The following is a 72089-nucleotide window of genomic DNA, read 5'->3' as shown; positions in this document are numbered from 1 at the left end:
TCATGAGCACAACAGGAGTGAGTAGGGGGCCACTCAAGTAAACCTATAGACCGGTATCTCCTTTGTCCCACCAAGCTGAGCCGCTCTGGCAGAGACCCGCCTGGAAGGAGGACATTTGTGTACCAAAGTCATCAGAGGTCCCTCTCACATTAGGTCAGAAATGTAAGGCAATTACGTTTTGAGAATAGACCAGGCAAACAGAAAATAACTGGCTTGTAGTAGAGCAGATAAAAACGATGGATACGTTTCTGTTGACATCAGGTTAATATTACTTGAGCATTTACCAGATTAGCTTCAGCTCAGTTAGGACTGGTGAAATCAGACTGTTGGTTCAAAAAACAAAGGGGAGGCAAGAGACCTTGAAAGTACGAGGAGATAATAGTTTACTCTGTGAAGTTCATGGTGTGAGCTATCAAAAAAAGAAGCAAAGTATGTTTTCAGGCGTGTTTCAGGCATGTTGTAGGTCAGAGACAGTCAGATAGTGTATATTGGGCTGAGAATTTTATTCACAGCAGCTCACATATTGGGAGTGTATGTGGATGGAAAACTAAAAAAGGATGAAAATTAGAAAATATCTTGCAAGCAGACACTGGGGGGTTGAGCTTGGAGGACAGCTTACAGCTCCAGGCATTCTTGGTGTCCGGATGGTGAGGGCTTCCCTGATCCTAGTCTCTATGTCGTGGAGGGGTAGAATCAGATAGAGAATGTCGCCTTCTGTTGTGTTGGTGTTGTGCTTTCGGGGTATTGTTGACTGTTACTGCTATCCAGGGGTCAGAGGTGTAAAAGACACTATACCACTCGACAACGGGGATTTAAAGTTTAAAGTGCTTCACAAAAGGCTTGGATGTCTTCCGGGACATGCAGAGAAGTAGATCTGCCCCTAGTTGAGGCGAACAGGCAGAATGGAAAGCGACATCTGTAGGTAATCCCCCTAGTGCAAAGAATTTCCAGTAGAGGGGGAAATGCCCGGCGGTTTTGCAGAGTGATATTGGACAGATCTTGGAACAGTTTGATTTCTGATCCATTGAATAGTATTTGGTCTTTTTCCCTTGCTTTGTGAAGGATCGCCTCTTTAAGTGGAAAACAAACCAGGCAGCAAATGACATCTCGCGGGGGGTCTGATTCTCGGCCTCTGAGTTGGAGATCCTTATCTGTCCATTTGAACTTGATAGGGGTGTCAGCAGGCCTGTCCATGAGATCATAAATTAAGCGGTTATTGCAGCTTCCAGGGCTTGACGCGCCACAGTTTCAAGTAGGCCACTGACTCTGATATTGTGCCTCCTTCCCCGGTTATCTAGATCTTCTATGTGCCTGTTTATCTCTATGAGATGAGCAATATGGGCGTCAGAGGTGCGCTGGAGTTGTTTAATGGCAGAGCCCTGCAGCGTGGTAGCTTTCTCTGTTTCACCCAGCCTGGTGGCCACATTACGGAGCTCGGAGCGAAGCTCTGAAATGCAGAGAAATGCATTGTAGATTTTTTGTCAGCAGCTACAGTTTGTAGGTCTAGAAGGCTGGAGAGAGGAGATGTCGCTGCTGTCAGAAACGTACTTGTAGCCAATGAGGCAGGTGAATCATTGCTAGGTGAGTGTGGTGCAGGTGAGGAGTAGGTCGCATGCTGGATTTGGAACATAGCCGGTTTGTTACCGCTCAGTTGGTTACCTGATTCTTGTGGGATTCAGTTTGCAGAGACGCTACGGCCGGATCTCACTATGATTGCGGGGTGATAAGATGCCAAGGAGCTACGGAATACTTTTTAACATGTGGAGCTTCTCGATCAAGTGCCCATCTCGGTCCGGTGCTAAGCCCCGCCCCCACAGAAGGCTTTTTATCTTAATGCATAGAATGCTTTAAGATAGAAAAACCTTCTGACATTACACCACTTTAAACAATAATGATAAAAAAAAGAAATATACAAAAATCTGCAGCAAAAATAGCCTAAGGGAAGAGGGAGAGGAAGGAGTTAATTGATTAGCTGATTAATACAGGGTTAGTTCGAAAAACTGTTTATTTAAGAATATTTTTTATTGCAAGTTTTACTTGAGAACATGTGAAGATTAGGGCTAGGTTTACAGTGCTGCAAACATTTTGATCTGACTTTCAGTGGGATTGTGTAGTGCTACTTGGATGCAACTTTCATAAGGTTTGTATATTCTGTGGGGCCAAAAAAAAAAAAAACTGGAATCACACCAAAGTAGTACAGGAAATGTTTCCAAAATCGCTCTGTGCTGACTCGCATTGATGTGAACAGACACTATTGAAAACAATGTTATTTCCATTGTCATGTGATTCTGTACGACTCGTCTCATCTGAAATCGCACTAGGGTGAACCAGGTCTAAAGGTCACCTTTCTGATCTGCCATGAATAAACTAGAGTATTTGCAATGTAGCAAAAAAAATGTTGCTACATCATAATTCGTATTCACACTGCAGGCACTGTTCTGCAAGCATCAGTTTACATAGGAGCAGCTTCTGTAATAGAGAATTATAATTTTGGCAGCTGAAATTTGCTGATAATTACAGTCAATGAGCTGCTGGGCTGAAAGAGGAGCAGGGCTTACAACATACACCCTAAGTATTTGAATGATGTTTTAATTTAAGTTTAGTTTAGGTCCCCAAATAGTTAAAAAAAACCTTTAAAGTGGCCTGTAGTGGCCTGTAAAGTGCAACTGAACTCAAAAAGCATACATTTCCTATTCTATAGAGAGAATTTTGAAATGTTAATAATTCATAAGCAGGACTCGGAAAAATTAGCATTCTGCTAAATAATATGGTATGTGAGGGTGCCTATGCACTCCTGTACCTACAACTTCATTGCAGTACATCTGCAATGTGAGATCCAAGGCACTGCTGCCTCTGACTGCTGGTCTCATGGTATTTGGGGTGAGATTTGGTGTTGTCATTACTGTGCAGGTCATTGTTGTTCCTGCTGGAGGATCTCACATATGGAAGATGGAGGCTTCACACAGAGACACAAAACTGAACAAGGCATTGTAAGTCAGTCCTGGGAAAAAGTTTAGCTACAGGGAGATCACAAGCAATAATGATGACTAGTTCTTTGTCCTTTGTCTGACTTTTTTTTATCACAACGTTCAGGATTCAGTTCCGCTTTTAGAATCTACAGCAGTTACCCATAATACGAGGATACAAGACACATAATGGATACATAGAGGTTGGAGGATGGAACCACTACTGTCTGTGATACATTTTTTATCTGCACTAACATACAAAGTTTTAGGTCAAGCTTTAGGGGAGTGCCCCTTTCTTCAAGGTCTAAGCAGTACTAATGCACAAAGTGTACCTCCAGTACTGTTGTTTAACTCATCCAATGCTAAAATTTAGCCAATGTAGCATGGTCATGCAACACCCAAATTAGTTAAGGAGGTTGTAAAACCTTGTTTTTTTTTTGTTTTTTTTTTAAAATAAAAATAACAAATATGCCTATACTTATCTGCTCTGTGCAGTCATTTTGTAGCAGCCCCAATCTCTTTCTTCTGGGGTGCCCGGCTGGCGCTCCAGGCTCCTCCTCTCCATTGGGTGTCCCCAGGGAAAGCGGCTTTCCATGCATGCTCGCTCCCAAGTCCCACTGTGGTGTCCATTGACACAGACAGCAGGACTTGACCCCGCCCCCGCTCCCTCCCCACTGCATTTTGATGGACAGCAGCGGGAGCCAATGGGGGGGGGTCTGGGAGGAGCTGCTGCACAGATGTTTTTTCACCTTAATGCATAGAATGCATTAAGGTGAAAAACCTTGAGACTTTGTAACCACTTTAAGAGAGATCTGGATGTAGCAATCCTAACCACTTACTGACCGCCTAACTAGGAAAATACATAATTAGTTTGACTTTTAATACCAGTGTTGTGGCTGCAGCTAAATGACATAACCCCCATATTACATTTTTCCTCAAGCGGCACTCTTTCTGCTAAAAATGATCTGAATTGCTAATTAGCTGCTGGATCACTTTTAGACGTGGCGGGAGGGGTGGCTTTCCAGTGGTTTTTGGGCTTACCTGGCTCATCAGGAAGCCCGAGAACCGATCCGGCACTAGCAGTGGCTGGCAAAAGAGATGAGCAGAGAAAAGATGACCTCTGCTCATCTCAATGGCCTAGGAGGACTGGAGTGAAGTCATGACCTCACTTCCGGTTCACAGTCGATGTAAACAAGGCTATTTTTTTAAAGCATTAGATCAATGGAATTTTTTGTTATCTAATGCTTTTCATTGTAGAAGAGAGATGTGGGGTCTTATTAACACCAGATCTCTCCATAATGAGGACCTGTCATGCCTTTTTTCTATCACAAGGGGTGTTTACATTTCTTGTGATAGGAATAAAAGTGATCCAAAAAAATTAAAGAAACATTGTAAAAATTAAATAAACGTAATAAAATAATAAAAAAATTATTATTTTTTAAAGCGCCCCAATCCTCCGTGCTCGCACACAGTAGTGAACGCATATGTAGGTCACGCCCACATATGTAAACAGTGTTTGCACTACCCATGTGAGGTATCGCTGCAAACGCCAGAGAGAGAGCAATAATTTTAGTATAGACCTCCTCTGTAACTTTAAACGGGTATCCTGTAAAATGCTTAAAGTGCCACCTATGGAGATTTTTAAGTATCGTAGATTTGTGCCATTCCAAGAGCGTGCGCAATTTTAAAGCATGACGTGTTAGGTATCTATTGACATTAACATTAACATTATCGTTCATATTTTACAAAAAAATATGCATCATCTTTAGAAGAGGCTTCCTTCTGGGATGACAGCCATGCAGACCAATTTGATGCAGTGTGCGGAGTATGGTCTGAACACTGACAGGGTGACCCAACCCCCCCCACCCCTCCCACCCCTCCAACCTCTGCCACAATGCTGGCAGCATTTATACGCCTATTTCCCAAAGACAACCTCTGGATATGACACTGAGCATGTGCACTCAACTTATTTGGTCGACCATGGCGAGACCTGTTCTGAGTGGAACCTGTTCTGTTAAACCTCTATATGGTCTTGGCCACTGTGTTGCAGCTCAGTTTCAGGGTCTTGGCTATCTTCTTATAGCCTAGGTCATCTTTATGTAGAGCAACAATTCTCAGAGAGTTTTTTGTCATGAGGTGCCATGTTGAACTTCCAGTGACCAGTATGAGAGAGTGAGAGTGATAACACCAAATTTAACACACCTGCTCCCCATTTACACCTGAGACTTTGTAACACTAACGAGTCACATGACACCAGGGAGGGAAAATGGCTAATTGAGCCCAATTTAGACATTGTTACTTAGTGGTGTACTCACTTTTGTTGCCAGCGGTTTAAACTTTAATGGCTGTGTGTTGAGTTATTTTGAGGAGACAGCAAATTTACACTGTTATACAAGCTGTGCACTCACTACTTTACATTGTAGCAAAGTGTAATTTCTTCAGTGTTGTCATATGAAAAGATAGAATAAAATATTTATAAAAAATGTGAGGGGTGTACTCACTTTAAGGAGATACTGTGTGTATATATACAGTGCCTTGCGAAAGTATTCGGCCCCCTTGAACTTTGCGACCTTTTGCCACATTTCAGGTTTCAAACATAAAGATATAAAACTGTAATTTTTTGTGAAGAATCAACAACAAGTGGGACACAATCATGAAGTGGAACGAAATTTATTGGATATTTCAAACTTTGTTAACAAATAAAAAAGTAAAAAATTGGGCGTGCAAAATTATTCAGCCCCTTTATTTTCAGTCCAGCAAACTCTCTCCAGAAGTTCAGTGAGGATCTCTGAATGATCCAATGTTGACCTAAATGACTAATGATAAATAGAATCCACCTGTGTGTAATCAAGTCTCCGTATAAATGCACCTGCACTGTGATAGTCTCAGAGGTCCGTTTAAAGCGCAGAGAGCATCATGAAGAACAAGGAACACACCAGGCAGGTCCGAGATACTGTTGTGGAGAAGTTTAAAGCCGGATTTGGATACAAAAAGATTTCCCAAGCTTTAAAAATCCCAAGGAGCACTGTGCAAGCGATAATATTGAAATGGAAGGAGTATCAGATCACTGCAAATCTACGAAGACCTGGCCGTCCCTCTAAACTTTCAGCTCATACAAGGAGAAGACTGATCAGAGATGCAGCCAAGAGGCCCATGATCACTCTGGATGAACTGCAGAGATCTACAGCTGAGGTGGGAGACACTGTCCATAGGACAACAATCAGTCGTATACTGCACAAATCTGGCCTTTATGGAAGAGTGTCAAGTAGAAAGCCATTTCTTAAAGATATCCATAAAAAGTGTTGTTTAAAGTTTGCCACAAGCCACCTGGGAGACACACCAAACATGTGGAAGAAGGTGCTCTGGTCAGATGAAACCAAAATCGAACTTTTTGGCAACTATGCAAAATGTTATGTTTGGCGTAAAAGCAATACAGCTCATCACCCTGAACACACCATCCCCACTGTCAAACATGGTGGTGGCAGCATCATGGTTTGGGCCTGCTTTTCTTCAGCAGGGACAGGGAAGATGGTTAAAATTGATGGGAAGATGGATGGAGCCAAATACAGGACCATTCTGGAAGAAAACCTGATGGAGTCTGCAAAAGACCTGAAACTTGGACAGAGATTTGTCTTCCAACAAGACAATGATCCAAAACATAAAGCAAAATATACAATGGAATGGTTCACAAATAAACATATCCAGGTGTTAGAATGGCAAAGTCAAAGTCCAGACCTGAAGCCAATCGAGAATCTGTGGAAAGAACTGAAAACTGCTGTTCACAAACGCTCTCCATCCAACCTCACTGAGCTCGAGCTGTTTTGCAAGGAGGAATGGGCAAAAATTTCAGTCTCTCGATGTGCAAAACTGATAGAGAAATACCCCAAGCGACTTACAGCTGTAATCGCAGCAAAAGGTGGCGCTACAAAGTATTAACTTAAGGGGGCTGAATAATTTTGCACGCCCAATTTTTCAGTTTTTTATTTGTTAAAAAAGTTTGAAATATCCAATAAATTTCATTTCACTTCATGATTGTGTCCCACTTGTTGTTGATTCTTCACAAAAAATTACAGTTTTATATTTTTATGTTTGAAGCCTGAAATGTGGAAAAAGGTCGCAAAGTTCAAGGGGGCCGAATACTTTCGCAAGGCACTGTATATATATATATATATATATATATATATAAATATATATATATACATACACATAAGTGAGATAATGTCAACAGAATATAACTATAAAGTATCAACATACATATAGTTCATAGTTCCTAAGTGAGATAAAGCAAAATCTTAAAAAGCTTATTCAATTGACTATATGCACCAATCGCTGTGCATAATAAAGTGCTGATGTGCATATACTGTATCATGAAAAAAACAAGAGCATTTTTGTGTGGAGTAGCTCACAAGGTGGAAAGGCTTTTTTAGCATAGTGTTGGAGTTTGGGCAGACCATATATTTTCACTGAATGGTCTATGGACTATATGTATCAATCTATTTCATTGTTTAAATGTTTTTTTTTCATGATATATGCACATCAGCACTTTATTAAGCACAGAAATTGGTGCATATAGCCAATTGAGTAAGCTTTTTAAGATTTTTCTTTATTTCACCTAAGAACTATGAACTACATGTATTTTGATACTTTATAATTATATTTTGTTGACATTATCTCACTTGTGTATATACATATATATTTTTATGCACTGCACCTAACTTTTAGACGATATACAATTTTTATTTCTTGAGATACACTTATCACGAAACAGCACCTCACTTTAAATTCCATATATGTTTTAATGTGTTAATCACATTTAGAGGGGCAGCAGTTTTTTAATAGAGACGTTGTTTGTAGCTGGGGACTAGGCGCCTTTACAGGCTTTTTAATTTTTGAATTGTCAGAATTGGCCGGAAAACAAACTGAATAAACATGCTGGACCAATGGCTTTTATGAAGGTAGATCATGCCAGACTAATCTGAATGAACTTTTAAACTATTTCACAAATGTTTTGAAGTGGGGTGGTACTATGGACATAACCTTGATTTCAGCAAAAATCGGTGGAGTCTTCTACAGATCTGGATATGATGTCACCTAACTTCATAACAGAAATTCAAGGCTTGTGATTACTTGCTATCTGGTGAGTGCATAGAATGGTGGAGAGACACCACGGAGAATGATCACTATGTAGCACTTTTGGTTTAAGTGTTTTTAACTGAATGTTTAATGGTGTCCACTCTCTGGTGTGTGGTTTGACACACTGCACTATCACAGCAGGTATTTTAGTCCAGAAAGACCTTTCTGGTCATGTAATTTGTTCACTAATGGGACTTTGTTTATTTATTTAAAGAGCAAATCCAATTTTGTTTAGAAAAAAACATTCCCCTCAGCCCCCGTTCACATTAGGTCGCTCCAACTTAGGGGGCGACCTGTGAAGTCGCGTGCAGCGCGACTTTGGCGCGACTTGCACAGACTTCACATAATGGAAGTCAATGCAAGTTGCCTCCAGGTCGCCCCGAAGTAGTACAGGACCCTTTTTCTAAGTCGGAGCGACTTGTGTCGCTCCTATTAGAACGGCTCCTGTACTACACAGTGGGAGCGGGAGGACCGAGACTTGTCAGGCTGACAAGTCGCCTGATAAGCCGGATCAATGTGAATGGACAATCAGGGTTATCTATGTACATTGCAAGGATTATAACACATTTTGTTGCAGATTCCTACCTTTTGTTATTCTGAAGAATATGTTCCTCTGTGCCTTTGTGATAACCGGCTCTTAAGGGAGTGGTTTCATAATTATCTATCAGCTGTGCACCTGCAGAGCACTAATGATGAACACTGCTGGGTCTGCATCACTTTAGACGTGTTCCTATTGGGAGTATCTCACCAAAAATGAAATTTTTGTTGCAGGGGATGCCTGAAATCTGACTTGTATCTCAGTGCAGAAATAATTTCTTACAACCAAACCACTGTATGATCTATACTCTATACCAGTGGTCCTCAACTCCGGTCCTCAGGGTCCACCAACAGGCCAGGTTTGCAAGATAACTGAAATTCATCCCAGGTGATATAATTTGCTGCTCAGTGATTGCGGTATTCTAGTCTGCATCTCCCCAAGGTAATACTTAAAATCTGGCCTGTTAGTGGGCCCTGAGGCCCGGAGTTGAGGACCACTGCTCTATACTATACTTTTGTTGCAAGTGCACCGATATGACTAAAATGGCCAAAAAAGAAAAACATTATTATGTAATAGCATCATTGCTGCTTCAGTTATGTATATTTTACCATTCGGATGTTTTAATAGGTTCTTTTCATTTTCACTTTCACTAATATAGAACAGGCTAAACGTCCCAACATAAACAAAACAGCCCTAACATTTTCACAAATAGGACAATGAATAATGTACCAGCCTGGGACAGCACATTTGACAGCTAAATGAAATCACACTGGGCAACCAATGGTATTTTTTTCCACCAAATTCTGCTTGTAGATGAAAACCTGACACACTGATTTTAAGCAATATTTCAGCTAAAACGGGGAGGAACTGATCATGTAGAGATTTAAGCCATTTAAACATATGCTCTGAACAGGAGGATTAGAGCAATGTAGCCCCAGATGTGAACAATAGCTTATTAAAGACTTTAAGCTGATGCTGCAGAGCAAAATGAACTATTTTCCTTGTGCTCTTTAATACACCAATTGACTTAGAGGAAGTGATTAAAGCATTCCTGACTTAATGACTTTTCAGAAGCATTCATGTGTTATTGAAATACATACTGAGAGTAATAGCACTGATATCCATCAGCTATCAGTCCATGACTAAGGACAGGTGATCTATATTCTGTATGGTCACAGTAAAAAGGTCTTATTTGATTCAGATCTTATCAGGTTCCCATACATACTGTATGTAAATAAACCTAAATTAGGATAATTCATGTAACGTCATTTAATTGTACAAGCACTGGTGTAGTAAACTGGCAGTATAAACAGTGTTTCACAAATTTTCCTGCAATTTTACAGGTCTGTTTCTATAGCAAACATCATTTACAATGCATACAGCATATGTTCTGTTTTTTGAATTCTGTGATTTGTTTTTCATTGTTTTTAACTAAATGTTTGCTTATAGCCTAAAAGAGATATTGAATAGATTTTTATATTGTATATTTAAAACAAAAAGATTACGTATACCGTGAAAAATGATCCAACAACACGCATAGGGGCCAATTATAAAGGAGAGTAGATATCGTTAGCAGCTCTCCGAAAGACACCGGACTGTTTACTCCACACTGATCTCCGCATTTTACAACTTACTCATACAATGTGTGTAGCCTGCAGTGTCCCATGGAGTATTATCTCCATAATACTACAGAAAGCACTCTGTGATTGGAGGAGAGGATGGTCACATGACGTTGACAGGCTGTCCTTTTACCAGTTTTTTTTCCCTATTCAGTCATTTTAATGGGGCCTCCCTTGCTTTGGAGCAAGCAAAACACAGGGAACATTTGAAAAGCACAGCAAAATAGTATGCTTTATAAATGTGCCAGTGTTTTTCTTTTTATCGTTTTTCTGTATGGGTTCGATAAGGTCATGGCTCTGCTTTGCACAAACTATTCTACCTCCCAAAAAAAATATGGTTTTAAATTAGAATTATAGATTTCAACGAGTCATCCATCCTGCAGCAGATTCAGGAATGTCACTCCTTTTTTTTTTTATAGAATTGGCCATATATGTGTAAAAGCCTACATGACAACCTCATAAATGTACAGTTGTGCTCAAACGTTTGCATACTCTGGCAGATATTGTGAAATGTTGGCATTGATATTGAAAATATCACAAATCATGCCAAAAAAAATGTCTTTTATAAAAGGATAGTGATCATATGAAGCCATTTATTATCACATAGCTGTTTTGCTCCTTTTAAAAGAGGCCTTTACTGTGCCAATGGCACAAAAAAGCCTGGTTACAATATGCCCAAAAATACCTTGAGACTCCTTACATCTTCTGGCACACTGTATTCTGGAGTAACGAGACCAAAATAGAGATTTATGGTCAGAACCATGAGCACTATATTTGGAGAGGGGTCAACAAGGCCTATAGCCACAAGAATACTATCCCCATTGTGAACCATGGTGATCATAGTGGGGGCAATGCACAGTATTAAGAACTAAGGGTATGCATACTTTTAAACAGGGGTCATTTTATTTGTTTACTTATTGCCATGTTTTGTTTTATGATTGTGCATTCTGTTATGACCAGCTGAATATAAATCCCATCAGAAATAAATAAAAGACAATTTATTTTTACCTGCTCACTCGTGTTTTTTTTTTCTAAATAGTCCTATATATTACCAATTCTCCAAGGGTGTGCAAACTTTTGAGCACATCTGTACATGTGCAGTGTTTGTTAATTGAAATTCCCATAATGCCCTTTCAGTAGGTACATCTTTTTTTTCTTTTTGACCAGATAACTTTTTTTGCTTGCAATAGACAGGGTAATTGTTATCCAAATAAGTCTACTTTGAATGTTTAAAAAATAAACTTGTGTGTGCATACACGGTAAACACAGAAGTAAATGACATGATAGAAAAAGCCAAGTGCTAAATTTTCTTTCTTTACTATGATGATGACATAAACATGCAAATCAGTCAAGCACTCGTGTTTTGGCTTCGGCCTTCTTGGAGCAGACAACTGTAAGAAGCCAAATTTTCCAGAAACTGGTTGGCTATAGCTTGCCTGCAGAGGTCACAGAGTGCCCATAAACATATGATAGTTTCTGGCTCAATCCATAATTGATCACTCTAGCTCTCAAGTCTTTACACTTCAGTCTTGTCTATGTAAATTCTGAAAAACTAGTATCAATAGATCAATGACTGATGTTAGATACCAATTACTCACTCCTATTGTTCAGTTTGATTCTTACACAATTATACTAAATTACCAAGTAAAGTGATTGACAGGCAGTTTAAACCAATTAAAAAGTATGTGACGCTCAGTATTTTTATAAATTGTATTAAGAAGAGTTCCATGAGTTATCTACAGAAAGCAATGAGTAAGTATATTATTTTTAATGACACTTACTGTACTGTACTGTCCATTTTTGATTTACAGCTGTCCAAATACTGTGAAGTGGCTCTATTAGCTCAATGCTCCATGTTCTTGCATACTGGAAGTCACTGTAATGGATTTCTACAGGGCTGCCCTTTTCAGACTAATTTCATCTATAAACTAGCAGGACAAGAGAACACATTGAAGGCATTGAACTATGGCCTTGTTCACACATACTGCAGTGACTTGCATTTTACTTTACTGGAAGGAGTCATAGTTAGGACACATAGAAAACAACTTTTTTCTATGTGTCCTGTTCATGCTACAAAGCTGGTGTCATGTGCAGTGCGGTACAATGTATGTAAATGCATGGAATCAACATCAATGCAATGCAAATCTATTGAGAAAAAAAACATAACATTTGTATTAGTTTATTTTTCCTTTACAAGGACCCATAGCTTTTAGCTTGCATAAAAATGCATGTCAAAACGTGTTAAAACACACAAACAAAACCATACCAATTGGAGGCAATACACATCCATTTTTCAAGCATGTTTGCCCATTTTGATACATGTCCAGCTTCTGTCAAATGGTGAAGTGAGAAAACCAACATTCGATCAGTGCTTGTAGTCAGTAGCTGCAGCATTGATCTGCCCAGATAACAAGCAATTGAGCTTCAAGTTTGAAAATGACTTGCTAAGCTTTTGCTAGGCTTGCCAGGCTTCACACATTTGTTGCACAATAGCAGCAAGTCCACATTGCATTACTCCAGATCAATTTTCTTTGCAAACATTCTGCAAGTCAGCTGCAAGTTCTGGTTCATTTATGTTGTGCAATAGTCATTCCAACACAGAAGTCACTGTGACTTGCAAAACTCCTGCTGTAGACTTACCACTGCAACTTTGCTCTTGCTAGAGACTTGTCATCCCAATTTGCTATAACTTAGGGTTTGCTGCGCTAATTTCATGTAAATAAACAAATACAATATTATTGAACCATATACATAAATAGTAAGCAGCTACACAAATGATTCTGAATAAAAATCAATAAAAGCAATATAGGTGGAGGTGTAGCGCTAATCCAGAGACAAGTGATAATAGTCCATAAAAGGTGATGTATATTCATGTGAAGTTATAAACCACACCAGCAGGCTTGATAGTGCAGAAGAGTAAAGTAATCCACCACCGGAAATCTCCTTAATATACTCTTACCAGACAGATAGACCTAAAGAGGTCACAGAAGGCAAACTGTAGGTAGCGGAAACCAGGGGTCTGGATCACCCACTTCATCACTCTCAGCATAACATGTTAAACAGCCTGTCAATCTTATTCGTCTCATAAATAAAAGCAGAGAAGCTTCTCATAGCGTAATATGCCTAAACAGCTTTATTTAAGAGTAAAAATGCAGCTTACATGAATACAGAGTGACAGCAGCGTGTCATGGTGTAATGTCGCCGGCGTGACTTAGTTTCAAACCAAAAAGATGGCCACCATTCTTCCCGATCGCGCACGCCTCCATCCACCAGGGGCTCCTCCCAAGGTGTTTGGTCATACGTTGTTGAGATCGTCAGGGGCAATTCAAATTTGCTACAAATTAGAAAAGTGTTGTAACGAAACCGCGACCCACACTGTGTTTGTGGGCTTCCATCAGAACACTGCATCCTCCAGTCTTGAACATAGATATCAGATATTACAGTGCCCCTGTACAAAACTAGCAGAGAATAGCTTATAAAGGGCTGGAATAAACAATTTTATTGAACAGTCTCACACACAATATGTACAGCACAGGGAAACATTCCCCTCCTGATCAAATTACCACACCAGGTCAGGTGCCTGATTACATTATCATATGCAGATGAAATTGTGTACAGAAATATAATTAACATATTTAAAGAACAACCAACACAAACAGTATTCTACTTTTCCACCATTAACTAGCAGATGACAGTGATTCAATCAACCTGAGCCAATTAACTAGCAGACTAACCGTCCTTGAGCTCATGAAGTACAATACACATTATTATTATTAGTGTAAACACAGAGCCCACAGTAGATAACAGGTGAGTAAATCAGCATATTCAACAATGCGTGGAAGACAGGTGGTTGAGCTGATGATATTAGCACCTGCTATGAGTCTGACTATGTGAAGCAGTCTCTTATTGGCAATAGGCAGCTAGGCCTGTAACATGGAACAGAGGCCAATGTGATTAGCTCTTTCAATGAACATGTTCAGAATCAAACAGGCCAGGAACAGTCTTCATATATTTTTTGAGATATATGGCTAGTAAATATTACTGTCCCACGTGAAGTAATCCAAACCATATTCTCAGTGTCATTAAGTACCTGTCCATCATTTCCTTGGTCCATAATTTTCCTTGGTCACCCTGTGTCCCAAATAGACACAGGGGGACTTACACATAAGAGGGGCCCAGGGGGCTGAGAGAGGGATTTCCCAACCTCTCTAAGGTAAGCTGTGTTCCAAAGGCCCCCCAAATAAAGTGAATCCCGTCACAAGTGTCAACTAGAACTAGTGCTTTGCAAGTGTACAACTTACCAGTAAAAATATGCAGTAAGTTCACAGACTTACAATTTAGCACTGCCACAAATTTGTGGCAAGTCATCCTTGCCATCTGGGTATGTATTCTGATGGGGGAAAACCCCTGCTGTCAGAATATAATAGCATGCCAGGGGAGATCCCTGCATCCACATCGCTTGAATGAATCCATCTTGTAAATACCCCTTGAATTATATACAATATTTTGTGAAACTCAGTCAGGAGAACTTCTTTATGATTGAATATTATCTTACAGTTTGTACTTACATAGGAAATTAGGAAGTTACTGTAAACTTAGATTTGAACACAAGATTGCAGCTCAGAACGTTTACTTAACTGTAAAAATTTGTTGTTTTTTTTTTTTTTTTTATAACTAAAGATGACATATATAAGTAGAAGAAATGCCTTTAGTTGGAAAATATGCGCTTGCGGTCACTGAAAACACCCTAGGTAAAAGGGAGCCTGTCCTTGTATGGTAGTAGTAAACCATGGGCAGAGAGCCTCGTGTCATATTCTGTTTTGTATACCATATGATACCGTACAATACCCAAAAATAAACAAGTAATGCTTTTATGACACACAGTGTTTGAGTGTCTGAGTGCGTCGCTTCCAAGGCCTTGTATATATTTGGGTGTGGCAGAACAAAGAAATGCCGGTAACTAAGGTAACTTAATAGAAAGTCGTAAAGGTGATAATTAGTACCAGAAGTGTAGGGAAATAGAGTTACTAACAGTTTGTGATGTCAGAAATATGGGTTAGGTAGGTACACCTTATTGGTTACCCTCCTATAACGGACTCACAGTGGGTTAGTAGGTTCAGTGGTAATAGAAGAGAACTGGATGGCAGCTGCTTTAATGCATATGTCCTCTCCGATTGCTCAGACATATATTGTCGTATATGGTCTGTAATTTTAGTTTAGTATTTTAGTTTAATATTTTGGGGTGGGGTGGGGTGGGGTGGGGCGGGACGTGGAAACCCGAGGTGGCTAATTTGTTTAGCTAATAAATTGCATCTGGGGTGCCCCCTTCTCCTTGTGCGCTGAGGTAGCGCTAAGAGATGCACTTGTGATAGTGCTGGGAACCACTGGAAGCATAGAGCTCATGGGGATATTAAAAAGCTGTGCCAGGTAGGAACAGGTAGGGACATAGGAACTTAGACAGGAATAGGGACAAAAGTAGGTTAGGAATCTCCCTTCCGCACACCCAGATATCATGAGAGTAATAAGTGCTTCTGTACGTACATTTGCTTTTTAACCCTAAAGTTATGAGTGCTTATTATAATTGCAAATAGTACAGGCTAAGTACATGTATTAATGTGTCTCTTGATGACCACCTGTACATGTACATGTATTAATGTGTCTCTTGACGAGGGTAAAGAGGCATGGTGATGGTCTCAAGGAGTCGGAACATGAGTATTTTTGGGTGTGCACTTTAAGCTGTAGTTGAAAAGTTTTTGAAGGTGCTATTTTAGTACCAGCTCTCCTGTGCATATAATAGTTGCATAGGTCTGCTCACATCATTTGTTTTTGTGCTTACAGGATGCATAAAGAGGAAGTGTTTGTTTTATTTTTTTGGAATTAAAACTAGCTTTAAATTGTCAGTTAAAATAAATTTGCAATAAGAAAGAGAAAATAAACAGCATACAGCTCATAAAGAGGTTGAGAATTCAGGGAGTATTAAAAGTAAAGATATAATAATGAAATATGGAAATCCTTGCCCAGTGTGCAGAATACTTTGATATTAGATGTCCTCAACCTATTTACAAATGTGCCCCATGCTAGTACACGCATGATGGGGATAGATGTAACCCCTTCATTAAATTTAGATGGCTGTGAGTTAGGAAATACTGCATATTTTCCTCTTCAGCTGAGGATGCCAGAAGCTGTTTAAGATAATAGGTCTTTTTTTTCTTACTTTAAGTAGAATGTTGTCCCCAACTGTCAGTGCTCTGGAGTATCATGGTGCCACACCTCAAGAGTTTACATTCTTTGGTAGTGTGACACATCCTGAACCCCAAACTTTAGTGGATTCGGGTTACTTACATGTACAAGAGCATGTCGAGTTTAAATGTGTCTATTAAATCCCTGCCTCCGAGAATAGATTTGACAAATATGGTTGAACAGCTCCTGGAAAGTTTATAACATAGTTACATAGTTAGTCAGGTTGAAAAAAGACACAAATCCAACCGGGTCAGCCAAAAAAAACAGTAATGAAAATCCAACCATACAATCCCATATTCACAATCCTATACCCACTGTTGATCCAGAGGAAGGCGAAAATAAACCCCAGCAAAAAATTCCTTCCTGATCCCCCGAGAGGCAATCGGATATTCCCTGGATCAACTTTACCTAAAAAAAATGTTAGTACCCATTTATAGTATGTACACCTAGGAAAGAATCCAGGCCTTTTTTAAAGCAATCTAGTGAGCTAGCCAGAACCACCTATTCCAAATTTTCACAGCTCTTACGGTGAAGAAACCTTTCCGTATTTGGAGACTAAATCTGTTTTCCTCTAGACGTAAAGAGTGCCCCCTTGTCCTCTGTGTTGACCTTAAAGTGAACTACTCAACACCAAGTTCACTATATGGACCCCTTATGTATTTATACATGTTGATCATATCCCCCTTAATCTCCTCTTCTCAAGAGAGAATAAATTAAGTTACTCAAATCTTTTCTCATAGCTGAGATCCTCCATGCCGCATCTCCTAATCTTAGAAGAAAAAAAAAAGGGGAAGTTGCCATTTTTTTTTCTATAGAGATGTCCCCTTATTGCCTTGAGGTGGGACACCCATGTTAGTATATGCTGTTGTTATTAGAGATAGATTTTGTTGATTGTTTTAGGACAAGTTGTATGGAAATGAATTGGTTTAGATAGCAGAGCTTGTGGTTTTAAAACAGGTTTGGATAATAGGAAAAGATTATTTACTTATATGGGTGCACAGCTAAAATCTGTGTATACACCTCCCAAAATTAATGAAAAAGAGAGAGAAAAAAAAGGAAAATATATGTAAGAATGATGTCTGTATGAATGGGAGGACCAATTAATGAAGAAATGAGAAGGTGTTTCATTGACTCAAGGAAATCAAGAATCAAGACAGTATAATAATACAACAGTGTTAAAGGGTAACTCCGCTTTTTTTGAGAAAAAAAAAATCCCCTCTGGGTGACCTCTGTACATTACAAGGTTTTTAACAAACTTTGTTGCAGATTCCTACCTTTTGTTATTCTGAAGAAATCCCTGTGTGTCTCTGTGCTGGGGGAGTCCAATGGGAGTGGTTTCATAATTATCTATCAGCTGTGGAAGCTGCAGGGCTCTAATGAGGAAAGCTGCTGGGTCTGCATCCCTTTAGACATGTTCCTATTGGGAGTATCTCACCAAAAATGACATTTCTTTTCGTACATCATGGAACACAGAGCCATAAATCATAACATATGGGTTATATAGCCACCTACAGGTGAAGGACACTGGCAACCAATCAGAAAGGATGTTCCCCTATATACCCCTCCCACACATGAATTAGCTCAGTTTTTTTGCCAGTGTCTAAAGGTGATGGTCATGGTGGAGAGTCTCCACATTTTCCTCAAAAGAAGAAAAAAGATTATGCTATATACCCCAATCAAAGATAACTGAATCTAAGGGGTTAGCTATCAGATCCATCTAAAAAAGTTAGTGGACTAAAAAGATGGTACCTGAGCCTTGGGAAGCAGGTACGAGGTTTTGCCTGTAATGTTGTCCTTTTTAGGTGCTGGACCCTGGGATCCAGACCCTTGGTAATACCAAACCACAAAGGCGCTCCGTGTAGGGTGCTCTACAGGTCCAAGGCCATGGCCCCTCTAAAACAAGGGGACCCAGTCCTTGAAGGTCAGCAAGACAAAGCTCACCGTGATGGGTGAAGATTGGACTCCTGTTTCAAACAGAATCCTGCGGCAGGACTGGTAAATCCAATTTAAAATATTTACACATACAGCAAATGTAAATATTTTATGCACTATTCCCTTTAAAATATAACAGAGACTGAGTGCCATGTCAGTCTCCACATCAGACTAAGGATGTTAAGCTATGCAAAATACATCTTCTTAAAAGCTCTGGCCTTTCCTCAGGGATTAAATGTGCCATTTGTATCAATTGTGATTTTATGAGCTTGTGCAGTTGTGGGATTGATGCAAAGAGGTGGACATCATTCTGTCCTGTGCAGAGAAGTTTGTGCCATGCCTGACAGCAGTTTTTATTCCAGGAATAGAGAACTGGGAAGGCAGATTTTCTAAGCCGTCAACAGATGTTTCCGGGGGAATAGTCCTTACATCCCAAGATTTTTCAGTCAATCTGCCTACGCTGGGGGGTCCCAGATGTGGATCTGTTGGCATCCAGGTTCAACAACAAGTTGAAAAGATTTGTGTCCAGCACCAGGGATTCACTCGCAGTCAGAGTGGATGCTTTAGTGAATCCTTAGAAGGAGTATTCCCTGATTTATGCCTTTCCTCCGGTGCAGCTGATACTGGGTCTGTTGCGCTGGATCCAGGTAGAGGGGAAACCAATAATCCTGGTAGCTCCAACATGGCCGAGGAGGGTTTGGTATGCACAAATCCAAAGGTTGGCAGTGACAAGGCCTTGGGCCCTTCCACTGCGTCTGGACCTACTCTCTCAAGGTCTGATATCCCCCCCTGCTGTACAGTCTCTAAATTTTATGGCTTGGTTATTGATACCTTAATCTTGAAGAAGCGGGGTGTATCTGGTCCTGCAGTTTATACCCTGATAAATGCTAGGAAACTAGTTTCTAGGAATATTTATTACAGGATCTGGAAATCCTACATTACCTGGGGAAATCCTACATTACCTGGTGTCAAACAAGGAAATGGCCTCCCCGCAAATATATCATCAGGACAATTGCTGCTTTTCTTCAAGCAGGGGTAGATATGAACTTAGTCTTGAGAACTATTAAGGGGCAGATTTCAGCCTTATCATTCTTTTTCCAAGAATCGATCACTTCCGATTAGTTGTTTCAGACCTTCATCTGGGGAATGTTACGTTTGCTTCCACCTCTAAAGCCACCATTATGTCCTTGGGATTTAAATTTGATGCTGGCAGTTTTTGAGCCCATGGGGCAGGTTCCCCTGGTTCTTCTGACCAGGAAACTGGTCTTTTTAAATGCGATAACTTTGGCTAGAAGGGTATCGGAACTAGCAGCTCTTTCTTGTAAACAGCCATTCTTGATTTTTCTTCAAGATAGGGTGATTCTACGTTCAAAAACAGTTTTTTTGCCCAAGGTGGTGTCTGCCTTTCATTTGAATAAGGACAATATACTATACCTTTTTTCCAGATCCTCACTCAGAGCAACATCTAAATCTACAAATTCTCATTAGATTCGCCAGGTTATTACCAAGATGTATGATTTGAAGGGAAGGTTCCACCTTTTCCTGTAAAGGCACATTCTACCAGAGGAGTAGGTGCCTCTTGGGCACTTTGCCATCAGACCTCTATGGCTCGGATATGCAAGGCTGCCACCTGGTCGTTGGTGCATACGTTCGCTCTTTTCTATCGAGTGGATGTTGTTAATCGCAGTGTTCTGCAGGCAGCAGTATAGTCCTTTTTGTGGTCTGATGGCGATATTTTTTTTGTGTTCCCCTCCTTTGCATTGCTTTGGGACATCCCATATGTTATGATTTATGACTCTGTGTCCCGTGAGGTATTTATAATACATACTTACCTGTAAAATGCATTTCTTGAAGTACATCATGGGACACAAAGGACCCTCCCCTCTTTTATGGTTCCTTTATTGCTTGCTACAAAACAGAGGTACTTCCTGTGTGAGAGGGGTTATATAGGGGGACATCCTTTCTGATTGTTTTCCAGTGTCCTTTACCTGTAGGTGGCTATATAACCCATATGTTATGATTTATGGCTCTGTGTTTCGTGATGTACTTCAAGAAATGGATTTTACAGATATGTATTAAAAACCCATTTTTTTGTTGCAGGGGATACCAAAAATCTGACTTGTATCTTGGTGCAAAATTGGTGAGCCAATTACACAAGCAGAAAATTAAGTTTCTGGGGTGTGGTCAGTACACATTCGGTGTACAGAACAGCTCCAGGTAGCCATATTGCTTTTCATTTTCAGAAAATTACAACAGCTGCAGATTGAAAAGGAAAGGCAATTTTTAATAACATTCAATCACAATATGATTTGTGTCGCAAGTGTATACGCTATATTGTTTTTTCTTTATTTAGTATTTTTTTTCCCCACCAAAGTGGAGTTACCCTTTAACCACTTGCCAACCGCCGCACGACTATTTACTGTGGCGGTCAGCCCCTCACAGGCAAAGCGACGTAGGGCTATGTCGCTAGCCTGTGAGGCTCTAGGGAGCGAGCGCGCGCCGCCGGAGGCGCGCTCCCACTCCCGCTCGGTCATGGACCCCCCCGCGCGTGTGCCCGGCGGACCCGATGTCCGCCGGGCACTCGCGATTGTCCGTTACACCGGGAGAAAGGCAGGCGGCTAATGTAAACAAAGCAGCCGGTCATTCTTCCCTGTGTAAGAATGGAGATCATACGGTTCTTCTATGTAGGACCGTTGATCTCTGTTCTTACACCAGTAGCCACATCCAATCACAGTTAGAATTACGCCCCTAGGGACACACTTAACCCCTCCCTCTCAAAAAAAGTTAACCCCTTCACTGCCAGTGTAATTTTTACAGTAACAGTGCATATGTATAGTAACCCCAAAAGTGTAAAAAATGTCAGTCAAGGGTCCGATCTGTCTGCCGCAATGTCGCAGTCCCGCAAAAAAAATCGCAGGTCGCCGCCATTATTCGTTAAAAAAAAAACAACAAAAATTACAAAAATCTTTCCCTTAGTTAGTAAACGCAATAAGTTTTGCGCAAACCAATCAAAATACGCTTTTTGCAATGTTTTTTACCAAACATATGTAGCATAAAACGAATTGGCCTAAAATGTTAAAAAATTTAGATTTTTACATTTTTTTGGGGGAATTTCATATAAAAAATGTGAAAAATATTGTTATTTTTGCAAAATTGATGCTCTCTTTTTGTTTATAGCGCATGATCAAAAAATCGCACAGGTGATCAAATACCACCAAAAGAAAGCTCTGTTTGTGGGAAAAAAAGGACATCAAATTTGTTTAGGTACAGCGTCGCACGACCGCGCAATTGTCCGTTAAAGTCACACAGTGCCAAATCGCAAAATAGGCCCTGGTCAGGAAGGGGGTAAAATCTTCCGGGGCTTAAGTGGTCAAGTTGGTGTCATATATGTATGCATGTAAGACTTAAAATGTATACAACTGTGTTTAACTCATGAAATGTGTTGTGTCTCTACTCTTACTTTGGGAATAGATTTTGATGAAGGAAAAATTTAGGCTGTTTTTTAGTTGAACTAGAAATTTGGTAATGGGATTTTGGTAAAAAGGGTGAAATTATAAATGTTTTAAGAGTTTGAGAAATTGAGCAATCAGGACTAAAATAAAGTTTTGACATTTTTTTTAAATCCACGAAAAAGATGCTAAGGTTGTTGATGGGAAAGTTTGTTTGAATACAGTCCTAAAGTGACTACCTGTTTGTATATTTACTTCATTCAACTGTTATAGTGCTTATATTCAATACTATTTTTATTGGTTTATGATAGTCCTATATTGCAAATTTAGGAAACTAAGTTCTGAGTTAGAATATGTGTTTAAGAAAGGTGTTCTGTTCTCTGACCCCTGGTTCCACTTCTGCTGCAATATTGGGTTTGAGAAAGATATTTAGTTGAATATATATACTGAATCTATATATGTCTAGTAATGGAAACTGCTGCTAGGAAACATTTTATTTCTGCATGATTAATGGACTTATAGACTTATGTTTGAATTCTTTTTAGTTTAGGTGATTCTGAGATTATTCATGTTGACTGGAGAGTATACACCCCACCCCCATTCATGCAACAAAATTACCCTTCCCCCCCTCATTCATTCCCCTATCCAGATGCTCTACTTGACAAAGGAGGTCCTAGGATGATTCCAGAAGCTTTGCCAAACCATCATCCTGGTATGACAAGTCTCCACTCTTTTTTGCTGAAAGTTAAAAGAATTAAAGGAAGACTCCTGCTGGAAAATGTTCCTGGAAAAGCCTAGAGGAAGAGCCCTGATGCCAACCAAAGGCCTCAGAGTTCCAGTGAACACCATATGAGAGACCTGAGGTACCAGCCCGAAGACCTAGCCTGGAGGATGCTTTGTTGCTCTGCCAGTCTGTCTGTGAATGTCAATTTCTGTCCTTACCCTTACCGAGAGGCAGGTTTTGATGGGGTGGAGAAACTTTTAATTGCATGAGTGGGTACAGAATCAAAGTTTGGAGGTGTTATAGAAGTTTAGGAAATTAACTTAACTGAAATAATGTGGACTTTGTAATCTGGAAATTTATGGATATTGGCAAGCCATACAAGAGAGACTCTTTTTTGTGTTCTTCCCTCTTTTAACTTTCATGGACATTTTACTAGACAATTGAGATCTTGTCGTCTACTAATTTTGGTGTGTTATTTACTTTCTATTTTATACATGGCAAGGTAGGGTAAGGTAACGCATCTATCGGATGATGCATGTTAAAAGACAGGGTTTATAATTGTCACGGATGTGACAAAAGAGGAGGTTGAAGGAATCAATCTTGTAAATACCCCTTGAAGTATTTACAATGCTTTGTGAAACTCAGTCTAGAGAACTTCTTTACGAATGAATATTCTCTTACAGTTTGTACTTACATAGGAAATGAGGAAGTTACTGTAAGCTTATCCCTGACAACAAGATTGCAGCTCAGAACATTTACTTAACTGTAAAAGTGAGTTGTTTTTGTATAACTAAAGATAATATATATAAGTAGAAGAAATGCCTTTAGTTGGTGGTCACTGAACACACCCTAGGTAAAAGGGAGCCTGTCCTTGTATGGTAGTAAACCATGGGGAGGGAGCCTCGTGTCATTTCCTGTTTTGTATACCATATAAAACTGTATGATACCCGGAAATAAACAAGTAATTATTTTATGACACACGGTGTTTGGGTCTGAGTGCGTTGCTTCCAGGCCTTGAATATAACTAGGCGTGGCAGAACGGAGAAATGCCAGCAATTAGGGTAATTTAATAGATTGTAGTAAAGGTGATAATTAGTAGCAGAAATGTAGGGAAATAGAGTTACTAATGTCGCTTGCATGAAAGAGGTATCTGTCAGGTTTTTTTCATTCAACCTGCTGGATGAACGGGAAAAAAAATGTGCATGTATACTCTACTTTAGATTAATCTCTTTGTCACTCTTTTCTATTTTATCATCACTTCCTTGTTACCATGGTAGCACTGCAGCCAACTGGATGGCTCTTTGCAGTGGTGAAACTACCAGGTTCGCAAAAGTCTCACTTTTGACCAGGCCCTGGTGTTTGAAAATGGTGGTGTGTCTGGAGCAGTGTTAACAGACACTTTTCTCTTGTCTGTAAACAAGAGAAAAGTGCCTGTAAATATGCCCTTGTCAGCGGCTTTGAACTGCACATGTGCAGTTCCAGAAGCAGCCGATTGGAGATTGTAGAACTGCTGGGCTTGGCCTCAGATCGGGTTTCAGATTGAGCAGCAGGGTGTGGCTTATATTTACACACCCCACAGCATGAGTAGAAACCGAACTCGGCATTACACTAATCGGCTGAATTCAGAACTGCACAAGCGCAATTCCGTGTTGCCGCGTTTTACCGCTAGCTGGTGCTTGTGAATTGCGGGCAACCCCTCATACATAATCTCTGTACTTGCTTGCTCCCTGAAAGATAAAGCCACAATGAAACTGGGAAAAGGAGGTGACTGGTGAGTGCCTGGACTTTATATAGCTACTAAAATTACTCATATCACACAAATTCCAGATTCTCTTTTTGAGCTCTGTAGGGGGATGTAAGGGGGCACTCTGGAGGTACCCTCTTACATCTGGAGCACCCCCATACATCTTCCTCCAGATTGCCCCTTAGTACTCCAGAGGATTAAAGGAGCACTCTGGAGGCACCGGGGGGGGGGGGGGGCACTAGGGGGACTTTGGAGGATGTAAGGATTTTCAGACTATACTGGTTACATGTTTGTCCTAGGTCGGTGACTTGTGATGATCTAGTCTACAAATAGAAGTTATGTTTACTAAGGCAATCAGATGTTCACTCATGCTTTCACAGGCTTTTGAAGTATCTGGTGTGCCCAAAGGGGAATGTTTAAAGTATACTTGCCGCCATGTAACAACAGTAGATATTGGATTATATGTCTATGCAAACATTTCCTAGACTGCACAGACACTGCAATGACAGACCCCATGGCAATAAGCAATATCTGAACATTTTTTATTTGATAGAAATAATTGAAAGACTGTAAAAGCATACAAGAACAAGTTAGGTAATAACCACTTTTTACAAAGTTTATTATTTTGTTGCTCTGCCTCACGGCATGAAATTGAGTGAAATGGGGAGTTTAAATTGGTTTTCCTCTTTTCTTGTATTTTTATCCAATCCCATCTTAAACCTTTTGATAAATAAATAATAAATGCCTCACAGAGTGCAGCTTTTAATGTTATCATACACCTCCTTCTCTAGCAAGTGTGTATCAGTTTACAAAAAAAAACGAATCACTGATTATGATGTTTTCTTGTACTTACCACAATCATTAGTAAAGCTGGTCATCACTAGTAGATTCTTTAACAAGCGTTCATGTGGGAATTTGTACAAACATTCATACAGAAATTCTTAGACCATTCAATGACTTGATTAATGTCATTTAAAAGTACTTCAAAATGCTATTTAAATGCATTTTAGAATAAATGGACTTTCCTGAGTGAAAATCCAGATACACGGTTAAAAATTAGCTTGTTATATGTTTTGGACTTGTGCCAAATTGTCCCTGTTTTGTACCAAAATATTTGATCTTTTTTATGCCAGTTTGTAACTGAACTTATTGGTGCCCCCTAAATTGGCTTTGCTAGGTATAGTGCCTTGCGAAAGTATTCGGCCCCCTTGAACTTTGCGACCTTTTTCCACATTTCAGGCTTCAAACATAAAGATATAAAACTGTAATTTTTTGTGAAGAATCAACAATAAGTGGGACACAATCATGAAATGGAACTAAATTTATTGGATATTTCAAACTTTTTTAACGAATAAAAAACTGAAAAATCGGGCGTGCAAAATTATTCAGCCCCCTTAAGTTAATACTTTGTAGCGCCACCTTTTGCTGCGATTACAGCTGTAAGTCGCTTGGGGTATGTCTCTATCAGTTTTGCACATTGAGAGACTGAATTTTTTGCCCATTCCTTGCAAAACAGCTCGAGCTCAGTGAGGTTGGATAGAGAGCGTTTGTGAACAGCAGTTTTCAGTTCTTTCCACAGATTCTCGATTGGATTCAGGTCTGGACTTTGACTTGGCCATTCTAACACCTGGATATGTTTATTTGTGAACCATTCCATTGTAGATTTTGCTTTATGTTTTGGATCATTCTCTTGTTGGAAGACAAATCTCCGTCCCAGTCTCAGGTCTTTTGCAGACTCCATCAGGTTTTCTTCCAGAATGGTCCTGTATTTGGCTCCATCCATCTTCCCATAAATTTTAACCATCTTCCCTGTCCCTGCTGAAGACAATGGGGATGGTGTGTTCAGGGTGATGAGCTGTGTTGCTTTTACGCAAAACATAACGTTTTGCATTGTTGCCAAAAAGTTAGATTTTGGTTTCATCTGACCAGAGCACCTTCTTCCACATGTTTGGTGTGTCTCCCAGGTGGCTTGTGGCAAACTACAAAACAACACTTTTTATGGATATCTTTAAGAAATGGCTTTCTTCTTGCCACTTTTCCATAAAGGCCAGATTTGTGCAGTATACGACTGATTGTTGTCCTATGGACAGAGTCTCCCACCTCAGCTGTAGATCTCTGCACTTCATCCAGAGTGATCACGGGCCTCTTGGCTGCATCTCTGATCAGTCTTCTCCTTGTATGAGCTGAAAGTTTAGAGGGACGGCCAGGTCTTCGTAGATTTGCAGTGGTCTGATACTCCTTCCATTTCAATATTATCACTTGCACAGTGCTCCTTGGGATGTTTAAAGCTTGGGAAATCTTTTTGTATTTAAATTTGGCTTTAAACTTCTCCACAACAGTATCTCAAGCCTGCCTGGTGTGTTCCTTGTTCTTCTCAATGCTCTCTGCGCTTTAAACGGACCTCTGAGACTATCACAGTGCAGGTGCATTTATACAGAGACTTGATTACACACTCATTTAGGTCAACATTGGATCATTCAGAGATCCTCACTGAACTTCTGGAGAGAGTTTGCTGCACCGAAAGTAAAGGGGCTCAATAATTTTGCACGCCCAATTTTTCAGTTTTTTATTTGTTAACAAAGTTTGAAATATCCAATAAATTTCATTCCACTTCATGACTGTGTCCCACTTGTTGTTGATTCTTCACAAAAAATTACAGTTTTATATCTTTATGTTTGAAGCCTGAAATGTGGCAAAAGGTCGCAAAGATCAAGGGGGCCGAATACTTTCGCAAGTCACTGTATATCTGACAATGGTCAAAGACATCACCATACTAAATTACTGATTTGTTGTACTATACCAAGAAGATAATTATTTGTAAGTGGGATTTACCCCTGCCACCCACGATGAGCTCTGGGAATCGTAGATTAATGCTGTTTTACCTCTGTATAAATTGAGATACAGGAAAAGAAATGATCCAAATTAGGATGGTAAAGCTTGGCAGCCTTAAGCCTGGTGCACATAAGCCAAATATCATCTGGTTAAACAGAAATTGAAACAAAATATGGGAACTAAGGACTTTATAGGTGCACAAAACCTAACAAACTATAATAGATAACTGAAGAAGAATAAACAATCGAAAAATCTAATACATATAAAATGTATAAATGTATTTATTACAAAATATTTAAGAACATCAATTGTAAAATTAATTCACATATAACTACACTATGATTGACCGGTTTCGCCTGGACAGCTTCTTCAGAATAAGCGCAGATGTAAATATTGGCTAGATGAAGAAATACAAAGATATCATAAGTATAAACAAACAAATGTACCATACTTCTGTATAATCATATTTGAAAATCAATGCAGCCCTCACCATTCCAACTGGAGGATTATCAATACCTGCAATGCAGGACACACAGCATGGAATGGGTGGTGCGGATCCAGCCCAAAGGGCCCAGAGTGCACGCTAGACAGGAAGAGTCCACCACAATGGGTCACTCGCAGGAGGGAGATATATGGTTGGTAGGCAGGATATTAAACCTGTCAATAACAGTTATCATATCAAAAAGGGACATATTCCAATGCATATATAGTAAAGGAGAACATATATTTTTTAATGGTTATCCCTTGTAACCCTCAATGTACACTTACAAAAGTCTCACAGTCATCCAACCTCCAAGGTAGATTCATGTTTGTAAATCCTACAGGAACAATGCTCAATATCAAACTGAAAGAACGATAAGCCCCCCGGTGCTTAGAGTCAGGAGGCAGCAGCTTTTTTTCTTTAAGGCATGTGGATGGCTTATTAAAAACAGGAGGAGGATCACAGGAGGTAAAGCCTAACCTGGAAAGATAAAACAATCCCAAGTTATGTGCCTCATGGGTAAATTAGATGGACCCCCACCCAGACCATCCACTGAAATCAAGTATCTATTTACCTTAGACGATACACCTGGCACTCAAAGGTGTGTTGTGTATACAGCCTAAGAAACTAGCAGCTCAACAGAAATTGGCCAACTTTCAGCCCGTGTGTTTGGCAGCCTGTCCAACAGAAGCCAGCATCTAGACATGTATAATTCTTCTCGGTCCGAATGTAAATTCGGATGAATTTTTGGTTATTCTGAGATTTAGATGTATCGAATGAAATAGTAACGAATTTTGTTGAAATCCCTTTGGTTTATTTGTTTAGATTAATGGATATTTAAAAAAATTAAAAAAAAATGTCTCCCGAAGTAGATCCATCATCAATCACGACACCTGCCACACCGCTGGCCAAAAAAAAAAAATTAAAAAAAACCCTCCGGCCTCATTGAATGCTCCCACTGACTGCCTGTTTCTCCATCTGACAGTACCTAAATAGCTAAGGTTTGGCGGTGGCGGTGGCGGTGGCGGCAGGCACTGTGATTGACGTTCTACTTCAGGGGACCTTTTTTTTTTTTTTTTTATAAAGGTATTGTCAAAGACTTGTGTTGTGTGTTTATTCCCTTTTTACACTTTTTTGGTGAATGGGTTCGTGTTTAGGAGATATTTACAGTACCTTCAGGTAAGCCTTATTATAGGCATAACTGTAGGTATAAGATAAACAGAATGACTTTACTACCACTTACCAACATGTTGTCCCTGATGATGAATTGTTGATAGCAAAAAAAAAATGGGCAAGCATAAGAATTTGAGTGACTTTGACAAGGGCCAAATTGTAACAGCTAGACAACTGTGTCAGAGCAACTCCAAAACTGTAGATCTTGTTGGATGTTCTAAGTGGTCCAAGGAAGGAAATTCATTAAACAGCTGACAGGGCCATGGACTGACAAGTCGCATTAAAGCATGCGGGAAGCAAAGGTTGGCCCATGGAATCTGATCTAATAGAAAAAGTACTGTAGCTCAAAGTGCAGAAAATGTTAATGCTGGTTCTGCAAGAAAGGTGTCAGAACATGCAATGCATCACAGTTTTTTTGCATATGGGACTGTGTAACTGCAGATCAGTCAGGGTGCAAATGCTGACCCATGTCCCCAGCCAAAAGTGCCTACACAGAACTGGACCACGGAGCAAAGGTGGTCTGGTCTGCTGAATCATGTTTTCTTTTACTTTAGGTAGATGGCTGGGTGAATGTGCATCTGCTTACCTGGGTGACAGCACAAAGAGGGCAAGCTGGCTGGGGCAGTGTCATGCTTTGGGCAATGTTCTGCAGGGACACCTTAGCGCCTGTCCTTTATCTGGATGTTAATTTGGAATCCATGCTTCAATGTGGCAATAGGGGGGTCTACTTGATATTACAACATGTAGGTGGGTGATCATAATGTTATGGTGAGGGGTCATAATGCCAAGGCACATCAAGATAGCGCATATTAATGCATAGGTTTTGGTATAAAGTAGTCCTAGGGCAGTTACTTGTTTCAGTATCCAGAGAAAATGTGCTCTAAATCCTTATAATAAACAGTATAACTAGGGTTGAGCGGACACCTAGATGTCCGTGTTCGACGGGTTCGGCCGAACTTTAAAAAAAAGTCCGGGTCCGTGTCCCGGACTTTTACCGAACTTTTCCCGGACACCGAACCCCATTGAAGTCAATGGGGACCCGAACTTTAAGGCACTAAAATGGCTCTAAAACACCAAAGGAAAGGGCTAGAGTGCTGCAAATGGCAGCAAAACGTAATTAAGAGCATGGCAAGTGCTCTGCAAACAAATGTGGATAGGGAAATAACTTAAAACAACAAAAAAAAACAGAAAAATAAAACAATGTTCTTCTTCATCTCTGAAGGACGAGGCCCATATGGAGTAGGAGGGAGGTTGAGGTGGTGGTGGATGTGGCGGTGACATAGGCGTGCGCACAGGGTGTGCTGGGTGTGCCTGGGCACACCCTAATCACCTAGGGCACATAGCATTGCCAGTGAGGAGATGGGAAAGATCTCCCTGGGACCTGCTCTGCTTTATTTCTCCTTGCCTACAGGTACATGGCCCCGATACATTACTCTCCCTGCTGGCAAACACATGCATGTGTATTTCAACTTTGGGGTGCACACCTTAATGCAATAGGCTGCGCACACCTATGGGCGGTGTAGGTGGAAGCGGCGGTGGAGGAGGACCAGGGCCGGATTAACAGCATCATGGGCTTGGTGCTGAGGATTTTGAAGGGCCTTAGGGCCGTGCCTTGCCATGCACCCAGAGGAGGAAGGGTGCAGCCATGCATGCCTAATTCAACATGGGATGCTGTCTCTGAAGCCCATAAACACATCCATGCATCGCCAACTGTCCCTCCTTGTCCGGCCTTCACGCTGTGTGGGGAGGTTCTGAGGGTGCTGCCTGGGGAAGCGAGCATAGAAGCCAGACTTCTGTGTTTACAAGTGACAGAAGAGCGGTAACAGTGAATATGGCCAACCCGGGGCCTATATAAAAGGTAGGGGCCTGGAGCTGCAGCTCCAATAGCCCCTACATTAATCTGGCCCTGAGGAGGAGGACGAGGTAGCCAACACTGCTTCTTTTCACAAATTTTAAATGAGGGTACACCCCAAAAGAGTGAGAAAGAGCAAAAATGGAACAATGGGTGGGTAAGGTCGGTATCCATTGCTATTCTGCATAAGGTACGGAAAAGTCCCGTGGGATCCATGCCTGGTTCATTTTAATGAACGTGAGCTTGTCCACATTGTCTCTGGACAGGCGGCTGCGCTTGTCTGTTATAACGCCCCCAGCCGTGCTAAATACCCGTTCAGATAATACACTGGCTGCAGGGCACGCCAGCACCTCCAAGGCGTAAAGGGCAAGCTCAGGCCATGTGCCCAATTTGGAGACCCAGAAGTTGAAGGGGGCAGACCCGTCATTCACTACATGTAGGCGTGTGCACACATACTGCTCCACCATGTTGGTAAAATGCTGCCTCCTGCTAAGACGTTCCATCTGAGCTGCTGGTGCTGCTGTTTGTTGTGGCGTGCTGACAAAGCTTTTCCACATTTCGGCCATGCTAACCCTGCCTTCTGAGGTGCTGGCGGTGCCCTGGTTGCGTTGGCGACCTCCTCCTCCTCCTCCTCTGCCTTGTGCTTCCACTGTGGCCCCGCTGTCAGATGGGAATGCCAGCAGCATGGCGTCTACCAGCGTGCGCTTGTACTCGCGCATCTTGCGATCGCGCTCCAGTGAGTGAATTAAGGACGGTACGTTGTCCTTGTAACGGGGATCCAGCAGCGTGGCCACCCAGTAATCAGCACAAGTTAGAATGTGGGCAACTCGGCGGTCGTTGTGGAGACACTGCAGCATGTAATCGCTCATGTGTGCCAGGCTGCCCAGAGGCAACGAAAGGCTGTCCTCTGTGGGAGGTGTATGGTCCGTGTCCTCTGTATCCCCCCAGCCACGCACCAGTGATGGCCATGAGCTGGCCTGGGTGCCACCCTGCTGTGAACATGGTTCCATCTCCTCCTCCAGCTCCTCCTCCTCCTCATCCTCCTCATCCTCCAGAACTGTGCCCCTGCTGGACAATTGCGTCCCTGGCGTTTGCGTGTGCAGGAACCCACCCTCGGAGCCCCTTGCGAATGACTGCCCTGAAAGCCTTGGAAATGTTACCTCTTCATCCTCCTCCTCCTCCTCATCCTGTGCCACATCCTCTTCCATCATCGCCCGAATTGTTTTTTCAAGGAGGCATAGAAGTGGGATAGTTAAGCTGAGAACGGCGTCATTGCCACTGGCCATGTTGGTGGAGTACTCAAAACAGCGCAACAAGGCACACAGGTCTCGCATGGAGGCCCAGTTATTGGTGGTGAAGTGGTGCTGTTCCGCAGAGCGACTCACGCGTGCGTGCTGCAGCTGAAACTCCACTATGGCCTGCTGCTGCTCGCACAGTCTTTCCAGCATGTGCAAGGTGGAGTTCCACCTTGTGGGCACGTCACATATGAGGCGGTGAGCGGGAAGGCCGAAGTTACGCTGCAGCGCTGCCAGGCGAGCAGCAGCAGGGTGAGAACGCCGAAAGTGCGCACAAACGGCCCGCACTTTCTGCAGCAGCTCTGACATATCGGGGTAGTTTTTAAGGAACCTCTGCACCACCAAATTCAGCACATGCGCCAGGCAAGGGATGTGCGTCAAACCGGCTAGGCCCAGAGCTGCTATGAGATTTCGCCCGTTATCGCACACCACCAGGCCGGGCTTGAGGCTCGCTGGCAGCAACCACTCATTTGTCTGCTGTTCCATGCTCCTCCACAACTCCTGCGCGGTGTGTGGTTTGTCCCCCAAACAGGCAAGTTGTAAAACTGCCTGCTGTCGTTTACCCCTGGCCGTGCTGAAGTTGGTGGTGAAGGTGTTACGCTGTCCGGATGAGGAGGCGGTAGAGGATGAGGAAGCGGAGTAGGAGGAGTTAGGAACAGGAGGCAAACTGAAGCGCCCTGCAATCCTCGGTGGTGGAAGGACATGCGCCAAATTGCTATCCGCCTCAGGCCCATCCGCCACTGCATTTACCCAGTGTGCCGTTAGGGAGATATAACGCCCCTGACCGTGCTTACTGGTCCACGTATCCGTAGTTAGGTGGACCTTGGCACAGATGGCGTTGCGCAGTGCACACCTGATTTTTTCCCCCACTTGGTTGTGCAGGGAAGGGATGGCTTGCCTGGAAAAGTAGTGGCGGCTGGGCACGACGTACTGTGGGACAGCCACCGACATAAGGTTTTTAAAACTGTGCGTCTCCACCAGACGGAATGACAGCATTTCAAAGGCCAATAATTTTGAAATGCTGGCATTCAGGGCCAGGGATCGCGGGTGGGTAGGGGGGTACTTCCTCTTCCTCTCAAGTGTTTGGGAGATGGAAAGCTGAACGCTTCCACGGGACATTGTGGAGATGGTTGTTGGTGACCCAGGTGGTGGTGTTGCTGACAGATCGTCTGTTTGCGGGGTGGCAGGTGCCGGTATCACTACAGATGTGGCTGGAGCGGCCGAGACTGCAGCAGAAGAGGAAGCAGGATGAGCCAGAGACGTTTCTTGGTTTTGAAGGTGTGTACTCCACTGCAGCTCGTGCTTTGCACTTAGATGCCTGATCATGCAGGTTGTGCTCAGGTTGAGAAGGTTCATGCCTCGCTTCAAGCTCTGATTGCACAGGGTGCAAACCACTCGTGTCCTGTCATCAGCACATTTTCTAAAGAACTTCCACGCTAGAGAACTCCTTTGAGCTGACTTTGGTGCGCTCGTTCCCTTGCTGCGTTGGGCAGTAGCGGGCGTAGTGTCTAGGGCACGGCCGCTCCGCTTCTGCACCCTGCTCCCTCTTCTGCTGTGCTGGTGGCTCTGTGCGACCACCGCCTCTTCCTCCAAACTACTCAGTTCACCTGCATGACGTTCATTCCATGTGGGGTCGAGGACCTCATCGTCCTCCACATCATCTTCCACCCAGTCTTCACCCCTGCCCTCCTTGTCGGTCTCCACAATGCTGAACGCCGCAGCAGTTGGCACCTGCGTTTCGTCATCATCGGAGACGTGCTGCGATGATCCTTGCATGTACTCATCTTGAGAAATAAGTGGTTGGGCATCGCTGCACTCAATCTCTTCCACTTCTGGGGCAGGGCTAGGTGGATGGCCCTGGGAAACCCTGCTGACAGAGTCCTCAAAAAGAATAAGAGACTGCTGTATGGCTTGGGGCTCAGACTGCTGGCCTGATTTGCAAGGGGGTGAGGTGAAAGACGGTTGGACATTGGCTGCAGGTGCCAACTCTGACCTTTCTGCAGTAGACTGGGTGGGAGACAATGTGAAGGAACTGGAGGCACTGTCAGCAGCAAACCAATCTACTATCGCCTCAACTTGTTCTGGCCTCATCACTTCTAGGGGCGTTTGATGCCCTACCAAATACTGATGCAGGTTCTGTCGCCTACTCACACTTGAGGAAGGTGTTTCACTTGTGCGTGTAGCTGGCACAGATCGACCATGTCCTCTCCTTGCAACAGGAGCTCTACCAGCAGCACCACGACCCAGGCCACGGCCCTTATTTGACGGTCTCCTCATATTTCTGTAATTTAAGATCTTGCCCTAGAAAGGTTTTTATTGAATAGCGGAATAGAAAATATGATCCAAAAAAAGTGTATGTATATCACACGTACACAACCACACTAGGCCCCAATTACTATTGTTTGTACCCCTAAAAGGCTAGATGAGGAGTAGGGGGAGTATGGAACAGGCAGCACCCTCAAACCTTCAGAAGTATGAGATGAACCCCAACAACTTGGAAAGGTGGATCTCTCTCACACGTACCGACACAGACTATCCCGCAATTCAATTGATCCTCAAAGGTTTTTATTGAATAGCGGAATAGGAAATATGATCAAAAAAAGTGTATGTATCTCGCACGTACACAACCACACTAGGCCCCAATTACTATTGTTTGTACCCCTAAAAGGCTAGATGAGGAGTAGGGGGGGTATGGAACAGGCAGCACCCTCAAACCTTCAGAAGTATGAGATGAACCCCAACAACTTGGAAAGGTGGATCTCTCTCACACGTACCGACACAGACTATCCCGCAATTCAATTGATCCTCAAAGGTTTTTATTGAATAGCGGAATAGGAAATATGATCAAAAAAAGTGTATGTATCTCGCACGTACACAACCACACTAGGCCCCAATTACTATTGTTTGTACCCCTAAAAGGCTAGATGAGGAGTAGGGGGGGTATGGAACAGGCAGCACCCTCAAACCTTCAGAAGTATGAGATGAACCCCAACAACTTGGAAAGGTGGATCTCTCTCACACGTACCGACACAGACTATCCCGCAATTCAATTGATCCTCAAAGGTTTTTATTGAATAGCGGAATAGGAAATATGATCAAAAAAAGTGTATGTATCTCGCACGTACACAACCACACTAGGCCCCAATTACTATTGTTTGTACCCCTAAAAGGCTAGATGAGGAGTAGGGGGGTATGGAACAGGCAGCACCCTCAAACCTTCAGAAGTATGAGATGAACCCCAACAACTTGGAAAGGTGGATCTCTCTCACACGTACCGACACAGACTATCCCGCAATTCAATTGATCCTCAAAGGTTTTTATTGAATAGCGGAATAGGAAATATGATCAAAAAAAGTGTATGTATCTCGCACGTACACAACCACACTAGGCCCCAATTACTATTGTTTGTACCCCTAAAAGGCTAGATGAGGAGTAGGGGGGGTATGGAACAGGCAGCACCCTCAAACCTTCAGAAGTATGAGATGAACCCCAACAACTTGGAAAGGTGGATCTCTCTCACACGTACCGACACAGACTATCCCGCAATTCAATTGATCCTCAAAGGTTTTTATTGAATAGCGGAATAGGAAATATGATCAAAAAAAGTGTATGTATCTCGCACGTACACAACCACACTAGGCCCCAATTACTATTGTTTGTACCCCTAAAAGGCTAGATGAGGAGTAGGGGGGGTATGGAACAGGCAGCACCCTCAAACCTTCAGAAGTATGAGATGAACCCCAACAACTTGGAAAGGTGGATCTCTCTCACACGTACCGACACAGACTATCCCGCAATTCAATTGATCCTCAAAGGTTTTTATTGAATAGCGGAATAGGAAATATGATCAAAAAAAGTGTATGTATCTCGCACGTACACAACCACACTAGGCCCCAATTACTATTGTTTGTACCCCTAAAAGGCTAGATGAGGAGTAGGGGGGGTATGGAACAGGCAGCACCCTCAAACCTTCAGAAGTATGAGATGAACCCCAACAACTTGGAAAGGTGGATCTCTCTCACACGTACCGACACAGACTATCCCGCAATTCAATTGATCCTCAAAGGTTTTTATTGAATAGCGGAATAGGAAATATGATCAAAAAAAGTGTATGTATCTCGCACGTACACAACCACACTAGGCCCCAATTACTATTGTTTGTACCCCTAAAAGGCTAGATGAGGAGTAGGGGGGGTATGGAACAGGCAGCACCCTCAAACCTTCAGAAGTATGAGATGAACCCCAACAACTTGGAAAGGTGGATCTCTCTCACACGTACCGACACAGACTATCCCGCAATTCAATTGATCCTCAAAGGTTTTTATTGAATAGCGGAATAGGAAATATGATCAAAAAAAGTGTATGTATCTCGCACGTACACAACCACACTAGGCCCCAATTACTATTGTTTGTACCCCTAAAAGGCTAGGAGTAGGGGGAGTATGGAACAGGCAGCACCCTCAAACCTTCAGAAGTATGAGATGAACCCCAACAACTTGGAAAGGTGGATCTCTCTCACACGTACCAACACAGACTATCCCCCAATTTAACTGATCCCCAAAGGTTTTTGATTAAATAGCGGAATAGAAAATATGATCCCAAAAAAGTGTATGTATATCACACGTACACAACCACACTAGGCCCCAATTACTATTGTTTGTACCCCTAAAAGGCTAGGAGTAGGGGGAGTATGGAACAGGCAGCACCCTCAAACCTTCAGAAGTATGAGATGAACCTCAACAACTTGGAAAGGTGGATCTCTCTCACACGTACCAACACAGACTATCCCCCAATTTAACTGATCCCCAAAGGTTTTTGATTAAATAGCGGAATAGAAAATATGATCCCAAAAAAGTGTATGTATATCACACGTACACAACCACACTAGGCCCCAATTACTATTGTTTGTACCCCTAAAAGGCTAGGAGTAGGGGGAGTATGGAACAGGCAGCACCCTCAAACCTTCAGAAGTATGAGATGAACCCCAACAACTTGGAAAGGTGGATCTCTCTCACACGTACCAACACAGACTATCCCCCAATTTAACTGATCCCCAAAGGTTTTTGATTAAATAGCGGAATAGAAAATATGATCCCAAAAAAGTGTATGTATATCACACGTACACAACCACACTAGGCCCCAATTACTATTGTTTGTACCCCTAAAAGGCTAGGAGTAGGGGGAGTATGGAACAGGCAGCACCCTCAAACCTTCAGAAGTATGAGATGAACCCCAACAACTTGGAAAGGTGGATCTCTCTCACACGTACCAACACAGACTATCCCCCAATTTAACTGATCCCCAAAGGTTTTTGATTAAATAGCGGAATAGAAAATATGATCCCAAAAAAGTGTATGTATATCACACGTACACAACCACACTAGGCCCCAATTACTATTGTTTGTACCCCTAAAAGGCTAGGAGTAGGGGGAGTATGGAACAGGCAGCACCCTCAAACCTTCAGAAGTATGAGATGAACCCCAACAACTTGGAAAGGTGGATCTCTCTCACACGTACCAACACAGACTATCCCCCAATTTAACTGATCCCCAAAGGTTTTTGATTAAATAGCGGAATAGAAAATATGATCCCAAAAAAGTGTATGTATATCACACGTACACAACCACACTAGGCCCCAATTACTATTGTTTGTACCCCTAAAAGGCTAGGAGTAGGGGGAGTATGGAACAGGCAGCACCCTCAAACCTTCAGAAGTATGAGATGAACCCCAACAACTTGGAAAGGTGGATCTCTCTCACACGTACCAACACAGACTATCCCCCAATTTAACTGATCCCCAAAGGTTTTTGATTAAATAGCGGAATAGAAAATATGATCCCAAAAAAGTGTATGTATATCACACGTACACAACCACACTAGGCCCCAATTACTATTGTTTGTACCCCTAAAAGGCTAGGAGTAGGGGGAGTATGGAACAGGCAGCACCCTCAAACCTTCAGAAGTATGAGATGAACCCCAACAACTTGGAAAGGTGGATCTCTCTCACACGTACCAACACAGACTATCCCCCAATTTAACTGATCCCCAAAGGTTTTTGATTAAATAGCGGAATAGAAAATATGATCCCAAAAAAGTGTATGTATATCACACGTACACAACCACACTAGGCCCCAATTACTATTGTTTGTACCCCTAAAAGGCTAGGAGTAGGGGGAGTATGGAACAGGCAGCACCCTCAAACCTTCAGAAGTATGAGATGAACCCCAACAACTTGGAAAGGTGGATCTCTCTCACACGTACCAACACAGACTATCCCCCAATTTAACTGATCCCCAAAGGTTTTTGATTAAATAGCGGAATAGAAAATATGATCCCAAAAAAGTGTATGTATATCACACGTACACAACCACACTAGGCCCCAATTACTATTGTTTGTACCCCTAAAAGGCTAGGAGTAGGGGGAGTATGGAACAGGCAGCACCCTCAAACCTTCAGAAGTATGAGATGAACCCCAACAACTTGGAAAGGTGGATCTCTCTCACACGTACCAACACAGACTATCCCCCAATTTAACTGATCCCCAAAGGTTTTTGATTAAATAGCGGAATAGAAAATATGATCCCAAAAAAGTGTATGTATATCACACGTACACAACCACACTAGGCCCCAATTACTATTGTTTGTACCCCTAAAAGGCTAGATGAGGAGTAGGGGGAGTATGGAACAGGCAGCACCCTCAAACCTTCAGTATGAGATTGTGTTCACTGTACCCCACAAAGATTGAGTTCACTGCACCCCACAATGATTGTGTTCACTGCACCCCACAAAGATTGTGTTCACTGCACCTCACAAAGATTGTGTTCACTGTACCCCCCAAAGATTGTGTTCACTGCACCCCACAAAGATTCTGTTCACTGTACCCCACAAAGATTGTGTTCACTGCACCCCAAAAAGATTGTGTTCACTGCACCCCAAAAAGGATGTTGTTCACTGCACCCCAAAAAGGATGTTGTTCACTCCACCCCAAAAAGATTGTGTTCACTGCACCCCACAAAGATTGTGTTCACTGCACCCCAAAAAGATTGTGTTCACTGCACCCCAAAAATGATTTTGTTCACTGCACCCCAAAAAGGATGTTGTTCACTCCACCCCAAAAAGATTGTGTTCACTGCACCCCAAAAAGATTGTGTTCACTGCACCCCACAAAGGATTTTGTTCACTGCACCCCAAAAAGATTGTGTTCACTGCACCCCAAAAAGGATGTTGTTCACTGCACCCCAAAAAGGATTTTGTTCACTGCACCCCAAAAAGATTGTGTTCACTGCACCCCACAAAGGATTTTGTTCACTGCACCCCACAAAGATTGTGTTCACTGCACACCAAAAAGGATTGTGTTCACTGCACCCCAAAAAGATTTTGTTCACTGCAGCCCAAAAAGATTGTGTTCACTGCAGCCCAAAAAGATTGTGTTCACTGCAGCCCAAAAAGATTGTGTTCACTGCAGCCCAAAAAGATTGTGTTCACTGCAGCCCAAAAAGATTGTGTTCACTGCAGCTCACACACAGAAAAATGGATGTGGATCACTGACACCTGCCTATCTCCAATCCCACACCACACAGCAATATCGATTGTAGTTTGTAGAACACAGTTTCCCTAAAATTCAGCAGACTCTGTCCCTAACAGGATTGAGAAGAGATCGTAGATCAGGATTGAGTGCAGACCCCACCCCCCACACAGCAATATCGATTGTAGTTTGTAGAAGACACTGACCCTATATAATTCAGCAGACTCTATCCCTAAAATGCCTACAACTCGCCCTGCCTAAACACTCCGACCTGTCCCTCAATTCTATCCGGACACAAATGGTTTTTTCCTGCCTATCTTTCCCTAATCAGCAGCCAGCACGTTGATGTGTGCTCTGTCCCTGAATCTAAGCAGCATAATGACGCCGCTGCGGCTGCCTCGAACTTATAAAGACTTGGTCACATGCTTCAGACGGCCAATCACAGCTACTGAGACATTTGCAGGCATGGCTGGGATGGCTTAAGGCACACCAGTTAAACGATTGTTGATTGGCTGTTGAAAGCCCGCCATGAAAAGAGCGCCAAAGCATGCAAAACCCGGAAATAAAACGACCGAACACGGATTTTTACCCGAACATACAGTAAAGTGTCCGTGTCCGTGTTCGGGTACAAAAAATCCAATTATTCGGTACGAACACGAATAATACAGTCCGTGTTCGCTCAACACTAAGTATAACTAATCTAAAGAGAGATTCATTCCTGAACAAAAGTGACTTTTCACTTTAATGATTTGTCTCTGGTCATCTGTAAGCTTCCACAAAATAGAGGAAAGTTGCCGGCAGTTCCAGGTACAAAAAGTCTTAGCTGTGGAAATATGTTTTATTGGCAAATAACATTACGCACAGTCATTCATTTTAAGAAGATGAAGATGAATTGTTTTGCTGATTATAGTGTCATTTTTGTGTTTTACATTGATGAAAGCATGTAATGCCTTGAGTTACTGCAATTTCAGAACTTCTATTTGAACTTCTGTAAACCTTACCAAAATATTAATACAAGATTACTGCTTTGTTCTGTACTTTATGTAATGGCAGAAGATCTATGTTTTTATCACTTCCTTATGTGGTAGTATACTCTCTATTTTTATTTTTACCTATAGGTAAGTTTAAAATAAAGCTTACCTGTAGGTTAAATGAATATCTCCTAAACGTGCACCATTTATGAGATATTCTTGTGAGCAGCAGCCGGTGATGTCAGAGGCACATGTGCTCTAAAGGAAAGACACCCCAGTGCTGTTCCTTCAGAGCTCTCTGCAGTGGCTGTGATTCTCATGCGCATGTGTGGAAGTGACATCATCATGGCTTAGCCATTCAAGCAGCAGCAGCTCGCGAAATTGAAAGGAAAACCAGGTGAAGATAGAGGCCTCTGCAGTGGTGACAGCCTGCCGCTGGAGGGCTTCATTTCAAGGTAAGTCTTTTATAATGTGCTAGTATGCAATGCATCCATCTTCACCCATCTTCCTTCCGGGTCTGTGGACTTCGGCTGTGTTACTGGCCGGAGCCACGTGACGTCACGCCCGCGTATGTGCGGGAACCGCTGGTCGCGGCACATGGCTCTGAAGAAAAGGCACGGGCGGCCATTCCTTCAGAGCGCATGCGCCAATGATGTCATTGGCTGCATGCAATGTAAATATTTGCTAAACGGTGAAAGTTTAGGAGATATTTACAGTACCTATAGGTAAGCCTTGTTATAGGCTTACCTATAAGTACAAACAGTACAGGGGGGTATACAACCTCTTTAAGTCTATATACTAGGTTTGCAGTAAGTATTTGATAACTTAAGTAAATCCAAGTGGAACATGTGCAGCTACTATCATTCCCTTCAAAACATAAATATGAAATATGAAAAGTCAAATCATCCAATGCTTTAACTTATTGTTGATTTGAAAATAAAGGGGCAGAACAGAGATGACTGACACAAATGTATTATATATACAGGCATGTATCTCAGGTTTAGACACCCTAGAGCAGACTTTTTCAACCAGGATGCCAAGGCATCCTGAGTGTGCCTTCAGGGTTCTTCAAGGGTGCTTTAGCAAAAAATTTCCCAATACAGTGCCTTGCGAAATTATTCAGCCCCCTTGAACTTTGCGACCTTTTGCCACATTTCAGGCTTCAAACATAAAGATATAAAACTGTAATTTTTTGTGAAGAATCAACAACAAGTGGGACACAATCATGAAGTGGAACAAAATTTATTGGATATTTCAAACTTTGTTAACAAACAAAAACTCGAAAATTGGGCGTGCAAAATGATTCAGCCCCTTTACTTTCAGTGCAGCAAACTCTCTCCAGAAGTTTAGTGAGGATCTCTGAATGATCCAATGTTGACCTAAATGACTAATGATGATAAATATAATCCACCTGTGTGTAATCAAGTCTCTGTATAAATGCACCTGCACTGTGATAGTCTCAGTGGTCCGTTTAAAGCGCAGAGAGCATCATGAAGAACAAGGAACACTGTAGGAGATACTGTTGTGGAGAAGTTTAAAGCTGGATTTGGATACAAAAAGATTTCCCAAGCTTTAAACATCCCAAGGAGCACTGGGCAAGCGATAATATTGAAATGGAAGGAGTATCAGACCACTGCAAATCTTTGAAGACCTGGCCGACCCTCTAAACTTTCAGCTCATACAAGGAGAAGACTGATCAGAGATGTAGCCAAGAGGCCCATGATCACTCTGGATGAACTGCAGAGATCTACAGCTGAGGTGGGAGACTCTGTCCATAGGACAACAATCAGTCGTATACTGCACAAATCTGGCCTTTATGGAAGAGTGGCAAGAAGAAAGCCATTTCTTAAAGATATCCATAAAAAGTGTCATTTAAAGTTTGCCACAAGCCACCTGGGAGACACACCAAACATGTGGAAGAAGCAGTGGCGGAGCTAGACTTTTAAAACAGGGGTGGCAAAGGGGTGGCAAGGTATTATTTTGGGGGGTCAATAATAATAAGTTGTATTTGGGTACAGCGTCGCACAACCTCACAATTGTCAGTTAAAGCAATGCAGTGCCGTATCGCAGAAAATGGTCTTTTCATTAAGGGGGAGCTGAAGTAGTTAAAGGGTCAGTTTTTTTCAGATAATTTTGCCCATTTAAGACTTTTTTTCTGAGCGGTCAGGGTGTGGTAAAAACAGGCAACTCAAAATCTAGATTACAGCTGCGATGGTTTATGTTAAGCCTATGTGAAATTTGGCTATCCAGGTCAATGGAGCCATGCCACAACCATAAGCCAAACACTTGGCTTGCTAAAAAAAAAAAAGCAGGATTTAGGAGAATTATTATAAATAATTTTGCCCCCTTTAATAAAGCATTGTAATGCCACCCATATTCCTGTCCTTTTAAACAGGGTGACTGACAGTAAGCTGTCACTAATAATGCACAGATGTTAGGGTACTTGTCTTTCACCCTGGTAAAAGGGCAAGAATATGGGTGACATGATTACAATGACTTATTAAAGGGGGAAACATTTTTGGTAAGGAGCAGCATAGACTGTACAGGAACAGGGCAGCCTGGGCAGGAGCTTCTACTACTTGGGCAAAAGTACTGTCCCTCACCTCAGTCACTGCAGGCTGTCCAGGAACTCTCCATTCAGAGCTGATCCATTCCATCCATCCCACACCAAGACAGGAAGACCGCGGGAATCGGGATGAAGATTAAGGCATGTGATTGACAGACAGACAGCGCTTGCGATGCACATATTGGCTGTGTAAGTAGCAGGAGGCGGTGCAGCCTGCAAGATTTAGGCTGCACCGCCTCCTGCTGCCTCCCCAGCCAATGGGTATTTGAGGTTCGAGTCCTCCCTCCCTCTGCCTACCAGCTCTCCATCTGCCTACCAGCTCTCCATCCGCCTCCCGAGTCCTTCTGCTCCGCAGCTCTGAGCTCTCATAGTACGGCGATCCCCTGTGATTCCTCCGTTGCCATGCACCCGCCCAGGATCGGGGTGGCAACAGGGGTGGCAAGGACGTCGTCTGGGGTGGCAATTGCCACCCCAGCTAACCCTCTGGCTCCGCCACTGGGAAGAAGGTGCTCTGGTCAGATGAAACCAAAATCGAACTTTTTGGCAACAATGCAAAACTTTATGTTTGGCGTAAAAGCAACACAGCTCATCACCCTGAACACACCATCCCCACTGTCAAACATGGTGGTGGCAGCATCATGGTTTGGGCCTGCTTTTCTTCAGCAGGGACAGGGAAGATTGTTAAAATTGATGGGAAGATGGATGGAGCTAAATACAGGACCATTCTGGAAGAAAACCTGATGGAGTCTGCAAAAGACCTGAGACTGGGACGGAGATTTGTCTTCCAACAAGAGAATGATCCAAAACATAAAGCAAAATCTACAATGGAATGGTTCACAAATAAACATATCCAGGTGTTAGAATGGCCAAGTCAAAGTCCAGACCTGAATCCAATCGAGAATCTGTGGAAAGAACTGAAAACTGCTGTTCACAAACGCTCTCCATCCAACCTCACTGAGCTCGAGCTGTTTTGCAAGGAATGGGCAAAAATTTCAGTCTCTCAATGTGAAAAACTGATAGAGACATACCCCAAGCGACTTACAGCTGTAATCGCAGCAAAAGGTGGCGCTACAAAGTATTAACTTAAGGGGGCTGAATAATTTTGCACGCCCAATTTTTTAGTTTTTAATTTGTTAACAAAGTTTGAAATATCCAGTAAATTTCGTTCCACTTCATGATTGTGTCCCACTTGTTGTTGATTCTTCACAAAAAATTACAGTTTTATATCTTTATGTTTGAAGCCTGAAATGTGGCAAAAGGTCGCAAAGTTCAATGGGGCCGAATACTTTCGCAAGGCACTGTAATTTTATACAAGCAAGCGGGTGCATTAATTGTGCACTATTACAACCTTCCAACCGCCAGCCTCCAAACAACCAATGTCATCATCGGTTGATAAGGAGGATGTCAGGTGCCTGCACAACATCCTTGTTTAGATAACAAAAAAGTGACTGCGCATCATTGGAGTTCCAAATGCCTTTATTGTGATTTCCAAAGTGGCCCGACAAAACACCATAGTTTTGTTGTTGTAATGCACAGTTGTGTGAAACGTGTCTACCTGGTCTGGTTGGTGTTTTGTCATGCCACTTTGGAAATCACAATAAAGGCATTTGGAACTCCATTGACGTGTGGCTGTTTCTTCTTATCTTGACATTGTTCATGGAGGCAAGCCGGGGTTAGCACTCAAGTGAAGGTTCCATCAGACTCATTCATCTCACCTGGAGGAGCAGATATTTCTTACCTTCATACAACATCCTTGTCTGCCCTTCCCCTGCCCCTCCCCATAAGCACTTGGGGGCACATCAGCTTAGAAAGAGAGAGAAACATTGGAATACTAGTCAAGAACAGTGTGCAAAGCAGTATTTGCTTTGGAAGAATATATTACCTCTAATGTTGGGTTTCCTACATGTGTGAATGTTGCTTAAATATGTAAAACAATTTTTTTTCGTTTTTACATTTTAGAATGGGGTACCTCGAGATTTTGTATAATGTTAAAGGGTGACTTCACTGAAAAAAAGTTGACAAACACTGCTCTAGAGAAATGTTTGAAAAGTCAAAGAATTGACCAAGGTGTGCAAAAAGATAAAGATTTTACAGATAGCAGCATTTTCTTTTCTTCAACTAGAGTATCTCTTTAAATGAGAACGTTGAAACTGTATCAAAGTTCACATTACTGAATACTCTACCTAGGTCTTGCATTTTTATTCCGTCTAAATCTGTATCCCTCCCAGCAAGATTCTTTAGATAGTTTGAGTTTGGCCTGTCAGTAAAAGTCTGTTGTAATTGTTTATATTTCTGAGCAAAACCTAAATCACATTTTATACGGCCTCTCTTGTATGTTCATACAGGAAAAAAAGGGGGGGAGATTGGCGCAATCGGATTACACGAGCTGCTGCGATAATCTAGATATGGGCAAAAATGCAGATGATTGAGTCCAGTGGAATTGCTAGACACTTTGATGGCTGCAGGCTTTGTAGGGTGAAGCAACCCTGTATGGATCCAAGACAAAAAGAGAGAGAAGACCAAGCGCCAATCTAAGTGTAGCAATGCAGTTGATTTATTAGCAATTAAAAGAGTATTACTCACAAACGTGCGTTAAAAACAGGCATCTCAAATAGTCCAGGGCATCTGGGCGCTATTCATCCAGGGTGTCATTCCGGATCCCTTGTGGAGCTGGCGCTGTGGGGGATGAGCGGCGATCTCCTGTTGTGAGGCAGGGGACGTGCAGATCCTTTCGGCGGTGGTGTAGCAGCGTGGGTCCTTGGGTCGGAGGGCTATGACATCACTTCCTGTGGATGCTGGTGCGTAGATTGGCGCTTAGTCTTCTCTCTCTTTTTGTCTTGTATGTTCATACACTGAGATACAACAGGTTTGATTTCTTAAAGGTGCAGAGACTGCTCGCTGTGCAAAGTGGATGTTCACTTAGGAAAATCAATGTAAGTTAATAAAGTGAGCTGTGCACTCAAATGTGTGCAAGAGAAAAGGGGGACAAAATTGGATATTTAACCTTATTCATTTACATTTAAATTTAATTTAATTTACTATAAAAATTAAAATATCACATACATAAGCAAAACAGTATACATAAGCAATGTCGGTCTCAGAGCCAGCTGCACACAAACAGGTCCCAGAAGACAGTGGGACCATTCAGAAAGCAACAGTGCAACTCACACATGTGCAGTAGGAAACAGACAGTGAAGCCACAAGACTTCACTTCCCTTAGTGAAGATGCTGGCGCCTGCACCGAAAGCTGACTTTTATTTATTTTCTCTCAGCTGGAACACCTCTTTAAATGGAAACTCCAGTCAAAAAGGAAGTTTTTCCTATTAATAGTATGTGAAATATCTTTATCTTTGATATAATTCATTTTCTGTCTAGCTGCTTGTGTAGCTTAGAAAGTCTTATTTAAGTTAGACAATCAGCTTCTTCCTGTTCTTCACCGACAACGCTATCTCCCTTTATCTGAATTTGCTAATCTGTCTTTAACTTCTTGAAACTGTTAAACAAAGTACGGTGTTCAATGGACTGGAGAACCAGCCACGGAACCACCAAGGTAGTAGGACTTTAAAGGTGGATGGTTGTGGCACAGACAGAACAACAAAGGATTAAGTTTAAAAATACATTTTATTGGTTTCCATAGTACATTAAAAAGATACGTGAAACGTATCCAATAATTCGTCAGCAAAAATAATCCATAAGGAGAGAAATACAGTTGATACAAATACAAATACTGTGTTATTGTGAACCGAGGAGATGTAGGGGGTCACCGGGGTCCTACATGTTTCGCCATTTCAATGGCTTCGTCAGGGACCAAGTGACTTGTGACCTCTCGCAATAGTTCTAGGTATTAACAAATAAAGATGTTAACAGTATTCATACTGCGTATATAAACGCACAGATTACAGATCAATACATTGTTACTTAAAACGTATACACAGATACGGTCATTCAAGACTTACCAACACATAATTATCAAAGGCAGCGCAACTGTGAACTGCATTACTGGTCATGCGTGCAAGGCGGTACCGGAACCTCTCCAGGTCCTGGGTGGACGCGGGGTAATGAGTGCCTTAGTAGGCCAAACTAATGCTGGACCGGGCCAGGACAGAACAGTCGGCTATTGTACCAGGTACAGCAAAGAAAGATGGAAAATCCCAGCCTCTGAAAAGAGAGGAGGATAAGTTGCAGACTGGTTAAAAATTGCATTTGGCTAAGGGTATTGTTCATTATACAAAATGAATAAAGGGCCGTATATATTGCCCAGCAAGGAAGGGGAGATTGGAAGCTCACAGAGAAGCCTGTAAGACCCAAAGTCCAGATGGAAGCAAGGGTGGGACCTGGTGCAGCGAGAAGTGCGTGCTAGGGTGATGAAGGAGAACCCGTGATATGACTGAGAGGAAAAGGAGTGTGAATAGTACCAGGTTGTTGTAAAAACGGCCATGATGAGGGAGAGGGAAAAGTTAAAGCCAAGGGTGCAGACGACTGAAAACCGACAGATATGAAAGTGTATACGTATCCAGTGAACCCTGAGTGACAGTGAAATAAGGAGGCCCGCGGACACGGGTATAGTGACCCAAGTGAGTTACGAAAAGCAGAGCATATGACGAAGAGTAAGTTAGACGTAAGTCTTAAAAAAGGAGGGCCCATAGATCAGACTACGTGGTAATGGAAGATACCGACAAGGCGATGGGTAGAAGATAATCCCGCCAGGAGGAGCTACTCACCAACAAGCCAAATCAGGTTTGCAAGCGTCCCGCGCACTGCAGCGTCAGGTAGTGATGACCTGATTATGCTGCGCCGCCGTTGATCCTTAAATGGTCCGGTCCCACCGGAAGTGACACGGCCATGACCGGCCTCTATAGGTCACTTCCGGCGCAGCGCGCCATCTAATGGTCGGACAAGCGCGCACCACGCTGAACGTGAGAAACGCCCCCGTACGGCCAAAACATCCGTCCCTCGGGAGGGCGGACGCGGGAGCCTCAGGGGGAGGAGCGGGAGAACTCCGCTGATCCACCCCCCTAGCCCCCGGCTTGGCGCCCGAGCATCGGCCAAAGGCCAGAAGGCACACATAGGTGTCAGCAACCCACGCAAGCACGCTACAGTCAAAGTGCAGTAAACAGTTTTACATCAAAACAGAAAAACATAAAGATTAGCAAAATAATAAGTAATTACTAATTTAAGCACCGTAGAGACAACCCTAAAAGGGGGCTGTGTCAGGGTGCAAGAAATGCACATTTAATTATATCCAAAAACATCCAATGCAAATATTGCATAGGGAAGGCGAATGAGAATTAGTTAAAGAAGTGGGAGAGATAGGGGGAAAAAAAAAAAGTGGGGAAAAAAAGGAAAAAGGGTTGAAAAAGGAAAGGAAAAGGAAGAGAAAAGGAGAGAGAGAAGGCTGGAGGATCAAGAAAGGGACCCAAGGGGGCCAAGTGCGACCATCCTATTCCAGGAAGGGTTTGTAAGATATGGCGGTATTTAAACCAGGGGATTTTGTGGCCTGAAGCCTGTAATTCCACTTAACCTCATTTTTAAGTTTGTTGTTATCAAAATTGCCACCCCGTGGATTGTGTTTAGTTATTTCCAACACGGAAAATTGTATCGTGTAGGGGTCAAACCCATGGTGTATGCCAACGTGCTTACAGATAAGGGTGTACATTAGGCCCGTATCAATGTAATAGAGATGGTCGTGTATACGCCGGGCAAAGGGCCTTTTCGTCTTACCGACGTAAAAGGCCCCACATATACATGTAGCCAAATATACAACCCCCTCCGTAGAGCACGTGGCATAGAACCTAGGTTTGAGTGTACCCCCCCGGGGGAGAGGCAAGAGGTAACCCTCTCTAACCCAGGGGCACTCATCACAATTGCCACAACAGAAGGGGCACCATGGAAACCCACGTGGATGTTGGGTTAGAGGTATTTTTTCAGAAGTTTAAACGGCTCTTGGAAAGAAAATCCAATTTAGGTTGGCACATCCGATTTTTTGACAAATACATTGCAGAGGGCTTTAACCCCATAGGGTTATGGATCCAGATTTTTCCCTCATTTGAGATGAATGACATCCTCTTTAGAGACAAATGGGAGAAAAATCTGACTCAATGTACCTCCACCATGATGGAACTAATAAGGGATAAATATAAATCTGATCTGACAGGCATTGATAAAGATATTGAAAATCTACAAATTAAATATCGGTCCCTGAGTAGGAATGCAGATTTTATCAAAAAGGAGCAGGATCTGCAGATACATTTGGAGAACTACAATAAAAACATCCTAATTAAAAAAGATCAAAAGTTTTATAAAGACAAACTTGCTTTTACTGCCGGTTACACGTATAGGTGGCAACGCCCCAACTACACGCGGAAACAGAAACCGTCCAGATTCCCTACAGATCGAATTTCTAACAACTATCGCTCAGATTCAGAGATATGACTGATATCTTCAGTATCATCTTCTAAATCCCACACAAAAACCGTCCGAAATAGACCCGGGGGTAAAGGAGGTACGAAGCCCCAAAAACAAAATGATGAGGGTAATAGTAGCGCATCAGGCGTCGATGAGAGGACTAACTGTAAACGGTTATTGTCCCCTCAATCGGCACCAAACGCAAAATGCTCCCCCAACATGCACATGGTCCGAGACCTTGGTGCTATTCCCAAAACAACCAGACCAACATCTGATACCAATCTTCTTCCCCCTAAGGATCTCCCTTTAGGACCCCCTTTAGGCACACCACTTCCCCCAAATCATCCGGAGGAAAAAGAAAAAAGAATAGGACCCCTCGACACTTACATGATAAGAAACTCCACAATCCATTCAGAATAACTCACCAGGGTCATCAAAACATAGATTCCTCCCCTGCTGTATGCCCTGTGGACATCAACCATGCACATACTGAGACAACTGAGGCTGTAGAGATCACATCCCGTGCAAGTGATAGAAGTGATACTGTGTAGGCTAGCCCAGAAGCCTTGGACATTATCAATCTATCGTCCCATCTATTATCAGAGGAGGAAAGATCTGTTTTAAAGCTAGGCCTTAGTTTCTGCCCAGATCAAGGCCTCGACAAGTTTGAGGTCGTCAAAGATCTTCATCTCTTTGCCAGAAGCCTGACATATAAGTTCTTGTTTGATAAAGATAAATACAAAGTTAATACACGGGGTGAGGATCTTTATAAAGGCTTTAAAGCACAGGATTTCAGGAATCTTAAAACCCTTATGCAACTCTTACAGGAAAATGAGGAGATGGAATGCGAGGATTCCTCGTCCTCGGAGTCCGACTCTGACGATGAGGATACCCATGTACCGAGCCCTCGCAAAATCAGGGCAAAATCCACCAAGTTTCCCAAACTTCAGACATGCCCAGCAGTATGGGCCTTCCTCAAACAAAGTCAACGGGACATAGACAACTTGGCGGTCCCCACTTTTGGGACCTCCAATTTGTCTGTCTCCCAAAAACGTGCATTGGATAGTCTTGTCCATAACGACCACATTGTCATCAAGCCCTCTGACAAGGGCGGCAATGTGGTCGTTATGGACAGACACCAATATGAAAATATGTGCATGGACATACTTTCTAATTCAGACTGGTATGCTCCAGTATCACAGGAGAAAGTAGAGGAGTTCAAGACCCAGTTCAAGACCATCTTGATGAATGCTTTCTATGCTCACATAATAGACCAGGAGACATATGAATTTCTCAATGTTAAGTGGCCAATCCTGCCCACATTCTATTCCTTGCCTAAGGTGCATAAATCATTGGATAGGCCCACCGGTCGCCCGATTGTCTTGGGGATGGGTTCAATGAAAGAACCAGCCAGTCAATTTGTGGATGACCAGCTTCGACCACACGTGATACGCCTCCCATCCTATCTCAAGGATACACTAGAATTGCTGCGAGTTGTGGAAGGACTAACGGTGCCGGCAGGTTCCCTGCTGGTTACCTTGGATATTGAAGCATTATATTCAAGTATCCCCCATGACCGAGGTATAGAGGTGATCACTACTTTTTAAGGGAACAAACCCACAAAAAAGGCCACTGGCTGAGTTCACTTTACAGTTATTGGACCACATCCTCAGGTCAAATGTTTTCACCTTCGCTGGCACTACATTCCTCCAGGTACAGGGGGTGGCGATGGGGACCTTGTGTGCCCCATCGTACGCCAACCTGTACCTGGGGGGATGGGAGAGGGAGCTGTTCGCCGACGATGCCGCCTCAATGTATCTGCGCCACTTGGCCCTGTGGCGCAGATACATTGATGACGTCATCGTTGTGTGGACAGGCTCAGTAAGTGAGCTTTCGGAATTTATAGAATATATTTCCAACAACAATTTCAATCTTAAGTTCACTTACCATTTTGATTATGTCCAAGAGCCTTTCCTGGACACAATGGTGTTCCTTGACCCTGATGGTAGTATGCACACTTCCCTGTACCGTAAAAGTACGGCGGGAAACACCATACTACACTATACGAGCGGCCATCCACGCCCTTTAGTGTCGAGTATTCCGTACTCCCAATATCTTAGGATACGACGAAACTGCACTTTAGATGCAGATTTCGAACGCGAAGCTAAGGCCCTGCAGTTGCGATTACTGGAACGGGGCTACACAAAAAGTATCCTAAAGAAAGCATACAATAGGGCCAATAATCAACAAAGAGAGGGCTTAATCTTTGGGCCCCGTAAACAGAAAACGTCAAATACTACTAAGTTGATCACCAGGTTCAATCAACACCACCAGAGTCTAAGAAGGGTCTTGGCAAAAAACTGGCACTTTCTTACAGATGATGTTATCATCTCAAAATATCTCAATTGATCGCAAGATTGAGATCTGAGGGCTGTGGTCATTCTTTTCTATGAACTGAATAGTTTGGCCAGATAAACATGTATTTGTTAAAAAGAAAAAAAAAAAAGAAAAAAAAAATATTGTATACAAAATCTTACCCTGAGGTGGTCTACCGCAAGGCAGGTTCCCTCAGGGACAAATTAGTGCACAGTCACTACTCAGTTCCAGTGGAGGTGGAATCAGGTGCTATGGGGGGCTTTGGAACCTTCTGTTGTGGCAATTGTGATGAGTGCCCCTGGGTTACAGAGGGTTACCTCTTGCCTCTCCCCCGGGGGGGTACATTCAAACCTAGGTTCTATGCCACGTGCTCTACGGAGGGGGTTGTATATTTGGCTACATGTATATGTGGGCCTTTTACGTCGGTAAGACGAAAAGGCCCTTTGCCCGGCGTATACACGACCATCTCTATTACATTGATACGGGCCTAATGTACACCCCTATCTGTAAGCACGTTGGCATACACCATAGGTTTGACCCCTACACGATACAATTTTCCGTGTTGGAAATAACTAAACACAATCCACGGGGTGGCAATTTTGATAACAACATACTTAAAAATGAGGTTAAGTGGATTTACAGGCTTCAGGCCACAAAATCCCCCGGTTTAAATACCGCCATATCTTACAAACCCTTCCTGGAATAGGATGGTCGCACTTGGCCCCCTTGGGTCCCTTTCTTGATCCTCCAGCCTTCTCTCTCTCCTTTTCTCTTCCTTTTCTTTTTCCTTTTTTTCCCCACTTTTTTTTTTTCCCCCTATCTCTCCCTCTCCTACTTCTTTAACTAATTCTCATTCGCCTTCCCTATGCAATATTTGCATTGGATGTTTTTGGATATAATTAAATGTGCATTTCTTGCACCCTGACACAGCCCCCTTTTAGGGTTGTCTCTACGGTGCTTAAATTAGTAATTACTTATTATTTTGCAAATCTTTATGTTTTTCTGTTTTGATGTAAAACTGTTTACTGCACTTTGACTGTAGCGTGCTTTCGTGGGTTGCTGACACCTATGTGTGCCTTCTGGCCTTTGGCCGATGCTCGGGCGCCAAGCCGGGGGCTAGGGGGGTGGATCAGCGGAGTTCTCCCGCTCCTCCCCCTGAGGCTCCCGCGTCCGCCCTCCCGAGGGACGGATGTTTTGGCCGAATGGGGGCGTTTCTCACGTTCAGCGTGGTGCGCGCTTGTCCGACCATTAGATGGCGCCCGCGCCGGAAGTGACCTATAGAGGCCGGTCATGGCCGTGTCACTTCTGGTGGGACCGGACCATTTAAGGATCAACGGTGGCGCAGCATAATCAGGTCATCACTACCTGACGCTGCAGTGCGCGGAACGCTTGCAAACCTGATTTGGCTTGTTGGTGAGTAGCTCTTCCTGGCGGGATTATCTTCTACCCATCGCCTTGTCGGTATCTTCCATTACCACGTAGTCTGATCTATGGGCCCTCCTTTTTTAAGACTTATGTCTAACTTACTCTTGGTCATATGCTCTGCTTTTCGTAACTCACTTGGGTCACTATACCCGTGTCCGCGGGCCTCCTTATTTCACTGTCACTCAGGGTTCACTGGATACGTATACACTTTCATATCTGTCGGTTTTCAGTCGTCTGCACCCTTGGCTTTAACTTTTCCCTCTCCCTCATCATGGCCGTTTTTACAACAACCTGGTACTATTCACACTCCTTTTCCTCTCAGTCATATCACGGGTTCTCCTTCATCACCCTAGCACGCACTTCTCGCTGCACCAGGTCCCACTCTCGCTTCCATCTGGACTTTGGGTCTTACGGGCTTCTCTGTGAGCTTCCAATCTCCCCTTCCTTGCTGGGCAATATATACGGCCCTTTATTCATTTTGTATAATCAGTGGCGTAGCGTGGGGGGTGCAGGGGGGGCCAGCCGCACCGGGCGCAACATCTGGGGGGGGCGCATCCGCAGTGTCACTCTATCTGCCTGACTCTGACATACGCAGTTCACACACTGTCTACGGCTGCCTCCATCTTTAGGCTGGGAGATGTCCAGCATGGCCGCCCTATGGCTGAAAATGGCGGGGCGGGGCTGGACTGTGCCTCACCTGTCCAGTGGTGTAGGGTGGGGTGGCGTTGCAAGCCAAGCCCCCCCTATGCCGCCTCTCCTCACTGCTCAGTCAGTTTAGCGTTTAGCAGCGAGTGAGTCAGCAGCCTGGCGCTGCCACAGAGTGGTGTTTTGTTTTTTAATCACCTGATTAGAGCCAGAGGCTCTAATAGGTTTTAAAAAAGGGTGGACCCGGGGGGGAAAATGTAGTGCACCCCGAGCCCACCCATTGTGTGACCATAGCGAATGAAAATTCGCTATTGTCACATGGATCCTCCTCCTGGCCAATCAGGAAGCGGGTCCGAGACCCGCTTCCTGATGGGCCGAAAGGCTAACTCATGACATTGGCCGAGGAGGAGGCGGGAGGGCTCGAGGAGACGCGTGGAACTGAGGAGATGCCGCCGCTGCAAGTAAGTCTCTCTGCATTGAACGGGGCACGCTAGTCACTCTGCATTGAAAGGGGGCACGATGATCTCTCTGCATTGAAAGGGGGCACGCTGGTCATTCTGCATTGAAAGGGGGTACGCTGGTCTCTCTGCATTGAAGGGGGCACACTGGTCTCTCTGCATTGAAAGGGGGCACGCTGGTCATTCTGCATTGAAAGGGGGCACGCTGGTCTCTCTGCATTGAATGGGGGCATGCTGGTCATTCTTCATTGAAAGGGGGCACGCTGGTCTCTCTGCATTGAAAGGGGGCACACTGGTCATTCAAACCTGTATTTAGATGCATTTTACTTTAATTACATCAGTATTTTCATAACAAACAATACATGTGCTTAGGGGGTAAGGGTTTCTTTAACTAATCTAGTGGAAGAGACTCGAGTGCCAAAATCCTGCGGGTTAGGGGGCGCAAATTACTTGCCTTGCCCCGGGTGCTGACAACCCACGCTACGCCACTGTGTATAATGAACAATACCCTTAGCCAAATGCAATTTTTAACCAGTCTGCAACTTATCCTCCTCCCTTTTCAGAGGCTGGGATTTTCCATCTTTCTTTGCTGTACCTGGTACAATAGCCGACTGTTCTGTCCTGGCCCGGTCCAGCATTGGTTTGGCCTACTAAGGCACTCATTACCCCGCGTCCACTCAGGACCTGGGGAGGTTCCGGTACCGCCTTGCACGCACGACCAGTAATGCAGTTCACAGTTGCGCTGCCTTTGATAATTATGTGTTAGTAAGTCTTGAATGACCGTATCTGTGTATACGTTTTAAGTAACAATGTATTGATCTGTAATCTGTGCGTTTATATACGCAGTATGAATACTGTTAACATCTTTATTTGTTAATACCTAGAACTATTGCGAGAGGTCACAAGTCACTTGGTCCCTGACAAAGCCATTGAAATGGCGAAACATGTAGGACCCCGGTGACCCCCTACATCTCCTCGGTTCACAATAACACAGTATTTGTATTTGTATCAACTGTATTTCTCTCCTTATGGATTATTTTTGCTGACGAATTATTGGATATGTTTCCCGTATCTTTTTAATGTATTATGGAAACCAATAAAATGTATTTTTAAACTTAATCCTTTGTTGTTCTGTCTGTGCCACAACCATCCACCTTTAAAGTCCTACTACCTTGGTGGTTCCGTGGCTGGTTCTCCAATCCATTGAACACCGTACTTTGTTTTACGTTCATATTGAGGATGTGGTGGTATTGGTCGGCAATAGGTGTACCTCTGGCAGTCACCCATTTTCATTTTGTCTGTTCTTGAAACTGTTGTCAGTCTTTCTTAGACAGGCATGCCTAGATCTGCCCAGCCCCAGCCCCAGCCCCACCCCTCCTATCCTTCACAGGACATGATCTCCTGACTTCATAGCTTTGTTTGGGCTAACAGCTTCCCTGAGAGAGAGAAGGGGGGGGGGGGAGTTCACGTGCAATATATGAAAGAAATAAGGTACAAAGCAACATTTTTGAAAGTTTAGAAGGATACAGATCTATTTCTTTTGCTCATTACATGTAAGTAATGAGTTTTTGGCTCTGTTTCCACTAGTGCGACTTGTCATTCGACTTTGGACACATAAAGTCACATGACAAGTCACAACCTATTGATTTCAATGGCACCCGTTCCCATCTATTCCACCTTTAAAATCAGCAACTTTGAAAAGATGCCTGCACTACTTTGATGCGACTTTGATCCAGAGAGTGTAAAAGTAGATCAGATCTGCACTCAAAGTCGCACTCTAGTGGAGACGTAGCCACTAGGCTAGAGTGTGACTTTGGAGTGCAACTTTGAATGCAGCTTTGATCCAACTTTTCACTCTCTGGATCAAAGTTGCATCAAAAATTGCATCAAAGTAGTTCAGGCAACTTTTCAAAGTTGCTGATTTTCAAAGTCACATCAATAGCAACGGGTGCTATTGAGAATTAATGGGCTGTGACTCGTCATGCGACTTTGTGTGTCCAAATTCGCATGACAAGGCACACTAGTGGAAATGGAGCTTTAGTCTATGTTCCACTATTGCAATTTAGAGTGCGACTTTGATCCAACTGTACACTCTCTGGATCAAAGTCGCATCAAAAGTTGCATCAAAGTAGTGCAGGTACCTTTTCAAAGTTGCTGATTTTTAAAAAATCACATAGATGTGAACGGACACCATTGATTAGTTGCACTAGTGGAAACATAGACTTTATGTGGCTACCTGTACTATGATCATTGAGATCCCAGAGCACTTCCAGCTACACTGACAGTCCCCCCCCCGGGTCCAGCTTCCTTCTCCTATGGTAGTCTTCATTCAAAGCCCAGCACAGCTATACTGTATATGTACTTCTCCCCCCAGCACACCTATACTGTATATGTAAGCCTCCCCTCCCCCCCCAGCACAGCTATACTGTATATGTACCCCCCCAAGCACAGCTATACTGTATATGTACCCCTCCCCACTCCCAGCACAGTTATACTGTATATGTGACTCCCCCCCCCAGCACAGCTATACTGTGTATGTACCCCCCCAGCACAGCTATACTGTATATGTATCCCTCCTCCAGCACAGCTATACTGTATATGTGTCCCTTCCCTCCCCTCCCCCCCCAGCACAGCTATACTGTATATGTACCCCCCCCCCCCCAAGCACAACTATACTGTATATGTACCCCTCCCCACTCCCAGCACAGCTATACTGTATATGTACCCCCCCCCCCAAGCACAACTATACTGTATATGTACCCCTCCCCACTCCCAGCACAGCTATACTGTATATGTAGGTCATCCTGGAGAAACAGCAACTGTGTGATGATCCAGTATGCTTGTGTCATAAAGGCAGCGATCTAACTGCAAGCTCTAAAAGGTTGCTGAAGAATGCAAAGTCCAGCGTCAAAGCTGCACTCTATCTCAAAAACCTAGCTAGGGGTACTTTGGCAGTTAATAATGTAAATGAAGCACTAGGCATACTGAATTGCTCTAAAATATCATTAAACATGTACACTAGTCCAATCCAACAGGAAAATAAAGCATAAGACTTGAGCTGCCTCCTTTAAATACATTTAATTTGTGACCTTACCAAGATTTGCACCCAGTCTGAGTTAGTAAAATGCCTCTCAAGAGTCAAGTAGAGTTCTGGAATCCTCCTGACCTCTACTTTAGACCTTATGAGAAGTGACAAATGGATCTTGTTACAAAATAATAGAAAGCACTATGGCAGATGATAGGGAACAGCTGGGTTAGCAACTATTATTGATAAAATTACCTAGTGGAGTGAAAGTCCTAACTAATGATTAAAACGTCTATAAAATGTTATAAAGTGTTCATAAAATCTTATAACTAGCACATAAAATCCGAGAATCTATGAGCTATGGCCGTATACTTCAGAAAACATGGCACTAAATCATCCATTGATTTCGAGCCCTGTAGTATATCTGGAGCATTAAACATTTCTATAAAGTCTTTTATGTTTTTTTTTTTTGACAGTTCGCATGTTGAAAATGAACTTCCCCAGAGAGGGCTAAAAAGCAGGTATTAGGGTGAATTAGGGAATTAATGGGTAAAAATAATAGTTTCTACTCTGCACTTTTGGAACTTGTATACTAGGTGAAGAAAAAGCAGTTCTTTGAGTGGGCAAAAAATAAAGCAATTAGTATGAAAAATCAGCATTCATAATTTTCTGAAGCAGTCGTTCACAGTAAAATGCATTCTCTGTGGGATTGTATGAAAATAAAAACAAAGCATATTTCTACTCTCTCTGTAGAACTTTCTAATACATTGTTTGAAGTGTAATGGGTTGTGTTATAGAAATTGTTACACGTTAACTACTCCATAAAAAGCATGTGACATATGATAAATGTGATGTTAAAATGTGCCTAAGCACATTTTGTAGCTATAAGAAAAAGTAGATTAACTAATGTATCAGAACAAACAAAACAATTTTTTGGCACACTTACCAGCCATCTAGACTTTTAGTTGCACAACATTTCAAACATATACTATATTGACAATATTATTGGGATGCCTGCTTTTACATACACATGAACTTTAACCACTTTAAGACCGGAAGGATTTGCCCCCTTCCTGACCAGGCCCTATTTTGCGATTCAGCACTGCGTTAATTTAACGGAAAATTTCGCGGTCGTGCGACGCTGCACTCAAATAAAATTGACGTCCCTTTTTTCCCACAAATAGAGCTTTCTTTTGGTGGTATTTGATCACCTGTGCGATTTTTATTTTTTTGCGCTATCAATAAAAAAAGAGCGACAATTTTGAAAAGAAAAAAAAAAAACAATATTTTTCACATTCTGCTTTATGACAGTCTCAAAAAAAAAAAAATTTTAAAATCAAATTTTTTTAACATTTTAGGCCAATTTGTTTTCTAGAAAGGTATATACAAAGTATATTCCCTGCGCCAAGTTTAGGGTAACCAATAGGTGTGAGAAGTGATAAAAGCACTATATAATATAATTTAAAATTATTAAAATTAACTAAATAAGCAGCTGCTGTAAAAAATGAGTAAATGCCACAAAACTCTGAAGACGTCACCGGAAGTGACGAAACGCGTCAGTTTGGACCGCATAACGTCATCACGCTACCCTAGTTGGAACGCAAGCCGGAAGTTAGCCGTTATTCCGTGAGGAGGACGTGCGGCCCGCACCGCTGACCACCAGGGATAGTGTGCTTTACGATTTTACTTTGTCTGAACCCGATGGATGGGTAATAAAATCTCTATTAAGACTTTATCACGCTATTTGGAGCCTTTCTTCTTCCCTTTCATTGTCCTTGAATACTGCATTCCGGAGTCCAGAGGAGCCAATATTAGCCCGCAGGACCGTTTAAAGGGGAGAGCCACTTAGCCCAGAGGGCAAACAAAGCCTGAATGGTCTTAGTGTCATATGGCACATAAGACCCACGTTATCTGGTAAGTGACCCATCTTATTCTCTTTTGGAACAAGCAATCGATACTGTGAAACAATCAAGCCAGAGCACTTGCACTTTTTGTGGATAACCACTTATTGAGGACATTAATTGCCTGAGCATAATCACTATTCATTGATGGACTTTTATATATAATATTTTTCCCTTTACAGATTGTTGGTTTTTGATGATATTTATTAGAGTCACTGTCACTCATTTATATGATCCGCTGTTACGTTTTATGAATTTTTAATACATAATTATATTCAATCTTATGCTACCTAAATACGTTTTTAACAATCTAGTGGTATTTATGAAGACACATCGGCACTTTACAAGCACAGGTTAGATTTTATTGGTAATTTTAATTCGTAAGATTTTAGTTGTTAATTTAATAGCAAGCGCTGTATTTTGGCCTTTTATAAAGAGCATTTCTGTGGCAATTTGTTTTCTGCTACATATTTTTGGTAAAAAAAAACCCAATAAGTGTATTTTAATTGGTTTGTGCAAAAGTTATCACGTCTATTAACTAAGGGAAAGATTTATGTAATTTTTATTGTTTTTTTACTAGTAATGGCGGCAATCTGCTATTTTTTGCGGGGCTGTGACATTGCGGCAGACAGATCGGACCCTGACTGACATTTTTGACACTTTTGGGGGGACCAGTGACATTACTACAATAATCAGTGCTAAAAATATGCACTGTTACTGTAATAATGACACTGGCAGGGAAGGGGTTAACATAGTGGGTGATCAATGGGTTAAATGTAAGCCTAGGGGAGTGATTCTAACTGGGGGGGGGGGGCATGGCTATGAAATGACCAAAGAGACATGTGATCCTATATAGAAGGATCACATGGGCTCTATGATCATTCCAGGGAGAAGAACAGTCAGCTGTGTTTATCGCGGGTGTCAGGCGGCAATCGGAGCCGCATGCCCACTGCATCGGCTTCCCCGCTAATGAGCGGGGGTGGGAGCGCGCCACCGCCGCGGCTCGCTCACCCCCTAGCCTCCTGAGAGCGAGCGCCGTACATGTACGGCGATTCGCCTGGGAGTGGCTGCCTGCCGCAGTATATCTGCAGCGGGCGGCCGTAAAGAGGTTAATGGCATCCCAGTCTTAGTTCGTAGGGTTCAATATTGAGTTAGTCCACCCTTTGCAGCTATAAGAGCTTCAACTTTTCTGGAAAGGCTGTCCACAAGGTTTAGGAGTGTGTCTTTGGGAATGTTTGACCATTCGGTCAGAGTCACATTTGTGAGGTCAGGCACTGATGTGGAGGAGAAAGCAGTCTCTGCTCCAATTCATCCCAAATGTGTTCTATCAGGTTGAGGTGCAGGCCAGTCAAGTTCCTCCACCCTAAATTTGCTCATCCAGGTTTTTATGGACCTTGTTTGTGCACTGGTTTAAATCATTTGATGGAGGAGGGATTATGGAGTGGGTTTGTTTTTCAGAGGCTGGGCTTGGCCCGTTAGTTCCAGTGAAGGGAACTCTTAAGGCATCAGCATACCAAGACATTTTGGACAATGTCATGCTTCCAACTTTGTGGGAACAGTTTGGGGATGGCCCCTTCCTGTTCCAACATGACTGTGCACCAGTGCACAAAGCAAGGTCCATATAGACATGGATGAGCAAGTTTGGGGCGAAGGAACTTGACTGGCCTGCAAAGAGTCCTGACCTCAATCCGATAGAACACCTTTGGGATGAATTAGAGCGTAGACTGTGAGCCAGGCCTTCTCGTCCAACATCAATGGCTGCCCTCACAAATTTACCTCTGGAAGAATGGTCAAACATTTCCAAAGGCACATTCCTAAACCTTGTGGACAGCCTTCCCAGAAGAACTGAAGCTGTTATAGCTGCAAAGGGTGGGCCAACTCAATACTGAACCCTACGGACTAAGATTGGGATGCCATTAAAGTTCATGTGCGTGTAAAGGCAAGTGTCCCAATACTTTTGACAATATAGTGTATGTGGAAGCCACTGTCTTGTGAAGTAAATTCTGTATATTGCATTCATATGCACCTTACCCCCAAAGGCTTTTTAAAAATTGGGGCCATTGGCATTTTTGTTTACTTTGCTGAAATTGGATTCTTTCAGCTGCCATTGTGCTGTGCTTAACTTCTAGTGTGTCCCTGCACCTTCGAGGAGAAATAATCTGTCTCCAGATATACCTGCCCTCAATGTGTTAATGGGTATATGTGCATGTGCTCCAGTAGACTAGAGTTAGGACCTTACTACACTTAAGGGCTTGATGAAGCATTGCAGCTTCCATATGTATTTGCAAATCTTGTGCAACTAAAACCTGATTTTTGTGTTTTCAACATGTAGCAAAATGCTTGGCTAGAGACAGAAAGCAAATGAGGACACTGTACTGCAGTGCTCTCTGTGCTCCCAATGGACTTCAGTTAAATGGGTTAACACTAACTCCTCTCCATCCACCAGGGGAAGCTGACAAGCAGAAGGATCTCAAGATACTTGATGGCAACATTAAATCATGGGAGATGAAGTTCAGGAAAGAAACTTACTATGGGAGTCTATGGACCATTGGGCTACAATTCACAATGCTAGCCGGGTATAAAGAGAAAGAGAGTTGCATTTTTTTTGGCTGAACTTTCCTCTTTACTGCGAGGAGACTGAACTGTGCGCATCGCTGCTCCTGTGTGCATATCAACCTGCTACAAGCCTGCGGCCATATGCTGAAGACCGGAGTTGCTCCAGGCAGATTCAGAAGTGAGCTTACATCTGAACTGTGGGACCCCCGTTGCTGTACTGCTGGGACTTTTGAAAAGACACTACTGCCATTAACCTGTTGCTGCTAGCAGAGACTGAGCACATAGGGACTGGCCATCTAACTATCAGCATCATTTATTGCATGCAGACTTTACTGGGACTGTACTCATGTGCACCACGATAAAGAGCTGCAACACTAGATGTCTGAGGAACTAGGACTAACTACAATTCTCACTCAGATAGCTAAAGAAAATTGTGGATGATGATATAAAATCTCTCAAACACACGCCCAGCGCTGATGGTCACTGTGAAATATTATATAACCTCTCATCAATACATGTGCAAAAATATGATGCAACAATAAACGTATAATACCTAATAGCAGCCACTGTAAAGAAAACAGAATAAAGATAAAGTGCAGCTAATACTGTGTCAACGCACAGGATAAATCACACACAGCAGCGTTGTACCCAAAGCAATCCACTCTGAATCAATATAGGTAAAAGAATTGAATAAATCCATTAAATGAATGCAAGTGTCCAATGATACGAAAAAGCAGTCTTTTCTGATCCCCAGTGCAGTATTTGCTAGCAGAGTGACATGGAGTCCATGATAGTGTATTGAATTCACAGTGGTACTTCAATCAATGAAAAAGATGGATCCACCACCACATCTCCAGTGCACCCCTCTAGATTTAACACTCACCAGACAGAACTAGATCAGAAGCCTTTGCATCACTGCCTTTCAGCCCTCCCAAATCCATTGGTCATATGTTAGCGGTCACTGCAGACTGTAACTTCCTATTTCCACTGCACAGCCTCCCAATAGCATGTGATCCGATCCACCTGTAAAAAGGAGTTATCACAATATTGATTATCATTTCTGTTACCGTTTTCTAATTATTATTATTATTATTATACAGGATTTATATAGCGCCAACAGTTTGCGCAGCGCTTTACAATTTGAGGGAAGACGATACAGTTACAATACAGTTCAATACAGGAGGAACTAGAGGGCCCTGCTCGTTAGAGCTTACAATCTAGAAGCCAATTTAATTCAAGTTCTAATCTTATCTACCAGATTTACTCTAATTTAGCTACATAGAACTCCATTCTATACTGCAATAGCCTAATGAAAATATTGTCTAGTGTACTGCGATTGACCTTATCCTTTACTTACTCATTGATTTGCATACTGCTATTTACCGCAACTGATATGAATATATTGGGTTAATTTGGCACTAACCAGTCTAACGTTTATATTTTGATTCTGAACCTTAGTTGTGTGCTGGGTATCTATATTGATGCTCGTAGTAGCGATGCAGAATCCATTTGCTTAAACTGGTGTGTCAGTGAAGCTAAAGTTGTTCTCAGGTCGAGGCAAAAAAACAGAGAATCCAATCTGCCAAGCAGATTCCTGCGGGGGTAGTACTACAAACACAAATTGTTTTTTTCTGGATAGTTGGTAAGTGTGCTTGGAAACACATTTTGTTTTGTGCATAATTTTTGTGCTAAAAGCTAGTTACAGATCGGGGTGGTTGCTATTTTTGTTTAGTATAGCTACTGTATTTGTCCTATTTTATATGTGCAATTAGATTTGTGGGCGTTAGTTGGTCTCAAAGAGAATTTGGAAATATAGAGATGATGGGGACTAATACAAGGTACACCACTTAGAAGAAAACTTAAAGCAAAACACATAAGGACAATAAAATAATATAAAACAGGGATAGTTTTTTATATCTTTGCAAAGCTCCCAACTGTCCCTGATTTTTGAGGTCCCTGATTTTGGAGGTTTGGAGATCCCTGGTTTGGAACAAAGTCCCTCTGTCCCTTTTCCCTCCTCATCTGTCCCTCATTTTGTTCTGATCTATATAGTTACATATAAAATGCACTATGTATCTTTTAAAAAGTGTTTCCCAGTGCTAAACCTTTCATCCAATTTCTAAATTGCTGCATTTGTAAATTTAAAAAGCCAATATAAAGGAATAGCAGTGGTTTAACTAATCATTTTTTTTCTAATTCTCCTTTAAGGGGGCATGGCTGGGGGGAGTGTCCTATGCCTACATATTTTTGCTAATAGGTGTCCCTCATTCCCATCTGAAAAAGTTGGGAGGTATGTCTTTGTATTTCTAGAATATAATCACCGTGTCCCTCTTACCACCTTGGTTTTCCCTCTTTTTTGGGCTTCCATAGAAGCTTCTACAAAAACTTGCTGTTAGCCTATTGGAAGTGTTATAGTGCACTAAACCTTTCATCCAAAATGCAATTTAATCCAACCATGACACTTCACCTAGCCAGCCAGTGCTAAAATGGGATCCTGTACATCTACTGGTAACTGACCATTAGTAACCTTAGCACAGACATTCTGCAACTTAGAAAAATAATATAGATATGGTCAAGGTGCATTACCTAGATTTGGTAATTAACTAACAATTTTCATTGTAACTGGTGGTTTCCTTAATAATGTACCCTCATAAGATGTTTATCAATAAATACTTGCTTTTTTGGTGGGATAATATGAGAACCATGGTATTCCTATGAAAATAGCAGACCTCGAAAAGCCTGTCTATAGTATTAGGATTTACAAACCTGTGGCATATGTCTGCAGCAATAACAGACATGTATTTTGCAAGTTTTAACTCTTCTAGCACTTCTACTGTGCTAGGAAAGAGAAGATTAACTGGATAATGTCTGGTATAGATCTGAAGTTTTAACTCATGCACTTCTACTGTGCTAGGAAAGAGAAGATTAACTGGATAATGTCTGGTATAGATCTGACTTGGCTCCTAGGAATGGATGTTTGCAAATAGCCTCCTTATTTTGTAAGAGATTCAGTGAGCAGTTGAGGAGCCAACTACTATTTTAATATTTGCAAATATTGTATGCTTACAGAAAGCAAAAATATGTATAACTGTATCTGACACTATTCTCTGGGAAACTCATCTGGTTTGAAGAAAGAAACTATACCAAGCCAGAAGGTCAGAAATGTTTACCTGTGCTTTGTGAGCATGATCCGTACAGGAAAAATAGAAACACCACATATTTAAATCAGGAGGAATAAAAGTAATTGAAATCTGATTCTGGCTATTTTAGACTATTCCAAAATTGTAAAGAAAGGAAAAATGTAACTACATCAAAGGTGTGAACAACACAGCTAGACATCTGCAAATCATTATATGTCCTCCATTTAGATATTTTTATAAAAATGACCTACTGGATATTTTATAAAAAATCTAAAATGTAAAATCTATAACTGTCAGTTTTTAAAAATACCAGAACAGGTCACTACTAACCAGTTATCCTCCTCAATAGGTCATACCTTCAACGTCATCCTGAAAGTTAGCGGTAAGCAAATAGAATAACAAATCAGAAAAAGAGTGAATTAGCATATTTTTTTGCCTGTGTATGAAGAGTAGTCCAGTGTGCAATAATTCTGTTCATAAACCATGTTTGTTGAGTTTTTTTTGTGCTGTGTCACTCTTTGCAGGTCACTCAACTCTCCATGCACATTTGCTTGAATTACACAATCATAATTCATTAATTTAAAATTTCTGCCGACTAGACAACTTCCTATGTATATTTTCAGGGGAAAAATGCAATATACTCAATTCTCATACCAATTCGATTATCACAACAACCACATGGCCAAAACATCATCATCTCTCCATCAGTTTTCTATATACAATTGGACACTGCTTCTTTTTTCAGGTAGTGTATATTTGTTAGTATTCTTTACTCCACCAGGCATGTTTTCTTTTACTTTTCAATCTATATTTAGGATGTAGATTTTTTAATTAATCCTAATTAAGTTGATTCTTCTAAATGTCATGAAAGATCATATTAAAAAAAATGTTCTATTTTATTGCTTCTCACATCCTACCCCAAAGAAATTAAAAAAATGTTTTCAGTCCCATCCAATTGTTCTCATTTCAATTTTAAAACAACCAGTCTTCTAACATTAGTCAACTCCACAGGGTCCATTTATGTTGTAATATTAGTAATCCTACTTCACTGGAAAAAAGGAAAAATCTCCCCAATATGGACACAGATATAAAAGTCTGAAAGTTGGAAAGAGGTTCTATTCCATCTGCAATCTATCTAAAATATAAAGGATGACAGTGGAGCTCAGCCATGCAGTTGGGAAAAGTTAGTACCCGGGAAAAAAAATATGCTAAATCAGAAAAAAAGGCTTTTTTAACTAATCCATCCATTGTTTCAAAGAAACAAAAAAAAAAAAAATCAGCTGAACTCCAAAGCTATAATTGCCAGATGTGAGAAAACATTTTACAAGCCTTGAAACAAGTGCAATAAAATGTTTGCTCAGGTACATTTATCCCCAATCTTTTTAGAAGCTATTTTGGTGGAACTCTCAGAACTGGACTCTCTGCTTATAGACGAAGAATTGGCAGTGGCCATGTCTCAAATGCAGGCAGGTAAAGCACTGGGACCACAGGGTTTTTCTCTGCTATAAGGTAAAACATTCAATAGTTCTTTGGCTCTTTACTTTCTGAAAGAATATCATGTAGTAGGAACCAGATCCTTGTTCCCAGTGGACACGCTCAGAGCTAATATATCCATGTTACCAAAAGAAGGTAGGGACCCATTATGCCAGAATTATAGACCCCAAACCCTTTTAAATATAAAGCATAAGCAATTTACCAAGATTCTGGCTACAAGATTCTCCCTACAAGACAGTTGGTCCATGTCCCTGACATCATCCAACTGGACCAAGTGAGTTTTGTTCCCTCCAAGGAAGCAAGGAAAAACACAACTAAAGTCCTTGCTATTATTCAGACAGCATGCACCAGGGAGATTCCTATGTTACTCCTGGCCACAGACGCTGAAAATGCATTTGATATGGTAAGTTGGGCCTTTTTAGATAGAACCCTATGTCACCTTGGTTTAGCGCAAAGGATGATGTGTTACATCAACGCCATATATTCTAATCCTTCAGTGCCAGTAAAAGTAAATTGACATCTTTCCGTTCCATTCTCTGTATCGAATGGGACTAGGCAAGACTGCCCCTTGTCTCCTTTGATATTGATACGGACGTTAGAGCCCCTTTTATGGAGGTTAAAGCGCCATCCACACATTAATGGCCCATTCATTGGGACCCCATTTCCTCTAAGGTTGCAGCACACATGGATGATCTCCTTTTCTTTATTACAAAAACTTCTGATCTCGCTTTCAGATCTTATGTCTAAGCTGGATAAATATGTTACACCCAACTACTGTTTTACGACTTGAAGCGTTTTTTTAAAAGTGTTTCAGTGTAAAGAGATTTCCCCGCACTCGTCCCCACTCTTCCCAATCATTTAGAGCCAAACTTTAAGGCCTTATGACAGTGGGGGTGGTTCCAAACCAAACACCACTTAACTTGCGGACACTGGCTTTTTAGGGCACAGATAGCAGCAAACCTAGTCTTCTCCTCTCTGACATTTGGAACCAAATACAACTCTCTCACTTCCTGGCTGCCCTTCCCTCAGCATCATCTTTCACTCATAATCTCACAGACATTTGAACATATGTGTAATGAACAGTCGCCTTTGTGTCTTACTATCTCTCAGGCATACTAAAATAAAAAAAAATGAAGAGATTTCCAGTCACAACTTACCAACCAGCCAGCGACCAACCAAATTGAACTGTCAGGCCCCGGAAAGGCACCCTGTAATCAACCAGCCAGCGACCAACCAAATTGAACTGTCTAACAGTATGCGTTAAAAACAGGGGTTTGGTTGCACACATTTGCAAATACAGGCGTAAACTGCAGGCCCCGGAAAGGCACCCTGTAATCTGCAATCCCTAACTCTACAATTTAAAGAGTCTCAGGCATACTGCCTATTTAACTCCTCCCAAGCAGGTTAACTAGATTAAATAGATTGACAGGATTCTTATCTTCATGTTAAAAAAATCTATTTGTTCTAGATACCAAAAAATTGGGATTCGAAATTCTGACCAGATAGTACTATACTCAACACAGGATTCATTAAAATATTCCCACAATATGTGGAGACTTACTGGAGATGTGGAGAAGAGGTGGGAGATATATTATATATTTTCTGATCCTGCAATAAGCTTCTAATATTTTGGACCTAGGTTCATCAGATCATCAAAAAACAATCGCAGACTATGAGATCCCTTAGAATCCGGCCTGTAAAAATTTGTCTTTCCATCTTTTGGAAACATCACCGACTCTTTTGGTCAACATCTGGGATGTTGACCAAATGAGATGGAGGACCTGATTGCAATTAAGGAGGGGCCTTAGGAAGAAATTCCTTAAGAAATGGTTTACTGGGATGACTTTCTATATTCCACTTGAGTACAAATATCTGCGGGATTGGGTGCAATCCTCCCTCCGACCCCCCCCCCCTTATATTTTCCCCCATTTTTGTTGTTTGATCTGCTTTTATGAACTTTTGTTAGTGGTGAGAGTATTGCTTGACATGCTGTACACTGTAGGTTGGGATTATGTCGTGTTTGGTCATATTGGGATCAGTGAATGGTTATGTACCTATATTCTAATCTGATGGCCTATTATCTTGTCAAGAAATCTGCTGTTTTTGTAATTGGGTTCTTCTTATTCAGTTCTATGATTGTGACCCAGTTGGAGTCTTCTTCATGTATAACCTCTACTTTGTTATTTGAAATACCTATAGAAAGACTTAAAAAATTGGAAAAAAATAAATAAAATACAAACATTTGTTTGTAAAAATGCATACACATGACATACATAGATCTAAATAATATATAAAAATTATCATATTACTGAGTGATTAAACTAGAACATGGGTGGATGCTATCACTGTGGCTCAGAAGTACTGGTTAAATGCAATTCATAACTACATAAAATTTGGGAAATCTGTGTTGTAGAAATTATTCCACTACCAATATAGCCAAGCGTCATATCCTCTTTTTCCTTTGAGAGAGGAGCTTTTGAATGTGTTGGAGTCAAACATTCAACTTAATAACTCTCCTACCCACCTAATTTGTAAAATGGGACTCTTAAATTCAGTATGAAAAATCATAGTATGCCGAAATTTTCATTTTTTTTTTTTTTTCATTGAGGCAAAATTTTTGAAATTAGTGCATTTAAATTTCTGATCAATCTGATTCTTGGCACTCCACATTTTCTCTTATTTGTGTGGGTTGTCGAATGTTTTAGAGTGCGTTATAAATTAAAAGCTCTGTGTATAAACTGGTGCTTACACTGTCATCTGATTTACTTCCACGTAAAGATTTAATGTTGAATAGTTACTCCTGCCTTCATGCAGATGTAACCTCACTTAATCAAGGCCAATCAACAGCAAGACTTCATCACAATAATTTGTATACCATGACGCTAGTTGCTTGACTGAACGGTCGTCAAGATATCTTTATATACCGACTGCTATGCTCTTTTCTTGATTAGCATGAAGAAATGATGCTGGGGACAAAACAAAGCATGATTTCTTGTCATTATTCCCAGATGATGCTGCTTCTGCTATACTGATTGCTGTATTAACACCTTATGGGTTCTCAAAAGATTCCATTACCAGAAAAAAGTCCATTCAACTGAGTGTGTATATTTTAAAGCAGAGTCAGTGTGTCATTAATTATACAGTTTCTTTGCAGACATTGGAAGGAATAGATTAATGTACTATATTTCACAGCTAAAGCTTTTGCTTTACATTTTGTAGAATAAGATGTCTTAATACTTCAAACTTTTAAAAATAAAAATCACACCTAAACCAGACATTGTAAAACAAAAAAAACAAAAAAACACTTCACTGTTACCGGGGGCCTGACTTACCTTGTTTCATGGTTATGGTCCGCCAACTGCCATTTCCCATTTTAGTGAAAGCACCTTTGTTGGCTATTGGGTCATTTTTATTGAACAGCAAATTGACACAGCTTAGCAGTTAAATTAGAGAAAATTAAACACCAGTAATAAAGTGAAACGTAAGGAGAAATGAGATACACCCTGAAAACTCTCAACAAAGCTTTTAAAACATATCCTCTACATTCAACTTATCTTCAACTGGCTAATATCAGCAATTGAGACTGCTAAAATGGCAACCGGGAATTGCTATGTATTAGGCCGAGTTCACACTTACTGTGGCCGATGGGTCACAGCAGGGGGTCTGGTGCATCCCTGTTCACCAATTCAGGTGTGAATCAGGTCAAAATTTCTGTCTGAATTTGCACCTGATTTGGAGCCAAAGACGCACAGCACCCCTTTCCTATGTGGACCGTGGCCGTCCCAGAGGTGTGTGAACCAGCTCCATTGGGAAACCCGCATCCAATTCACATCAGTGTGAACCCAGCCTTATACAGCATGAGATATTCTCAAAATGCAGCTGCTTCTGTATAAAAAGACACTTGTAGATAGTCTGCAAGTGTAACTGAGAAATACTATGTGACAATGTTATTACTATTTTATTCATGTGTAGATTAAAGATGTGACCTGTGATCTGCATATTATATCAGTTATGGAAACCTTAACCCCCCCCACCTGCTATTTTTTGCAGATTTTTTAAATTATCTCTATCGTTAACCTAATAATATTTAAAATTATATATCATTTTTATTTGTTTTGCCTGTATCACATAAAAATGAAATGAGAAAAACTAAAAACAAAATGCATTCTATTTCAAATGAAAAAAAAACCCATTGTTTTTTTTTTTGTACCAGAAAAATTTTTAGTGTCCTTTAAATTGGGACAGAATATCGAAAACAAACTGAAACTAAAATATGTTTTGCTGTTTTTTATGTCTTTTTTTTTTCTACAGATTACACAGAAAACAAACTATTTTTTGCAATACAATCTGGCCAAAAGAAATCTTACCAGCCCCATGAATCTTAGGCAGGCCATGCATTGTTTGAATTTCTTTCCTGCAACCACGATTCCCCCATCAACTGGGGAATCCCTCCTGCCAAGCAATTGTCTGCTCTCGGGGGCCCTCCCAGCTGGGAGAAGACAGTGATTTTTGCTAGCGGCTATAGCAATAGAATCCAACAGCCTGGTTGTGCTCAAGTTGATTGATCGATCAACATGGTACATTCAGCTTGCCCATGAACAGTTCTACTGAACCGGCCAAGATTCGAACCGTGTGAGGCCTTATTATGTATTACTTTGTTATCTTAAAGTGGTTCTAAAGGAAGAAGGTTTGTTTTATCTTAATGCATTCTATGCATTAAGTTAAAACACCTTCTGTGTGCAGCAGCCCCCCTCAGCCCCCTTATACTTACCTGAGCCCCATCTCGATCCAGCGATTTTGCACAAGAGACTCAGCTGTCAATGGCTGGGAGCAGGCGCCATTGGCACAAGATGCTGTCAATCAAAGTCCGGCAGCCAATGAGGATATAGAGAGGAGACGGGGCCAAGTTGCAGTTCCGTGTCTGAATTGACACACACACGGCTCAGCTCAGGTGCCCCCATAGCAAGCTTCATGCTGTGGGGGCATACAGCAGGAGAGAGGGGCCAGGAGCACTGAAGAGGGACCCGAGAAGAGGAGAATCTGGGCTGCTCTGTGCAAAACCATTACATGGGGCAGGTAAATATAACTTGTTTGTTATTTTTAAATAAAAAAAATGAGACTTTAGTATAATTTTAAGGTATAAATGTACTAGCTGGCTAATAAAAGAAACAGCAGGCATCCCATAATTAGAGTTGAGTGAAGGGCCGAACTTGAAAAAAAACTTGGGGTTCGTTACCCGGACTTAACCCGAACTTTACCCCGATCCCGAACCCCATTGAAGTCAATGGAGACCCGAACTTTTGAGCACTAAAATGGCTCTAAAACAAACATGGAAAGGGCTAGAGGGCTAGAGGGCTGCAAATGGCAGCAAAATAATCTTAAGAGCATGGCAAGTGTTCTGCAAACAAATGTGGATAGGGAAATAACTTAAAATAACATGAAAAACAGAAAAATAAAAAATAATCATCTTGAATGATGTAGGAGGAGGACGAGGCCCATATGAAGTAGGAGGTTGATTTGGCGGAGGATATGGTGAGGTAGGTGGAAGCAGCGGCGGTGGTGGAGGAGGAGGACGAAGCCCATATGGAGTAGGAGGTTGAGGTGGCGGTGGATGTGGCGGTGTA

Source organism: Pelophylax lessonae (assembly GCF_965119305.1).
Source record: "Pelophylax lessonae genome assembly, chromosome: 1".
Classification (NCBI taxonomy): domain Eukaryota; kingdom Metazoa; phylum Chordata; class Amphibia; order Anura; family Ranidae; genus Pelophylax; species Pelophylax lessonae.
Note: the sequence above shows the minus strand (reverse complement) of the source record.